The sequence below is a fragment of the Lepidochelys kempii genome, chromosome 5 (assembly GCF_965140285.1).
Source record: "Lepidochelys kempii isolate rLepKem1 chromosome 5, rLepKem1.hap1, whole genome shotgun sequence".
In the NCBI taxonomy this organism is placed as follows: domain Eukaryota; kingdom Metazoa; phylum Chordata; order Testudines; family Cheloniidae; genus Lepidochelys; species Lepidochelys kempii.
The window spans coordinates 118,111,582-118,183,670 of NC_136384.1; positions in this window are offsets into that span (position 1 = coordinate 118,111,582).

Genomic DNA, 72,089 nt, shown 5'->3' on the forward strand with positions numbered 1-72,089 from the left:
CTGAAGGAAAATCTTTACATACTCTGCTCCCTAATTCTTGGCCTATATGAAAATATGTATATTGTGTCTTTAAATCTGTAGTGCCGAGAAAGATATTAGGCAGAATCTCTACACTGAGGCAGAAGGAGATACAGATTAGCTTTAGGAATAATGCTGTTTCCTTTTTTTTCTAATAAAGTTCCTGGTGCAGTGTTAGACGAAATTGGCTCTTTCTGAGATTTTGGAGCATCATCACATGAATCCTGGACTAACGAGCCAAGGAAGGATCTGCTGGTTACACTATGTGTTCCATCCTTCTCTGCTCCTCCTGTTCCTTTCTGTCAATCTCTGTAGGGTAGTGACCTGCACAGGTCTTGAAAAAAGTACCCAGCCAAGTGGCTTAGGCAGATAAGCTGTTCACCCGATTGCTAACAGCAGTTTAAGTTGATCTTCAAGAGGAAAGTTTCTACCACTAGTTCCCACTCAGGGAGTTTTGATCATTTTACTTCTAATTATTATTGGGGGCCAACTTTCAGACAGGACTACCTAACTTAGAGGTCTCAGTTTCACATTAGAGTGCTCAAACAGCTATTACTTAGGTAACCATATACTCATTTTATGCATCTACATAGCAATTGGAAGTACCCAGATGCAGGCTTTGGCATGCTAGCTTAGGTGCCCACTTTCGAAAACTTGGCTCTGTAGCAGCTCAAACACCCACCTCCATCATTTTTAAATGTTGAAATATCAACAGCACCTCTGTCTGAAGAGAGACAAAAATCTTTGACAAAAATCTCTGCCAGCATGTCTATCATTGCATGGTAAGGCAGTGATATTCCTGGCACTGTAAGAACTTCGAGCAAAAAGGGGCTTATTCAAGGTTAAGGAGAAACATGTCTCTTCCCCTGCCCTCTGCTTATTAGTGCAGTTTTTGGTTTTCATTTTAAATAGTCCACCAATACCTTTTTCATGGTTTTAATAATATCCGCTGCATGAATAAATAATGAATTGCTCCTGCAGACCTAAGCTGAACTAGGACAGTGACCATAAACATTGGGTGGCAGCTATTTTACTACATGCTAATAGCAGTATTTAAGCTCACAGCAGCACAGCAAGTCTCCCCACTCCACTCCAGCTGACCAGTGGCTGGTGTGTTCTCAACAGCCTCTCAGCAGTCACGAAGCATTTTGATCCCCAGAAAATTCTGGGAATTATTCTCAGAATAACTCCAGTCTGGGACAGCTGGGGAAAAAATAGGGATTTAAGAAAAATATGAAAGCAAGCTGGAAATGAACCCATTTCCATAAGTAGCATTTAAGGCCATGTGTCCACTGCCCCACAGTTTGGATTATGGCGATGTGGATAGCCCTGTGCACCAAAAAGCTATGCTATCATTCCCCCATGTGGATGCTGTGGACATCCACTCAAAGGTTCTTCATTCATATTGACTTAGTCCTCTTCAAACAGGACTATATTAACTCAAAGCAGGAACCTTTAACATCATGCCTCAGCATCCACAGAGTCATTACAGTGCAGCACTTCAGTGTGCACTATTATTCACACCCCCGTAGTGCAAACTGTGGGGCAGTGTAGATGTGCTCTAATACTGCCCTTTCTAATCATTAGGCCCATAATGACTCTTAGTAACCCATCAGGAAGGCAGAGTTACTAAGAAAGTTATCACTGGTTCTCCACTTGTCAGGTAACTCCCTTCTCTTCATGTGCCAGTATATTTATGCTTGTATCTGTAATTTTCACTCCATGTACCTGAAGAAGTGGTTTCTACCCACAAAAGCTTATGCCCAAATAAATCTGTTAGTCTTTAAGGTGCCATCGGACTCCTCATTGTTTTTGTGGATACAGACTAACATGGCTACCCCTCTGATACTTAAGAAAGTTAGCTGACCTCAGAAAAGACACAGTCAAGTGCTATGACCACTTTTACAGTGATGACAGTAACTTTCTAAAAACTATGGAAGTGTATATAATTACACACTCTGTACAATTCTCCCTTTTAAAAGGCATCAAACACAGTACCACAGCCTTTTGGAAAGATGGAGAAGCCTGACTTACAGGCAATTCTTCTACATATTCTATTTAGGATAGCAATACTCAACCCATGCCTCCATAGATGCTTGCAGCAATTTGAGACCATGTGTTCAAATCTTACAGATTCCTGATGCTATACTTACTTCCACAGGGGTAAATCAGGAGAGACTCTGTTGCAGTCTGTGGAGTTACCCTGATATGAAACTAGCGAGAGAGGAAATTCAAGCCCCATGTGGTTCTTCAGCATCCTCTGAGCTCTTCCTAGTCTTAGGCAGTGTGATCAGAGCACTGATCACAACAGCACACTACATGATGCCTGACAGCTGCAAGGAACCACATTGGGGTGCTAAGTCAACAGATGGGGTTAGCAGGGTCCTTTCTTGCTTCTCCTAGGAGACAGAGGGATGGGGAGAGGCTGAATAAGCTCTGTCAAGCTCTACATGAGCACTATGCACCCAGAAAGGACGGGGAGGGAGAGAAGGTCAGGCAGAAAAAGGACAAATGGAATCAAAGCACCAAAGTCAGAGTGCAGCATCTTGACAATTGGGTTGATGTTTACATCATGGCATCATCACCTCTATTTCAGTAGCACCAACAAGTCCCAAATACCATGCATCAGGACATGTATTGCGATGACATGTGGTCATGTCACAAAATCAGCACCACATTCTGAGGGCAGAACATCAGGTTGCCAATATTTTGTGGCTCTCTGTGATTTCATTTCATGGCACAAGAACTCTACAATCTGCAGCCCTGAATGTCACTGATTTTAGACTAATAGTAGGAATGAAACAACTTAATCCCACACCGTATAAGGGAACTCAATAGCATCCTTTGTACATTTCTCAAGTTATTTGGTAAGAAGCAGTAAAACTCCAAAAATGTCATTGCTAATGAAATACTAATTTAGAAAGATAAGACTTTTAATTTTAAATATGTCAAATGGATGAAGAAGTGGGGAACTAATTATGTGCATGGAATTCCAGCCACCGAAGTCTGTAATTTGTTTAAAGTCTAAGATCCCTCTACCTTGTGATGAAACTTTAGCTGAAGATGACAAGCCAGCCCCACAGCAGTGCAGATTTGTCATGTTTAATCAAGTTTGGTGAGATAAGGTGCATAGAGGGCCCATAAAATGCCTTAAATGTAGCAGAATTTTGAAACCAAACCAATATTTTACTGTGGAGACAAGGTAACATCATCAGCACAGGTAAAATATTATAATATATTTTAGTGGGAGTTTAAAAGTCCCACCAGGAGCATTCTGAATCCATTGTAACTGATTAATAGACTGTTGCTGGATGTCTTCCAAATGGAGGGAGAATTATAATAATGCACACTAATTGTGACAAAGGTGCGGATAAGCAATTCAACAACCTCCTGGGAAAGGGATAGTAAAGCAATTTAGCAATAGTCTGGAGATGGTATATGTCAGCCTTGGTGACTGAGCTGATATGATCATTAAAAAGAGAGTGACAAGGCTGGAATCCATGAAACAGTTTGATGTGGTTTACCCCCACAGATTGAACTAACCTAATGCCATATGTCTGGCTCAGCTTTCCTTGCTCACATTTGTTGCTAACTGCTAATCCTTTCTTCCAAGGCAAGTTAATCAAAGGGTTAGTGGTGGGACATGTGCATATAGAGCATCGATATGAGAGAAAGAGAAAGACAATCTTATTAAAGGAACAACCTAATATAGCATTGGTCAATATTAGAGAAGGGATGAATTACTCTAGTAGAAGTGAAACAGCAAAGAGTCTCAGCCTGGACTTGTGATAACACATGGTGGAAAAGTCAACTAACTGTCAATGAAAGGATCTACCTCTGCCAATCCAGTCTGAAACCTGTTCTAGTTATCCTTAGATCTCATTCACTGACATGGACAGTGGTAATCAGTGACAAGATAGAAAGCTGTAAATAGAGTAAGTCAGAACATTTTCATTTAAATGAAATTTTGTCGAAATATGCTGTTTAATAGAAAGTGAACCATTCAATAGAGATGAATTGGTTTTGATAAAAACTTTGTTGGAAACACTTTCTGAGAGGGAGAGAGAATACTGATCATATGAAAAGAATAAAATGTATAGCAGGTTATATGGGCACTGTTGACAGCGATTAGAAAAAAGTGAAACTTTCCATCCCCATCAACAGCAGTCATTGCAAAGTGTGATGTTTCTTTAAATATTACTTTAAATATTAGCAAGTCATTTCTATGCATCTGTGACTCTATTTAGACAGAAGAGATTACTTGTCTTACAGCTAGATATCACATTTATTGTATTAGGGTCTTCAAAAAAGTAAAATGAAATTAACTATTTTATTGAACTGATGATTATAAATGGAGCAAGGCGTTTTCACTTTTAACTAATCAATGAAACTTTCAAAAACAAGCAGGTATCATTTGCTGTACTGTTCTCTTACCCTGAGAGGCACAGAACACCATAAAGTATAGTGAGCCTCATCCTTCACCTTCACTATTTTTATAATGGCTGCGTCACCTCAGGTATAATACCTCATGACACTGAGTTAACAAGTATATGCTATGTGGCGATGAAGCCATGTGATAAAAAGGAGAACCAAGTGCTATGCAGAGCTATGTATTGTGAATGTACCCTGTGTGTTTAACTACCTCACCTCCCACCTCTCTCCCACCAATCCATCTCCCTTGGGACTTTTTCCCTAATGTTCCAAACTCTTTCCTCAGCTTCAAGTAGTTGCCATTAAATCAACACTCCAGGAGAATTTTCTTCCCCCCAAATTACCCCAGTGGGGTCAATGACAGCTTTTCTATACTTAACAATGTTATCAATGTAAATGACATGTGGTAACATATTCCAACTATGCGGAGCTAGAGATAGAAGCTTTATCCCACTGGTGAGTGCAGATTTCCAGCACTCACTTTTAGCCATGGAAAGGCCCCCAAGATAATGTATTTTAATTAGTGGCAATTTTCTGTAGAGAAATAAAACTATTTTAGCTCACATTTAACTTTTGTTTGTCCCTCTGAATATTCTACATTAGGATTAATAATAATAGTAAATTAGGCCCAATCACTCAGTCAGAACTTTGCCACTGATGAGTAAGGCACCCATTTCTAACTCATGACAAAAAAAAAACTTAGGGGAGGGGTTTCAATGCACTCAATGTTAGCTTAATTCTTCTCCCATTGAAATCAATACTAAATTTACTGCTCACGCCAGTGGGAGCAGAGGTAGGTCAACAACACAGAGTGTTTTTGAAACCTCCAACTTCTTAAACCACACCACTGTGGATTTCTCTCACAAACACATCTATATATATAAATACCTTAGCTGCAAACTCTGATTCTTTTCATCTTCCTCCTCCCCTCTTCTTTTTTTAAACTGGAAATGCCTGTTTTAGGGTTGCCAATCCTCCAGGATTTTCCTTGCATCTCCAGGATTAAAGATTAATCTTTAATTAAAGATTATGTCATGTGATAAAACCTCAAAAAATGCATCCAACCAAAATTGGCAACCCTAAACTATTTACAAAGAAGTTCAACACTTAAGAAGGTTGTAATATTGCCAATGTACATTCATTAGTCTATTAGAAGAGTAGATTTTGCCAGAAGTGCAGTGTAATTGCTTCAAAAATATAATCTTTAATGTAACCCAGTCAATCTACCAGTTGGTCCTAAATTGCCTCATGAATCCCAGTTGCTTCTTCTTTTTCCAACACCTCTATTGATTATAGTAATGTCTGTTATTTTCCTACAGGCAAAAATCCCTCATCTGATAACTTTCTTAATCATGAACTAACGAGCTCTTTGATCATGTTTTTTTTTTTTCCTTGTTGTTGGTTTTGTTCCAGGATGACAGTTCTAGAGTGACATCAATGCAAACTAAAGATGCGGAGCAAGAATTAAAGAATGGAGGAACATATGGGAGTGCACCTTCCCTTCCTCTTAACAGGAGAGGTTGAGTTCCAATTCCTCTCTGCCTGGGTGTGACTGAACTCTCTCTCCTCCCGTCTCTTTGCGGACTTGTGGAATGAGGACTCACCAGGCAGGAGCAGATTTTGAACCTGTTGCTTGGCTAAGAAGTTTATGAGGCTCCAAGCCTCCCAATCAGTAGGCGGAGCAGCACTGACACCTGGTGGGGAAAGAACTGTGCAAGCCAGGAGTCCTTGATCTACCTACTTTCTCCTACTAGGCGCTCTCTCCCTCTCCTGCTGTCTCCTCTCCCGAGGGAGAGTTTGCACCGTGCCGGCTCTCCCTCCCACCCTGTGGAAAATAGACCTGCCAGAATCCAAGGAGACAGAATGGCCCTGCCATTTACTATACCACTGTGGTGTGGTGTGAGATAAAGGTGAGGAGTATGAGTGAGAGCACAAAGCAACGTTCCCCTACACAGCTCCACACTCCTGTTTGGCTAGTTATGGGCCTGCTTGGACATGTGGAATCCTTTCAGCTACATTTATTTCCTTGTTCCCACTCCCTTCCCTGGGCTGCATTGGATGACACTAAAGAATGAAGTGTCATTTTGCCACTTGGTGTCAACCCCATGACGGCATGCAGCCACCAGCATGGGTGAGCTCTCATTCCTGTAACTTTAACCACTACCCACAGCTTATTTGGAGAAATTTCCCTGGAACATATTCTCAACTGGGCAAAGTCCTGCATTACCACATAACATTGTTATTCTCCTCTCTCCTGTGTCTACTAAAAGTTTGATTCTCCCTCTCCTGCCAAAGTGGATAGAATGAGACTAGGGGGTTGGGGTGGAGAAAATAAACTATATTGTAACTACTAAAACTCTTTGTATCACTGAACTCAAGATATTTTGGATGAATGTAGCCTTGAATGAGGAGTCAAAAGATGCTTCTAACATGCCCCATTTTACATAAAATTGCATCACAGCTTTCAGTAGATTAATTCCCTTCGACCTCCACTTTCGGTTAAAGTCACTGTGTTCCCAATCTTCCATAATCTCATCATTTCCCCCTCCCCGCAGTCTATCCTATTAATGTTCTTTTGCAAAGCTTTTCCCTCTAAATAGGAATGCCTTAAATAATTTAAAAACATCTCCTCACCTAGATGATACCTGTGTTACTATTATATTGGCCTAATACATTCTCCAATTTGTTCTTTGGCAGATGGATTCTATGGGCTGGATCACACAATAAAAATATTTAATTTTAGACAGTGAGTTTAATCCTTCAGTCATTTCATGCAAGGCTTTTGAGTCAGCTCCTCTATTCTTTTTTTTATTCCCCCTAGGCATCCTGGCCGGTGTGGTGCATAACATCAGCAGAAACCGCATGAAATTGAAAATCTACAAGCTTTATTCAATGTAAATCTAATGCCAAACCCTCAGTAAATAAAGCTTTAAGGGCTAGCTCATCAGCCGGTGTTAACTGGTGAAGCTCAACCAAAGTCTATGGAGCTACACTGAACTATACTGGTTGAGGATCTGGCCCTAAATATATTAAATAAGCACAGAAACATGACCTGATTCTCTTCTCAGTTACATGGTGTAAATCACAAATTACTCCTTTGAAGTCAATAGTTACATATGCATGAAATGGAGGCATGGGAGAAGAAAATTAGGCCTGTATATTTTACACTGGACTAGGATCACAATTCCTCCCATACTCAGGCAGTGTCTTAAAAACTGTAATACAGCCCCATGTATTTATAAAGGTACAATAAGGTATCTAAACACTCCTGACACTGATGTCCATTTTAAAATGGAGATACGCTAAGCACAATCCTTTGCCTAAGATATCTACTTTCGATATACCCATCCATATTAAAAAGCAACATGCAGTTCTGCAAGAGTGATAGTATTAGTCTAAAATATATCTGCTATGCAACCAATTGGAGCTGCCCAGTAGTAATTTTAAACACACATTAAAGAACAAATTAAGATTGCATTTTAAGTAGCAGTTGATTGGAGCCATAAAAAGTGAGTTGCTACTGGACAGACACCCTTGTAGGTAGCATTAGTCGAGTCCAAGGGGCAATTACAGCTAGGAGGAGAATGACCCCACTGTACTAACTCCCTAGAGTTACTTCTTACCCCAGATCAAGGTTGAACAAAATGGAGAAGCTTGCTTTGCCTATGATACACTTAATCTATAGATAAATAGCACAGCAGTCTCCTGGGCTCTCAATCCCACACAATTCATCCGCATAACAGTGCACTAAAAGAACATTAGATATGCCTGAGTTGCTTGCTCTGTGGGCTCACAACTGCACTTGTGGAATAGAGCTGGGTAAAATTTTTTGACTAACTTTTTTTCAAGCAAAAAATGCAGATACAGTAAAACTGAAAAGTTCCACAAATTTGTGTGGTTTTCACCAAATTATTTCAATAAAAAAAAATCCCCAAATCTTTCAATGTTTCATTTTGTGTGAAAATGAAACATTTCAATTTTGTATGAGAAATTACTACTCATTTTGAAATGTCCTTTGATTTTATTTTTAAAACATTAAAAAGGCTCAGAATCAAAATGAAATGTTTTGTTTTGGCTGACCCAAAACTAATTTGTTTTGTCTTTGTAATGAGCCAAAAATTCAAATACATTTGTTTTCAGGTTGACCTGAAACATGCCTTTTTAATGTATATAAGAAGTGACAGTAAACCAACACAATCTGTTATTCACCTCTCTCTACATATACATTCTAACATTTTCCATAGATAACACCTCAGAGCACAAAAAGTACCATGTAGCTCACCGGGAACCATTAAATATTAGGAACCTGTCTTTCTTTTCACTTACACCTCTGAGCTTCAAGAGTAACTCCTCCTGGGGAATATGATTAGTGAGAGGGGGAATCAAACCCTAGCAGTCTAACTGAGAGGAGAACATGCTGTTCAGAGCAGCACTTAGGAGCACGCGCTTAAGTGCGATTGGCTTCAAAGTGTAAGTGCTGTCAGTAGGAATGCTTTCTTGAATCGGGGCCTAAGTTGTTAGGCTAAATTGGCCTTGTTCTGGTTATCCTTTTGGACCTACATATTGGTTCTGGTTACGATCTATAAACCCCTAAGCGGTGTTTGAATTACCTGAGGGATCATCTCTCTACCTATATTCTGTTATGTTATTTGTGATCCTTTGGGTGGCTGTCTTTTGTTTCTTCAGTACTTGAAGGGCCATCAAGCATAACGGATGTGTTTTAGACTAAGGGAAAGGAACAAAATAAGAAAGGAGAAAAGTCACCTCCACAAGAGAGCATAGCAGAGCATGTGTGGCTGTTCTATAACACAAAACAGCAACTGTTCCTTCAAACAGACCCCAGACTGAGGTAAACACAATGGTGCAGAGCTCAGAAAACAGAAACACAGGAGTTATCTAGCTCCATTCCCACACTTTTCCCATCAGATTCTTGGATTTGAGATCTCTGCGACCGGTGGCAAAGCATTATCAGCAGAGGGGCACCACAGACGGCACCTGCTGCGTTTGGAAGTCTGTCAGAGACTGGATTTGGTGAGCGTTGGGAACCAGAGCAAGACTTATCTGTCGAGGGATTGCCAATGAAGCTGGATGAGAGAATATTTTAATTTCTGTGCTTTTTGTATTTTTTTAATCCGTGTGAGGGGCCCCGATGCCAACCCAGTATATTACATTTACAAATCCTTAAATAAACAAACTTACTTCAGCCATGTATTTACACGTGCATTTTGTTATGACTAACTGAAAAGCACTATGGGCCAGATTCTGCGACCAAAGCTAGACGCAGAGACTCCTACCCACCTAGAAATCTCTTTTCGCCTGCACATTCCCCTTCATTCAGAGAATCTGAGAAGGGATCTCCAGCATATCAGGTTCTACGGGGTGGGAAAGGACTGTGCAGGATGAATGGTTGGGGGATTTGTATCATCAACCACACAGAGATTCCCAGGGAAAGGTCCTACAGTTCCTGGCTCTATTATCTATTCCACAGAGCCCTTCTGTCATGGAGAAAGCTGGCTGTGGCCATAGAAAGTACTGATAGCATGACTCCAACAGAGAATAATTACCATCCATATCCACAAATCTCACACCAAACAGAGCTCTGTCACGGGAGAGAAACTGCACCTTTATTCTCACAGTCCAAATAAATAATGAACAATGAAATAACTGCCAAATCAGTCAAAGTCTCAGTGATCTCATAAGATTTCATCATATGTACTGTAATAAAGGGCTGATTACTAAGAAATAATTTTTAGGCTATTGATTAGGAATAGAAGTAAATTATTTGTTAAAAAACAGTCTTTCAGAAGAGCAAATACTTCAGAGGAACAGGCTGGACTAAACAATAATTAGTAGCTGGCATCAAAAGGGGTGTGTGAAGATTTAAACCCCCCTCCCCCACCACCATTTTCAGCTAATTAAGATTTTAATCTCAGCATCCATAACAGTAAAGTTGGCCTGCTACTAATTTGTTTTTTGGTTACACCGGTCATGATTTTCTTCAATGAAAGAAGAAAAAGAGCTGGTTCACATTATGTATTAATGAGCCTGGGGGCACTGGATTGGTTTTTAAGTGTGAAAAACAAAAAACCCTCCTATTTTATTTTTTAATCTAACAATATTTTGCACAGATGACTGGTCCTGCCACACCCCTGATCCTCACTTCCATTCAGCATTTAAGTTGTATTCATGAAAATATCTCTGTCTGTTAAGAAACACAACTTATGCACATAGATGCATCTGACTGAATGCTTACAATGCACAGCTTGAAAGTTAGCCTTCTAGTAGTCCCTCACAATAACCATAATGCTTAACAAGGTTACATCCTCAGAAAGGACCTACTGGCCTCAGAATAGATTCTGCCATAGGAGCTGTCTGGGTGCACCCGAGTCCACACAGAGTCCCATTGACTTTACTGGGGTTTTATCCCCAGGGCTCCACATGAGTCTTGTAATTCTAATGTATTTTGGAAAGCATTAAGTTCTAGTTCAAGATCTAACAGTTACTCCTTCTATGGACCAGAGCAAATCATTTATCCTTGTTCCCCCCCACCCCAAATCTGTAAAATTGGCATAATTATTTGCCTACCTCGCGCATTTACTTTGTAAAATCTTTTGAAGTTATATAAACACTAATTGTTACAATTTCATATACATTTTTAGGCACTTTAAATATGTATTCCAGCTATCCCAGTGTCCTGTAAATAAGTCAAAACTCATTATTGCTCAACAGAGTTGGGCAAAAATGGATAAATAATGTAGCAATTTTTCCAATTAAAAAAAGGGTTTTTTTTAAAGATTTTTTTCTGACCAGTTCTATATTCAAAGCCTTGTAAACAAAAGCTTTTTTTAGGACAATGAGCCAATGTATACCACCGTTACACTGGATCTTGCGAAGTCCAAACCACTCTTCCCTTGATCTAGACTTTCATATTAAACTAAGAAAACACATTGTTTGATTACAAACTCCAGCCCCTCTCCGAGCTTAACCAAACAACAGTCTTCATCTCAACACTGTATTCTGTTGACTGTTGGGAGGATGATCACAAAGCATTACATATATTCAGCACATAATTCTGGACATTGACTTGAAAGTATTTTGCATATTGTATCATTATTAACACACAATATGTAAGACATATCATTATGAACAGAATGGAATCAGAATGCAGTTTGTTATTTTCCTAAAAGCAAATAGCAGCTGTGGGATTATCTGAGATACATAGTCCACAATCGAGATAAAGAAATGATTGAAAAGTGCTTTTAGGATTTTTTTTTAAATCTGTAATCATTTTTAAATGAATGTTTACAATTTTCCTGAGTTAGAAATGGCTGAACAGGCAGTTACAGAAGCTAATTAATCAACTGTTACCTCTATCTGGTAATTTTTGAGGGCCCATTGTTTTGAAAATTGCTCTTAACCCTTTATTAACCTATTCTACCTCCTTATTTTGAATAGTGCCACTGAAAAGCAAAAGAACTATAAACTAAATATGTGTAAGGGAGTAGAAAATTATAGAATGTATGTCACACACTATTAGGAGATGCTTTTCCTTCTTTCTTCTCGAACCCTCCCCAAAATCCAAACATTTCTTGAGCCAACCTGGTTGTCCCTTTTATTCCCAGTAACAATCTCCTGACTTCTGTTGATCTATTGTATAATATGGTCTGTCATATTAATATGCAATATACTGTTCCACTGGTGCCCAGGGTATAATATTGGCCCATTGAATTCAAATGGTAAATCTCCCATTGACTTTAACAGCACCAAGATTCCACCCCAGATTTGCCTAGCTAAATAATCAAACCACATTGACCACCATATATGGAGTACTTATCACTGAATGCCTGGCATTGAGTAACTCTATGGGAGACTAAAAATCTCTTGGAAACCCAATGTGCACATCAGAATCAAGGCTACTTGGTGTTCCTCCTTTCTCAGGTGCTCAGCTACTGCAGCGATGAGCACGATACAAGAACAATGTGAGAGACTAGATTAGACTAGACTAGGAGGAGCCAGTAAAAGAAAAATCAAAACCAACTGAACAACAGGACAGAAGGGTGAAACTGTTCCCCTGTCAGTGAAGTGGATTTTAAACAGCATCAGATTTAATCCTGATCGCATCTTAAGATGTTTAGGTTATACTTGGAAAGCACTCATACACAAATCTTTGCAAAATTTATACATGCCGTTCACAATAGTATTATGAAGGTTGCAAAGTCAAATGGTCAAAAGTTAGTAAATGTCAGAAGTAAAGTTTCATATGCAACCTTAATTTACTGTCGTTGTGTGTATGCATTATGATCCACTTCTTAAATACATAACTACATACTATTTTCCTCAGGTCTGTTCTGTGCACCAAATGAGGCAGGGGTCCTGTGGAAAAAAAGTAGCATGTGATCATGTAATTAAAGACTGCATCATACTGCATACTCACAAGGGGGCCAGCCCCACTCTCTCTAACTTGGACCCTCATCGGCTCACAGTCTCCCCACTACCTGTTTGGTCCCAGTTGGTCTCCCTCTTCCATTTCCCTCCTTATTCCAGTCTCTTTGCCCATTTAGGCCCAGTATCTGCACCCACTCGATCTCCAAGTCCCAGTTTTCTTCTCTCTCTCCACCCTCAATCACCAGCCTCCAGAACCAGTCCCCCTTCTTCCCCACCAGACTAAAGGTAAGCAGCAGGATACGGACCCTGGACTTCAGGAAAGCAGACTTCGACTCCCTCAGGGAACGGATGGCCAGGATCCCCTGGGGGACTAACATGAAGGGGAAAGGAGTCCAGGAGAGCTGGCTGTATTTCAAGGAATCCCTGTTGAGGTTACAGGGACAAACCATCCCGATGAGTCCAAAGAATAGTAAATATGGCAGGCGACCAGCTTGGCTTAATGGTGAAATCCTAGCGGATCTTAAACGTAAAAAAGAAGCCTACAAGAAGTGGAAGGTTGGACATATGACCAGGGAAGAGTATAAAAATATTGCTCGGGCATGTAGGAATGATATCAGGAGGGCCAAATCGCACCTGGAGCTGCAGCTAGCAAGAGATGTCAAGAGTAACAAGAAGGGTTTCTTCAGGTATGTTGGCAACAAGAAGAAAGCCAAGGAAAGTGTGGGCCCCTTACTGAATGAGGGAGGCAACCTAGTGACAGAGGATGTGGGAAAAGCTAATGTACTCAATGCTTTTTTTGCCTCTGTCTTCACTAACAAGGTCAGCTCCCAGACTGCTGCGCTGGGCATCACAAAATGGGGAAGAGATGGCCAGCCCTCTGTGGAGATGGAGGTGGTTAGGGACTATTTAGAAAAGCTGGACGTGCACAAGTCCATGGGGCCGGACGAGTTGCATCCGAGAGTGCTGAAGGAATTGGCGGCTGTGATTGCAGAGCCATTGGCCATTATCTTTGAAAACTCGTGGCGAACGGGGGAAGTCCTGGATAACTGGAAAAAGGCTAATGTAGTGCCAATCTTTAAAAAAGGGAATCTCCCACAGTATTCTTGTCAGCAAGTTAAGGAAGTATGGGCTGGATGAATGCACTATAAGATGGGTAGAAAGCTGGCTAGATTGTCGGGCTCAACGGGTAGTGATCAATGGCTCCATGTCTAGTTGGCAGCCGGTGTCAAGTGGAGTGCACCAGGGGTCGGTCCTGGGGCCGGTTTTATTCAATATCTTCATAAATGACCTGGAGGATGGTGTAGATTACACTCTCAGCAAATTTGTGGATGATACTAAACTGGGAGGAGTGGTAAATACACTGGAGGGGAGGGATAGGATACAGAAGGACCTAGACAAATTGGAGGATTGGGCCAAAAGAAATCTGATGAGGTTCAATAAGGATAAGTGCAGGGTCCTGCACTTAGGACGGAAGAATCCAATGCACCGCTACAGACTAGGGGCCGAATGGCTAGGCAGCAGTTCTGCGGAAAAGGACCTAGGGGTGACAGTGGATGAGAAGCTGGATATGAGTCAGCAGTGTGCCCTTGTTGCCAAGAAGGCCAATGGCATTTTGGGATGTATAAGTAGGGGCATAGCGAGCAGATCGAGGGACGTGATCGTTCCCCTCTATTTGACATTGGTGAGGCCTCATCTGGAGTACTGTGTCCAGTTTTGGGCCCCACACTACAAGAAGGATGTGGATAAATTGGAGAGAGTCCAGCGAAGGGCAACAAAAATGATTAGGGGTCTAGAACACATGACTTATGAGGAGAGGCTGAGGGAGCTGGGATTGTTTAGTCTGCAGAAGAGAAGAATGAGGGGGGATTTGATAACTGCTTTCAACTACCTGAAAGGGGGTTCCAAAGAGGATGGCTCTAGACTGTTCTCAATGGTAGCAGATGACAGAACGAGGAGTAATGGTCTCAAGTTGCAGTGGGGGAGGTTTAGATTGGATATTAGGAAAAACTTTTTCACTATGAGGGTGGTGAAACACTGGAATGCGTTACCTGGGGAGGTGGTAGAATCTCCTTCCTTAGAGGTTTTTAAGGTCAGGCTTGACAAAGCCCTGGCTGGGATGATTTAACTGGGAATTGGTCCTGCTTCGAGCAGGGGGTTGGACTAGATGACCTTCTGGGGTCCCTTCCAACCCTGATATTCTATGATTCTACTACTTGTCCCAATCTACTTCCATGCCCTTGGTCTGGCTCTTTTTCCATCTGCATTTGAATTATGCAGTTTCCTCCTCTATGTTGGCTGGGCCCAGCGAGGTGGTCATTGAGATCACAAGGGAGATAATCTCTTCTCAGTTCCAGTACCCAGACCCAGCATAGTCCACAGCAGCCACTACAGGGAAAGTCTTGTTCAGCCCCAGGGTGGAGCATGCTCAGTGTGCATGGAATCAACAGCAAATGTTAATATCTCAGAAGTGTACTGAGTAGGTGCAAACTCCATTTTTTTCAAAGGCTTATAACTTGGCTAATTTTATACTTATTCAAGGGGATAGAAAATGGCACATCCTTGACAAAAGGCCACCCTCTCTGGCAAATTTCAAGTCTCTGATTCAAAACAGGGTGATGCCAAAGCTTCTCAAAGAAAAAGTCACCAGGATGTAACATGGGCAAAGCAACATTTTCCCCTAGTCTTGTTCTCAGAAATGGTTGAACTGTTATAGCCGAACTTAAAATCAGCCTGGGGCAGACACACAGCCTGGAAAATTTCAGCCCCTGCAGTTAGAGTTTGGAAAAGTTATAAGCATTTGAAAACAAGCTCTGAAGATAGGAAATGTTGGGCAATCTTAATAGATGGTGCTACCAGTCTGGTCTATGATGCTGCCTGCAAATTCAACAAAATGCTAAGCATAAAATTGCTTTTAAGAAGCAGCTGTTAAAAATGCACAATATCAATATAAATTATATTACACCTGGCCCTTTACCTATGATTTTCAAAAATAGGTACTTAAAGGTGGATTCTTACATTTATACCTTAAGAACTAATTTAAAAAAAAAAAATCTTGGCATCTCAGTATGACTAGATTGGGGATGTTATCTATATACAATATGATTTAAATTTATCTGATCCAACAGATTATAACTGAGACTACCAAGCTTTGGACATATAAGAGCATTTCAGGCACAGCATATTTCAACTTATTGAATTTGTTCATTTACCACAAGTGCTATCAGAGTACTGCTTTAAAGCAAATGTTAAGAATGCTTATCCTTGAAATAAGAACAAGAGTACTTGTGGTACCTTAGAGTCTAACCAATCTATTTGAGCAAAAGCTTTCGTGGGCTACAGCGGATGCATAGAATGGAACATATAGTAAGAAGATCTATATATACATACAGAGAAGGTGGAAGTTGCCATACAAACTGTAAGAGGCTAATTACTTAAGATAAGCTTTTATCAGCAGGAGAAAAAAACTTTTGTAGTGACAATCAAGATGGGCCATCTAGACAGTTGACAAGAAGGTGTGAGGATACTTAATACAGGGAAATAGATTCAATATGTGTAATGACCCAGCCACTCCCAGTCTCTATTCAAACCCAAGTTAATGGTGTCTAGTTTGCATATTAATTCAAGCTCAGCAATTTCTTGTTGGAGTCTGTTTTTGAAGCTTTTCTGTTGCAAAATTGCCACCCTTAAGTCTTTTACTGAGTGGCCAGAGGTTGAATTGTTCTCCCACTGGTTTTTGAATGTTATGATTCCTGATGTCAGATTTGTGTCCATTTATTCTTTTGCGTAGAGACTGTCCGGTTTGGCCAATGTACATGGCAGAGGGACATTGCTGGCACATGATGGCATATATCATATTGGTAGATGTGCAGGTGGACGAGCCCCTGATGGCATGGCTAATGTGATTAGGTCCTATATTGGTGTCACTTGAATAAATATGTGGACAGAGTTGGCATCAGACTTTGTTGCAAGGATAGGTTCCTGGGTTAGTGTTTTTGTTGTGTGGTTTGTGATTGCTAGAGAGTATTTGCTTCAGGTTGGGGGGCTGTCTGTAAGCGAGGACTGGCCTGTCTCCCAAGATCTGTGAGAGTGAGGGATCATTTTTCAAGATAGGCTGTAGATCTTTGATGATGCGCTGGAGAGGTTTTAGTTGGGGGCTGAAGGTGACAGCTAGTGGTGTTCTGTTATATTCTTTGTTGGGCCTGTCTATGCAAAAGAATAAATGGACACAAATCTGACATCAGGAATCATAACATTCAAAAAGCAGTAGAAGAACACTTCAACCTCTCTGTCCACTCAGTAAAAGACTTAAGGGTGGCAATTTTGCAACAAAAAAGCTTCAAAAACAGACTCCAATGAGAAACTGCTGAGCTTGAATTAGTATGCAAACTAGATACCATTAACTTGGGTTTGAATAGAGACTGGGAGTGGCTTGGTCACTACACATATTGAATCTATTTCCCTGTGTTAAGTATCCTCACACCTTCTTGTCAACAATCTAGATGGGCCATCTTGATTATCACTACAAAAGTTTTTTTCTCCTGCTGATAATAGCTCATCTTAAGTAATTAGCCTCTTACAGTTTGTATGGCAACTTCCACCTTCTCTGTATGTATAATATAGATCTTCTTACTATATGTTCCATTCTATGCATCCGCTGTAGCCCACAAAAGCTTATGCTCAAATAAATTGGTTAGTCTCTAAGGTGCCACAAGTACTCCTGTTCTTTTTGCGGATACAGACTAACACGGCTGCTACTCTGAAACCTATCCTTGAAATGTAGCCTGAGTAATAAAAATAAAGAATCTCTTGTGAAGCAGAAAGAAAAATAATTCCAATTATTCCTCTTCAGACAATTTACATTTCCTTTGGCTTTTGTAATGATATAATTCATTTCCTAGATGTCTTGGCGCTTTTAATATATTGCCTTTGGAAATGTAATAATGTGTAGTATTAATAAGACATTGAAAAGAGATATGTATGCAATATAACAAAGAAAAACTGAGTGTAAGGCTTTTTTTATTATTTAGCATTTTAGCATTATACTATTCCATGTTCACACTTTAACACTGGATGCCCTTCCTGAGATTGGTAGATGACTATATTGCAATGATGAGTGTCCCTGCATTGCCATTTGTTAAATCTTGGCAGTCATCGCAGTAGCCTATGCCAGGGCTTATATAGTGTAGGATGTAATCTGCCAAAATAAAAACACTTGAAAGTGTGGCAATGTAACTGTTCAACAGAGATGGTAACAGTTATGAACAGCAAACATCTGGTCCCATCTCTTCTTTTGTAGAGTTCCATTTATCCAAAAGAGAAAGTTTATACAGTACATGCCAGGTCACACTTGGGACTTGTCAGATAAAAAACACTTGAAAGCTCTGCCCAAGCTCATTTGGTCTTACTCTAGTCTCTCTTCCTCACAATTTTAACAGATTTTCTTTTAACAGTTTTGGAAACCCCTGAGACTGACAGACTATAACAGCAAACTGGAGTTTTCTCTCAAACTCCACACACATCTAGTCCCAAATCAATAACGATGCCAAAATGTCCCTGACTTTCTATTTAGTCCCCCATTGTTTTAAATCCCTTTTTTACAGCCACGTGTGTATTTGCAAAGAGTATGTTGTTTTGATAGTCCAGTAATGCCTCCACGGTTTTATCACTTTTCATTTACAGAGTTTAGTCTTAATAGTGTACTGCATTGTTAGAGCAGCATCTGTCTGATGAGGCACCACTACATTTGTAAGACTTACATACGGGAGATGGGCAATTTAGTTGTGAATTCAGTGCACATAATTGTACAGATTTTTCTGAGCATGTAAAAATGAGAGGGAACTGGAAAAATACCCACTTTTTGTTTGAACAGTCACAATTTAGTTTTGGGCATATAACCTTTTTTCTTGCAAAGGCACTTTTTAAAACCCAAACCACATTTCACTGTAATTGTATTTTCTCCCAAAGCCTCTGCCTAGCATGTCAGTTCATTGTGTTTCACAATGCGTGAATAATGTATTCAGCTAATTTACCCTCTTTCAGGGCTCGATTCTTGACTCAGTTTGTCTTCCAGCCAAAGGGAGTTAGAATCCCTCATTACATTTTTATGTGGGCTATTTTACCTACTTTCTAGGGGTTAAATCCTGGCTCTGCCAAAGTAAATGGCAAAACTCCCAGTGACATTAGTGGAGCCAGGAGTTCTCTATGAGTGTAGATATAAGTGGGGTACCTTCCTGGCTTCCTTCCTTCCTAGAGTAGATGAGTAGGAAAGAGGAATGAATGTGCAGAGCCCACACTCCACTCTCAGTACTTACTGGCCAGAGTAGCTAAACCAGGGCAAGGAAGGTAAAAGTCTTCTGTTATTTGGGCCAGTAGTAAATTACAACAAATCTAACACACACACACCCCATCTTGCAGGAGAGGAACTATGACTCAGAGGTATGTATGCCACAATGCCTCCTGGGGCTACTCCTACGGTTGGTGCATTTTATGCATCCTACTAGCTCCTGGACGTATCTAACATCATATCCCCAAAGCTTTAAGCTTGTGGAAATCCCCAAGCAAATAATAATTTCTTGAATTAATTTATCCTTTGAATATATTCAATAATTTTTGGGATGCTAAATCTCATGGAGATTTGCGAACATTTTCACAAGTACCTGTGAAAGTGGCAAAGAGTCCTGTGGCACCTTGTAGACTAACAGACGTATTGGAGCATACGTTTTCATCCGACGAAGTGGATATTCACCCATGAAAGCTTATGCTCCAGTGAGTCTGTTAGTCTATAAGGTGTCACAGGACTCTTTGCCGCTTTCACAGATCCAGACTAACACGGCTACCCCTCTGATACTTGTCACAAGTACCTGGTAGCTGTCTAAATGATAAAATCTAACTCTGTGATTCATGGTGAACTGAACTCATCACCTATATTCACCAGAATAATTGCCAGTTGATATGTTTTACTATTTGGCTAGCTATGTGCATTGATCATGAATAAGAGTTCAATACTTGACATTGAAACTGCTTTGGTTAGTTGTGATTGGTCATGTAATTTTGCTTCTCTTCCCTTAGTGGACAGGAGGAGCAAGGCATTGTTGCTAGAGTAATTGGGTTGCTGTAAAATCTAGTGGCTGGTGTGCAAGGTTTTACTTTTTCTCATTGCATTCACAAGAAGTAATAATCCACGTCAGCAGATCCATAGTTTCAAAGGGTGCCATCACATCCTTACCGGATATGTTTCATTTCCTCTGTGCCAGTGTACTGGGAGCCCCATCCTTTGCACTTTGCACCATGCCATATAAAAATATACCACTCTAATGCAATTGCTCAAGGGTGAAACCTTAAAATGTACTAAATAAATCTTGATTGCTTACAATTTTGTAGAAAAATAAAAAAGGAGAGTAAAATATATATATATTTTTATTATGCCACCTTTACATGTCAGGGTTTATGATATTTTGTTCATTTGAGTTTATTTCCAGTGTCTGCTACAATATACACCTAATAACAAATCCTTCTTCAAATAGTAGATGTATAGACAGTGGAACTTTGTTCCTCTAGTATTTCTCTAGAGATGTTCTGAATGGCTCAGGAATAATTGAAGCTGTACTCTACCTCTAGTCACAGATCTTTAGGAACAAGGGTCATACCAATATTTATCCCCAGTAATTCCACAGTCATGACTGATCTGAATCTCTGTGAGACTAGTGGGCATATTAATATACACAATACCCAATACTTTAGAAGTCCTAAAGGAAAATGTTAATTCAGGATATGAGGAATAAGTTATTTTCCTCTTGCAATGGTCAATTTTCTAAAGAAAAATGAATAATTAAAATACCTGTTAAGTACTGAAAGTAAAGCTTTCCAGGAAAACAATATGCTGAGGGGCCAACTATACAAACCATGCATTGGCAAATTGAATTTGACCCCTATGAGAGTTTTACTTCAATAAGCGCTGTGAATTCAAACCCTTTTTCATTTAATAATCTCTGGCAAAATATCAATATGTTTCCTGAAGTTATGTTGGCCTTTCTATAATAAAATAACACTTTGAAGTACCAAACAGTGTTTGGTCAGAATATGATAGGTCATGGACTCATTACTACAAGGTGCAGAGCCCAGCCCCTGCAAAACACTTAAAATATCTTAACTTGAGTAATTGAGACTGGTCACATGTTTAAATGTAGGCCTGTACTTCAGTGCTTTGCTGGATTAGGGCCAGAATACACAGCACTATACATTGCATTATTGAGCCCCGTTGTTAGAACTGGGCCTACAAATGTACCCTAATAGTGAGCTCAATTGTCAAAAGTACATGAAAGTTCACAAGATGTCACAGTGACCAATAACAACAAAGGTTGACGTGAAAGGTATGAAAGGGAGACAGAACGACTGATTTAGTCCAAACAAAAATATCCATTGATAACACTCAAGGACTGTGGTAAGACCGTGCTTGGTAAACAAGAAAAGAGTGGAACCAGAAATCTATGATTCAAAATAGGTGTGTTGGAAATGGACAAGTCCTGGTGCATTGTCAACACTGACACTTTACAGTGCTTGGGGGGATGGGGGGGGCGGGGAGTTTACACCCCGGAGCGAGAAAGTTGTAGTGCTGGAAAGTGCCAGTGTAGACAATCCCTATGCCTAAATGGTGGACAAAATAATGAAGAGACGAGCTATTCTGACACTATTCCCTTTGTGGGTCCTTAAAGAAAGACTAAGGAGAAAAACTGGCTACTGGAGTGAGCTTCACCATCATAGATGCCACCTCCACTGTCTCCTGGGACCCTGGCCTTTGCCATTCTGATCCTGAGAGATGTTCTGACCACAATGGGTCAGAGAGGGACATAGCTAGCATTGGCACCCCTTCTGGCTCCTGCTGAACCCCAATCCTAACTGGGATGAAAGAGATCAGACTTAACAACAACAAATGCAGCCCTCTGTGATGCTCTGTACCTCAAAATAGCATCTTGGAACCCCCATATTCACCACTGTCATACAAAGATGATTCATTTTGTACAAAGTATGCCTTGTGAGATATCATTTTAAAAGTCTTGATCTGCTGAATATTATCCTGTTGAATTGTATGTGCTATCATTATATGTGAAGTTATGAAGTACTGGTCTCTATCTTCCGGGAACATGTTATGAGGCTGGGGACACCCATAATCAGCCTTTCAGTTACAACAAAGGAGTAGCCACCCATAGCCAGAAGGTGTTAATGGCTCCTCAACACACAATCCACTATCCCAGAGACTTCTGTGAGAAGACACATACACCGTGGGAGTGGGCTAAGCCATGTCACAGCAAAGATGGAAGAAAGTATAAAAGAGAGAGCAATACCACCACTTGGTCTCTCCCGGCCCAATCTTTCAACATCTGGAAGCACATCTGGAAGACAAAGACCTTTGAACTGGGGAAGTTTGGTCCCAGGCTAGAAGGTAGTCCCAGCCTGTGTACAGAGAAACTGTAACATGCTTGTAGTATCTGACAGGTGGAAAAAAGCTGTTTGATTCAACTCTGGCTTAGACTAACATTTAGGATTTAGAATGGGTATTTACTTTTTATTTTCGTAAGGTAACTAGCTCTGACCTTTATGTCTACCACTTATAACCCCTTAAAATCTATCTTTCTGTAGTTAATAAATCTGCTTTATATTTTACCTAAAACATTGATTGGGAAATCTCAGCTCATACAACGAAGGCTAGCGTATGCCCATTCCAGATTGAGTGAGTGGCAAAGTCGGTAATGTGTTTACACTTCTGACCAATGCAAGACAGTATGGTTCTGGGGTGCAAGATTGGGGAGTTGCAGGAAACTGGCTGAAGGCTCCCTATTGATGGTTCATGAATGGCTGGGAGATCATTCATGTAACGGTTGGGTATGTGGATGTCTGTAAGTGCAGTGCCTATCAGAGGCTTGTAGCTTGACATCAGCATCACTATGTGAGAGGCACCCCAGGTTGTTGGGTTTGGAGGGCTCAGTGGTCCCACAGTGCAGCTGGCACTGGGGGACCCCGTGACAACATCTCAACTAAATTCTTCTCTTTTCTCCAAAAGAAGAGCACGTTACTTACCCGTAACTGCAGGTTCTTCGAGATGTATCTATTGAGCCACACATATGTCGTATGTTGCCCTGTGCTCCAAGTGAGGGTATAAGAGGCTGTGCGGGGTAACGCTCCTTCAGTGCGGGGTAACGCTCCTCCTCCTCCTCCTCCTCCTCTCACCACTGAGTAGCACAGTCTGCAGCAGACGGGACAGTGGGCTGGTATTGGAATACAGATAAAGACCACACATTTTGAAGAACCTCCAGTTACAGGTAAGTAGCCTCCTGTTCTTCTTTGAGTGGTGGTCCCTATATGTATTCCAAACACAGGTGAATATCACGCAGCGATCAGTTTGGAGGCAGGTGCAAGGATGCAAGAGGTATTGCCATCTGCAGGACTGCACAGCCCATGACCGTGTCTTCTGCCACTCCCTGAGTGATGGCATAGTGAGCGGTGAAGGTATGCATGGAGTACCAGGTTGCTGCCTGGCATATGTCATGCCAGGGAATGTCCACCAAGGAGGCAGAGGTGGCAGTGTGCCTGCATGGAGTGGGCCATAATCCTGCCAGGCGGCAGGGTGTTAGATTTCTCATAGCACTCTGTGATGCATATAGAGACTCAGGTTGATATGTGCTGTGAAGAGAAGGCTTGGCCCCAAGACCTCTCCGCAATGGCGATCAAAAGGCGTGGAGAGGCACGAAAAGTGCGGGTTCTGTCAGGGTAGGATGCAAGTGCATCGCAGATGTCCAGTAAGTGCCGTGTCCTGTCTGCCAGAGTAGCGTGCATCTTATGATGGAAGACTGGGAGATAGATGGACTGGTTGAGGTGAAATGCTGCAATGCCCACGAGAGCGCTTACAACCCTCTTGCTTGGACTTGTCCCATGCCAGTGGTACCATCAGATCTGGGCGGGAGGTGGTGGGTGGGGCACCATCAGTACCGTTGGTCCAGGATCAGACTCCACATGCAGCTGGAGAGCCTCCTCCGTGAGGAAATTCTGGAGTCATAAAAGATGAGCCTCGCAGATCCGTGGGGGAAAGGACTTGAAGATCTCATATTGTGCAGTGAGAGGCACCTCCCCCAAGCAGGACAAGCAGCAGCTGTGCCCGTCGCTCACTGAGAACTAGTGAGGGCAGGATGCACGGGATTTGAACCCTGGAACGCGGGCATAGTCCTCCGACAAAGTCGTGGCAGACCCCAAGCAGGCAGGACCGACTACTCTAACCAACTGTGAACTAGCTACACAATTAAGAAAAATAAAGTAGCTTACTATATACAATGGACAAAGCGTTGTCGTAGTCAGACTACGAGCACGGAGTAAAGAAGATTTCAACGCCAACCATGTGGTGGGAAGAGGGAACTGAAGGAGCATTGCTCCTCACAGCCTCTTACAACCTCACCTGAAGCACGAGGCAATGTATCATGCATGTGTGCGTCAACAGACACTGCTACTGAAAACTTCTGGCTCCGGTAGATGATGCGCATGCGCACCCATGTTTGGAATATATATGGGGAACATCACTCGAAGAACAGTTATTACCATCTTTGATACCATCTAACACACTGTCAAACAAGAGGGTGTTTCCATCTAAAAACTATTTCCAGCTAAAGGGAAATAGAACAAAGGATGCTATTAAAATGAAACCTTATTCAATACATTTCAAATCCTTTAACTGTTTTTCTTTATGTTTAATAAAAGGGTAAAGGATTTCTGGTGTTTGACAGACTGAGGTCTCTGTATACTGAATCCCAGAGCATGTTTAACACCGTTTAATATTGGACAGTGACTGGGTTATGTTAACATCTTTGAGCTCCCATATTCCATCTAAATTAATACAACAGACCTTAGGGCTTGATACAAAACCCATTGAAGTAAATGGATCTGGCCCTGGGTTTGTTGCTCTACAACAGATGTGACCTTTAGCTAAAGGATAGGCTGAGATCTTTGTAAATTCATAATAGGATTGAAATATGCACCCGGTTTAGCACTATTTAAAAATAGTGTATATTAACATTATACTAAAGTGTTCACTGGAATCTTTTTTTTTTCAGGTTAAATCTTTGGGTATCATATTTAGCACTGTTTACAATACAGAAACTAATGAGATTTCTAACTTTTTAATGTAATAAAGGTAAAACTATCTAATCTTGTTTGGATGCATTTTCTTCCATCCCATATTACCATCTCCAGTTTATATTTCTTTCTGTCAGTCTTGCATTATGATATAATCTTCTTCAATCTGAGGAGCTGAGTATATTCTTATTTCTTCATATAAATCTAGAGTTGACTCTGTGCTGCAGCTTTTGTGGGAATGCTGCAGGAGTCACCTGAGGAGTTAACAAGCATCATAGGAACAAATAGCCTGTATCCCAAAGAACCATTGTGACCCAGGGTATCCTGTTATCACGTTGCCAAGCAGGAGCAGAACTTGCGGCCTTGCAGGCCACTTTTGTGTTTGGAGCAGACATTGGTGACATGGAGCGATGCATTTTCTTAGTGTACTTTGTTTACTTACCAAGAGTTCACACATATAACTTCCTTAACAAACAGCATGCAGGCACTCCTTTTGCAAAAAATCAAGTAAGGCACCTCTGATATCCCCAGAAACAACTGTCTTGCACCTCAGTCCCACTCTAACTAGTCTCCCTGCTTCGCAGTGCCCTTTTCCTGACCCAGTCCACAGAAATCCTGAGTCCAAGTCAGCACCCCAAGATCACATGGCCTGGGCATGTACTCTGCAACACAAAAGAAGCCTCAGTGAGTCAAGTGCAAGACAAAGGAAAGTGCTTTAATTCACACTGTATGCATAATAAATCTGGGTGCAATTACCGATTGCAGTAACTGATGATTTAGTTGGTATTGGTCCTGCTTTGAGCAGGGGGTTGGACTAGATGACCTCCTGAGGTCTCTTCCAACCCTAATATTCTATGATTCTACTGCGTGGCATCTTTAACTCTTTGGCCGTTTCATCCTGGGTGGTTATACATGGATAACATACAGCGGTCATACCATTAGCACCTTTTGCCATAACAATACTATGAACTAGAGAAAATGGCTGTGAACCAAATTCTGGATCCAAATGCCGCTGAACTTTAAGATACGTGGAATCAAATGTTTAAATTCTGTTTAGAACACAAAACCAAGGAAATGTTTTATCAACCAGGGTATAGTGAAACATGCATAAAGTGAGACTGTGATTACAAAGCTGGCTCTGAAAAAGCAGCACTATCTTCAAAAGATCCTCTCCCTGGTTGTGTTCAGACTTGCTGCTGACCTGAGTGACAGGTCTGAGTGTTTACTAATTTATACCCGATAGTCCTTAAGAACCAAACACAGCTAAGAGAGAGGGAGCTGGATTCTGTACTAGGTTATGCATCAACTGAGTTGTTAGCTATATTCCCTTAGCAGAAGCTTTTTTTTTTTTTTACTTTAAGGATACTATGGGGACAATGTTCTTATTCTTGAGTCTCAGATTCCAAGGGTGAAACAAGATGGGAATCCCCTAGCTATAAGATCTGTATCCATCTAGTTCACCATTTCAGGACTGCACTTAATCACACACTTAAGGACCATCCTGAATTGCTTTCCTGAATTGAGGCCAATGCAGCCATAATGGCTGCTAGTGTGCAAGATCTCTCCTCTCTTTGCAGACACTGCTCCTCACTAACCGTCTCTACCCATGGTGCCCAGAACCTCCCATTTAGCTCCTGAAGCCTATGAGAACAAGCAAGCGATGCCAACAAAAGCCAATACATGTAAATATTTGATAAATTAACACCAAGGTTTGTGATAATTGAATCCTAGGGAAATACATCAACTCATTCCTCCATCCCCACTGATATCTGGGAGGGTTAAAATATTAAAGCTAGAAGACTTTAGCCCTGTCTTATGGATGAATGAGAAGACCCCAGAGTGAGACTGACATGTGATGAGATCTTCAGAGAAATAGAACTACAGATAAGTAATATTCCCTCATCAGTGAGGATGCAAGTTGGAGAGAACCCATCTTCCCTTTCTAATCTCAGGCTGACTTCACAGTGTTGGTAGTTGGGGGAGGGGAAAGAGTCCTTTTGTTTGTCATATTGAATAAATCTGATGTAAGACAGTGAGACAAAAAGCATGCAACCCCATGCCGACATCTTTCATTGCTTTTCAGTGCAATTAGAAACCACACCTCAAAAGAAGAAAGAAAAAACCAAGTACACACTTAAAATAATAAATATCCATCTATCACAGTTTTGCACTTAAAATTTGCTTTTTTACAGACTTTGCTTTTTATATACTTTATCAGAAAATGAGAAATACGATAGTGAGATAAATGAATTAAGAATCATTACCAGTTTAGACTAGCTCCAAAAATCATGCACATCACCAAAATGTTTTCAGGACATTGTCATTTGCATTAAATAATTTAATGATGCAGTTTCACTGATAACTTCCTTGGCACGGATAGTGATAGACATAATGTAAGTGCAAATCAGTTCTAACGAGGTGCTGTCTGATAAGGCCTGAGAATAAAGGAACACTGTTCCTGGGCTGTTCGTTCTGTGGTGTTTAAACTGCATTAAAACCTTCAATCTTGTGGCACAACTAGAACACTAGCCTTCCATGAAATTCTAGTCATGCCCACAGCCTCTTTGTCTCGATTGAGTTGACACCCAAATTCTTCATCATGCAAGTCTGGTTTTAGATGCAACCAAAGAAGGTGAAATAAAGCTTATAACTCCCCCCTGCCCACATGAACTCTATCCTTTAGGATAAAAAAAATACACACCTAAGTAATCCACTTCTGTATTTAAGTATTAATAACTTCTGCAGTTGCTCAAATGATTATTTTGACAAACTGTTTATAACCTGAATATTGCAGAATGGTAGATGCTGTCTCATAAGGATTGGGATTTTGGGGCGGGAGACCACAGGTTCTCTGCCAAGGAAAACTGATACACAGAACTGCAAAAATGTTTGCAACAAAGCCAGAAAACCACATGAAAGTTTTCTGTTTCAGAATTTCGAGTAAACCGAGGCACAACTGTGCTTTTGAACCACACTCTTTCAATAGTTGCGGACTCCTTCATAGCCCATAAAATTCTAATAAAAAAAACAGATGCTGAGTTTCACTTTCCTTGCTGTGTTTCTCCATTGCACAGCACTCAGGTCAGATTGCCCATCCAGGAGCATGACTTGGATGACAGCAAGATGGCTGAGACTAAACCCAGAGAAGTCCAAGATAACGTAACTTGGCTGGGGGATAAGAAGGAATAATGCAGATGACATTGGTTTTATCAATAGGGTTTATTCCCACCTTCGGTTATTCAGGTTCACAAGCTAGTGGGCTTGCTTTTGGATCCCTAAATCACTTCAAACATTTTTGAATGACCTCCATATTGGGAGCTTTTATTTTGGATGTAAGACTTCACCCCCAGCTATTTTTGCTTTTGTCACCAGAATGGATTGTTGCAGCGTCCTCCACATGGGGTCACCTGAAAAATACGGTTAATACAACATGCAACGGCTCTCTTGCTTCTTGGTACTTCTCTTAGGGAGCATTAAATATATGCACCATGAGCTTCACTGGCTTCCAATTCATTTGCAGGTACAGTTTAAGGTGTTGTGTTCAGCCTCTGAAGCTCTAAACATGGTTCAGGTCCTGGGTACTTCAGACTGCCTCCCCCCGTAGGCAATCAGCTGAGGCACTCGACCTAACTGTTTGCTGCTTTAACCAGGCAGGGTCTGGAGGCAGGGCTTCCATGGAAGGGACTTCAGCCCTTGTGCTCCACTAAACCATGAGTAGAAGATAGATCCTCCACTGATGTAAATAAGCATGGACATCAAATTTGTTTCACTGATTTACAGGAACTGATGATCTTGCCTCACCATTGTTGACCTGCAGGTCATGCTACAAAGCTGATCTTTTCTCTCAGGATTATTTTTTGGACTGAGATGTACTGGATGAAGGCATAGAAGTAGTGTGGTAGGGCTGAGAGGATTGAATGTTTCAGACATTGATCTTTATCTCTTTGCTCTATGACTTATTTTTGCATATGCCCCAAAAGGGCCCATTGTAGAATACATTACAATGAATGTGTAGCTGCATATTTAAAACAATATAGCACTTAAAACATTAATGTAATAGACTAAGCTCATCTTTACCATACCCCCATTAATTTTAATGGCATTACAGAAGGGACGATTTTGGCCCACTATGTTTAATGTATTTTTAAATTCTGCCAATTTGATACAATGTGTTGAGTGGTATTTAATTAGCTCAATTCTGTGCATGTGTACAGTGAAGACTATTTAATCAAAATATTCCATATTGAATATATATTTTTGTCTCTACGGGTTCTTCTCACAGTGAAGCATAAGTGGCTTATTAAATGCTTACAATGTCTAGACATTTTTACAGCTGTCCCCCTTTCACAGTGGAAAGTAACCCTGGCTTTACTGGATTTTGGAGTTCACGTGACTAAACTCCCACTAAGAACACCAATACTTCTTTACAGTCTGTTTTAAATACATTACTTGCCAGTCTCTAGGCTCAGAACTGAATAGACTGGTGGCTAGATGGAATACAGCATTTGCCTACTTTGCCTCTTATCATCTGCAGACACAGTGCAGAGATTATCTGCAAATGGGAAAGGAAAGACAGGAGGAAAAAGTGCAATTGCTGCTATGTAGTATTTGAGCAGACAGTTGCAATTACCTTTCTAATGAGTTTGGACAGAGCCTGAGAAGAGATAGTTGGTGTGTACTGTACAGGGTGGAATGGAATTCTCATAGACAGTCATGCTGAACTCCTTTGAGCCTCTTTCATTATTGCAGGAAATCTTTCGTTTTCTATTTGCATCAAAATGCTAACTCCGATGACCTGTTCTTGTTCAGTCTGGATCTAATTTTAATGCACCTCCTTCCCCAATTCAAAGGTCTGTACAAACTGGCTTGTATTGTCCCCACAGTTTCCTAGTAATTTTATGAAAAGAATTATTAGAATTGCTGGAGGAGGGGGGGAGAATATGTTTTGAATATAATTGCATTTTCACATGAGTATTTTGTCACTCTTTGCTCTATTATTCACCACTTTCTGAATGCAAAAAAATGAATAGATATGCTGAGCTTGTTGTGCAGAAGTTTGAGTTTATAGGATAAATCTAGATTTGTGAGTTGCTGTGAGAAATACTTATGGAAACAATAAGATGAAATATGAGCTGTAAATGATTTCTGAATTAGTGCAGAGCTATGAGTAAGTAAAATGTGTTACGAATAATATGATGCTTTATTCAATACATGCAGGTCACAGCAAAAGTGATACTTATTCCCCCCACCGTTTGCAAGGTGCTGAATTGAAAATGCTTGGTGGACAGATAACAGTAAGAGAATATTACAAAACTAAGTATTTCTTCTGTCTTTATAAAGAGCTGTATTTCCCATTTGTTTTTATAATCCACAGACATTTGCAAGAGCTATAGAAACATCGACAGACAAATAGGACAGGACAGACTTCAATTTATTTCTACATATATATATATATATATATATATATATATATAAAGATGTTATATGTATAAAGTCAAGACATATGTCTTTACAGCACTGTGATGTCAGAATGCTACTTATCTTTAGCTTTAAGTTGTTCTAGGTTAGTTTAGATCATACTTCTTTATCATCTTCTAGTCTATAGATATAAACTATCATCAACATATAGGAACTTGAAGATGAATATGATTGCCTATACAGAGACTTAAGTCAATATGACCATGTACTTTTGAGTTGAAAGCACACAAGACAATTTCCCCATCAAAGTGAAAAATACACCATAAGCCTTCCAGTGGCTGATGGATTTGCAGTTCCAGGACTTTTGGGTTTTCATTATAACAAAACCTAGTTAGAACTTGTAGGTTCTTGGAAGTCGTGTGGGTGAGCAGCTGTTTTTTCTTGGTAGGGCTGTGGCAAAACTTCAGTATTTCTCATTGATCTATTCATTAGGAGCAGATAGACTTGACCACCCTGATAACCTAGTGCCACAGCCTTGATTAGCCACTGTAAATTGTATTTATTTTAGTGAGTTTATTATTGGATACAACAGTATTCTGCTAAAATAATGTGGCCATTTAGGATTAAGAAGAAATTAACATGCTAACGAGATGTTTTCTGACATGTCTGGTTTGAGAGGGGCGTATGTACCTACATGCAGACAGTTCACGGTGTCAAAGATTTCTGCACTGGTTTTTAAGCATCAAATGTAGAAGTAGTCCTGATGTCCAATTTCACAGTAGGAGGAGAAATCGCCTTACAGAATCACAGAGGAATTTGTGTTAGGGAACCATATAGTGAAAATGTGATGGCATAGGGTTGTTTGTATTACTACAATGACACTTCATATGATTACTGACTGGAAAATCTGGAATAGATTCAGAAATAAGAAACAGATCAACAACTTTTGTGAATATATTAAGACAGTAGAATGTTTCCATAGGCATGGAAGAACCTATTCCAACTTTATTTGGGGTCATCTGCCCAATAGCAGCTATAAGGTATTCCGTGTATGATTACAATTTATATGTTAGTATTATACTAAACAAACACAAAATCCAAAAAAAGAAATAATTTTAAATGCATTGATGCTTCCCTTTAGGTTTCTTTAGCAGTCTTTGCTCAGAAAAGACCACCATTGTGAACAGAACACCATATTCCTGCCCATAATAACTAAACACAAAAGTAATTACTTAATTATATTTTCATATTCATAGTTTATAACAGCAACTCTGGGTCAGGTATTTTCTGTCAATCACTGGATAAAGAACACAGCAGGATAAATAATTCACAGCAAATAATTTGCTCAATGATCTTAGTCTCTTGTTCTCCTGATGAATATGTCATTCCAATTTAACTGCAACAGAGTTTTATGCATAGACATTTACGGCTAGATCCAAACTTCACTGACATCATCAAAAACACTACCAGGGACTTCAATGGGCTTTGGACCAGACTCAGACTGTGCACGTAGTCTGGAGAGTCACCACACAACAGAACCACTAACCCAGGAACTTATCCTTGCAACAAAGCCCGTTGCCAACTGTGCCCACATATCTATTCAGGGGACACCATCACAGGGCCTAATAACATCAGCCACACTATCAGAGGCTCGTTCACCTGCACATCCACCAATGTGATATATGCCATCATGTGCCAGCAATGCCCCTCTGCCATGTACATTGGTCAAACTGGACAGTCTCTACGTAAAAGAATAAATGGACACAAATCAGATGTCAAGAATTATAACATTCATAAACCAGTCGGAGAACACTTCAATCTCTCTGGTCACGCGATCACAGACATGAAGGTCGCTATCTTAAAACAAAATAACTTCAAATCCAGACTCCAGCGAGAAACTGCTGAATTGGAATTCATTTGCAAATTGGATACTATTAATTTAGGCTTAAATAGAGACTTGGAGTGGCTAAGTCATTATGCAAGGTAGCCTGTTTCCTCTTGTTTTTTCCTACCCCCCCCCCAGATGTTCTGGTTTAACTTGGATTTTAACTTGAAGAGTGGTCAGTTTGGATGAGCTATTACCAGCAGGAGAGTGAGTTTGTGTGTGTATGGGGGTGGGGGGGATGTGAGAACCTGGATTTGTGCAGGAAATAGCCCAGCTTGATTGTCATGCACATTGTGTAAAGAGTTGTCACTTTGGATGGGCTATCACCAGCAGGAGAGTGAATTTGTGTGGGGGGGTGGAGGGTGAGAAAACCTGGATTTGTGCTGGAAATCACTTTAGATAAGCTATTACCAGCAGGACAGTGGGGTGGGAATAGGTATTGTTTCATATTCTCTGTGTATATATAAAGCCTGCTGCAGTTTCCACGATATGCATCTGAGGAAGTGAGCTGTAGCTCACGAAAGCTCATGCTCTAATAAATTGGTTAGTCTCTAAGGTGCCACAAGTCCTCCTTTTCTTTTAGCAGTTAGATGAGTAAATTGGGTGATATAGGACATCTGGTAATTGTTTGGGGGCCTTAACAGTTCTAGACTTTAAAAAAAGATGTAACCCAAGTTCATAGTTTAAACTGTGTGCACCATTAAATGGTATTTAATGGTGTGTCTGGCACCATTGGTGCACAAGACAGTGGGGAAGAGAAGGGACAAGGAGCCTCCATCCCCACTGGTGCACAGGAGTGGAGGCCAGCCACAATGTGACTGCAGAACTCAGGGTTTGGACTAAGTGAATAAAGGCAGTTTAATTACTTTTCTAAACTGGGTGCTGTGGAATAAGGGAAAAGCCATCATTCACTGCACAACTGCTGAAATGGAGGGATTTGGGGTGAGTGAACTCTGCACAAAGTTTGCAGATTTCCCACCAAGTCAGCCAAGATTGTCCTTTTGGCTCCTGCTACAGCACTAGGCTTTCTTCACCCTGGCACCAGCTGCAAATTCAAGTCATAATCCAACTCTATTACCAAATTCTGGCTGCATGACACAAATCATTGAAATCCTTCCAAGAAGCAGATATACACTAACTTAGACAAGTTAGATGTCTTCAAGTTGCCAGGGCCTGATGAAATGCATCCTAGAATATTCAAGGAGGTGACTGAGGAGATATCTGAGCCATTAGCGATTATCTTTGAAGAGTCACAGAAGATGGGAGAGATTCCACAGGACTGGAAAAGTGCAAAGATAGTGCCAATCTATAAAAAGGAAAATTAGGACAACCTGGGAAATTATAGACCAGCCATCTTAACTTCAGTATCCAGAAAGATAATGGAGAAAATAATTAAGCAATCAATTTGCAAAGACCTAGGAGAATAAGAAGGTGATAAGTAACAGTCAGCATGTGTTTGTTAAGAAAAAATCATGTCAAACCAACCTAGCATCTTTCTTTGACAGGGTAACAAGCCTTGTAGGTGGGGGGTGGGAAAGAAGTAGATGTGGTATATCTTGACTTTAGTAAGGATTTTGATTCTATCTCGCATGACTCTCTCATAAACAAGCTAGGGAAATACAACCTAGATGGAGCTACTGTAATGTGGATGCATAACCGGTTGGAAAACCATTCCCAGAGAGTAGTTATCAGTGGTTCACAGTTAAACTTGAAGGGCATATCAAGTGGGGTCCCGCAGGGATCAGTTCTGGGTCTGGTTCTGTTCAATACCTTCATCAATGATTTACATAATGGAAAAAAAACATAGGGAGTACACTTATAAAATTTGCAGATGATACCAAGCTGGGAGGGGTTGCAAATGCTTTGGAGGATAGGATTAAAATTCAAAATGATCTAGACAAACTGGAGAAATAGACTGAAGTATATAAGATGAAATTCAATAAGGACAAATACAAAGTACTCCACTTCGGAAGGAACAATCAGTTGCACACATACAAAATTGAAAATGACTGCTTAGGAAGAAGTACCGCAGAAAAGGATTGGAGGGTCAAAGTGGATCACAGGCTAACTATGAGTCAACAATGTAACACCGTTGGGAAAAAAAAAGGCAAACATCATTCTGGGATGCATTAGCAGGAATGTTTTAAGCAAGACACGAGAAGTAGTTTTTCCGTTCTGATTAGGCTTTAACTGAAGTATTGTGTCTAGTTCTGGGTGCTGCATTTCAGGAAAGAGGAGGACAAATTGGAGAAAATCCAGAGAAAAGCAACCAAAGTGATCAAAGGTCTGGAGAACATGACCTATGAGGGAAGACTTAAAAATTGGCTGTAGAAGAGAAGACTGAGAGGGGACATAACAGTTTTTAAGTACATAAAAGGTTGTTATAAAGGGGGAGGGAGAAAAGTTGTTCTTCTTAATCTCTGAGGATAGAACAAGAAGCAATGGACTTAAATTGCAGGATGGGCGTGTTAGGTTGGACATCAGGAAAAACTTCCTAACTGTCAGGGTGGTTAAGCACTGGAATAAATTGCCTAGGAATTTGTGGAATCTCTGTCACTAGAGGTTTTTAAGAGCACGTTAGACAAACACCTGTCAGGGATGGTCTGGATAATACTTAGTCCTGCCATGAGTGCAGGGACTGGACTAGATGACCTCTCAAGGTCCCTTCCAGTCCTACAATTCTATTATTAATAACTGTCTTTGTATCACTAATGTCAGCCCAAAAGAGGGCTGTGTCTTGGGCCATGCTCAATCCTCCTCCCCCAGTTCAATCAGACCTTCAGCACAACAAATCTTAGCTAAGAAAGGAGAATGGGTTCCAACAGTGAAATATGGCTATGAATACATTTTCCATATGGGCTGCCTACCAAGTCCTACCAGAGTAACCCTCTATTGCGCAAGTGATGGAGGACCCATAATGATATAGACCCACTGAGGTGGAAGGTAGCCAGAGCAGACAAATCTCACCCATTGCATCCCCTCCTACTCATGGATTTTAGAGCATACATCTACACACAGCCTCACCAGAATTTGCCCCATATGTATCTTTATACTCCGACAGACTAAGTATATTAAACGCTCCAGAGAAGTCTGACCATTTGTAACCAAGTATTTCCTGTGCAGACTATTGCTCCTCCAGATTTCCACTGAAAAGCAAATGAATAAATAAAAAGGTTTGCTATGAAGTATATTTTTTCCAGTATTTACTCTCTTCTTGGCTATTTATCCTTGCTGAGTAATATAACCTAACTTTCTGGAGTGATATGGACAGGCATACCCAATGGGTCTTAAAAAACAAACAAAAACAAAAAAGTCCAGAAATGTCCTTTGCATGGGTCATATGTCAGACACATCAATTGACACAGAGGAAGGGGTAAATGAAGGGATTGTTCCTCCAGGAGGTGTTTGTAATTTTTGAAAAAATTGGTATGATGTGATTCAAAAATGACAGAACAAACAGGTGTCTATGTTCATAATGATAGTACTTGATTCTGAAATTAAACCCAGCAGGTAGAGAAATCTTGCTTAGTTTTCAAATGATTGCACAAAATTCTGTGCACTACACAGTTTCTAATGCTCTTTTGCTGATAAACATGTTGTACCAGTAGTGAAAAAAATGAACCAGAGGGGGGTTAGTATTGGACTATAACACATAACCTTATTTTGAACATCTTCTGAGATCTATTGACTTAACACCCCTTCCCACTTCTTTCCCCAAATCTTCAGCAGTTGCTACTACAAAAGTCTTTTAGATGGTAAGATTGCATCAAATGACCACTTACCTCCTCTGAAATCCTAAAATAATGATTTGGCAAGTGTTTTATGATTATTGAAACTGCCCAATTATCCACAAGTTATATGCTCATTATTACAAGTGTTCATATATGACACACACAAGTGTAGTATGTGGACACACACTGTGTCACTTATAGTAAGGCACTAACATTTCAGAAGCTAATAACCCACGACTCAGAGGAGGAAGAACTGGCCAGTGAATGAAATAATAGAGAAATGGAGAGAAGTGTTACCATAGAGCCTAGAAAAAAAATCTTACCCTGCTTTCTAAATGTATTCAGGCTAGGGGATTAGGTGATGTGACAGGGTTGGGCCAGATGACTACAGAAGAGTAATAGAAGGCAGATATATCAGCCCCAGGCTAAGTAGGTCCCTTTTTCCTGGGTAAGGTAACAGGGAAGGTTTTTTGTTTGTTTTTTTTTGAAACAGAAAGAAAGTTTATTGGTAACGCTTACAAAATTACCAAAGAAAACAAAACAACTATGCAACAAAACAACGCAATCAGAAGGTATAACACAGCAGCTTTCAGGAGGGAGAAGTGTTCAGGCTAGCCTGGGCCCAGAGCGGGGGGGCTTCCTCGACACTCGTGGTCTTCCACCCCCTCGAGTTACCCAGTGCCGCGCCCAGTGTCACCGATCCTCCCTCTCCTGAGAGTGCACGGTAAGATGGGCACGGCTGCGGGGTGGGCGGTTTAGGGAGGGGGGGTAGACACCCATGTATTATAGGACCCCTCCTAGATGACAGGAATGATGGTATCCACAGCGGCAACGGCTGGGGCTGGCGTCTCTCGCTCTTCCCCTCAATCAAAGGGTCAGACGGAGGGAACCGGACGGGGTCACCGAGCAGAGAACCCCAGACAGCGCCCACCGCTCCTCGAAGGCTTCAAGGGAGTCGGTGGACGCCGCCCAGAGGAACTCCGCCCGGATACGTGAGTGTACTGAGGATCGGAAAACGGCCCCACAATCGCAGGACGTTTCATGGGCCAACCTCCTCTCTCTGGTTTTATAAATGGCTGTTTTAGCCAAAGCTAGGAGGAGGTTGACCAGAAGATCCCGCGACTTTGTGGGGCCATGGATGGGAAGTGTATAGATAAAAAGGTGGGGGGAAAAATGAAGCCAGAAGCGTAATAGAATATTTGTGAGGAGCCGGAAAAGGGGCTGCAATCTGGCACACTCTAAATACACGTGCGCCAGGGTTTCCCTCACATTACAGAAAGGACAAGTGTCCGGAATGGGGGTAAACCGTGTCAAAAACACGCCCATGCTCACAGCTCCGTGAAGGAGCCGCCAACTGATGTCCCCGATGGGCCTTGGGACCAGGGTGGAATACAGGCTGGCCCACCGAGGTTGCTCACCCTCCAAAGGTGGCAGGAGATCCCGCCACTTTGTATCGGGGCGGGACACCAGGGTGTGGGCGTGAAGAGTGTGAAGCGTAAGTGTATATAAGTATTTCCGTGGAGCAATTTGAAAGCTAACCGGCTGCAGTTCGTGCAGCCGGCTTGCAGTGAAAGGGTGAGGGGTTTGTTGGGATCTACGGGGTGGGGGCCCGATGGAAAGGTCCGGCGGGCCTGGGGTAAGGGATGGGCGGGGTGCGCCCTCGCACAAGGCTCGGCTAACATAAGCCCGAGCAGCGGGGGTCAAGGCGGCCTTCACCTCCTGAAGTACGCGCCGGGGGGTACGGAGGCTGGAGAGCCCCATGCGCCGAGCGAGCATCAGGGGATCCAGCCAGTCTCTCCGGTCGTAGTCCAGGAGGTCTCCGACCCTCGTAACTTCCGCCAGGACCAACCTCTGGCGCACCGAGCGGGACTCCGCCACCTGCACACGGAACTGGGGGTTGTGTAGCAGGGGCTCCGTGAGGAGATCTGCCCCCACGGTGGCCGCCACGGACCTGGTTGTTAGAAACAATTTCCAGGTCCGGAGGAGGTCCTGGTAGAAGACCGGCAGCCCGGAGAGGTCTCGCGGAAAACCCCTCGGAGAAAGATAAAAGAGCTGCCGGTCATATCGAAGCCCTTGGAAACGGCGCAGGAAGGCGTGCGCCAGTATGCTCCACGCCGAACTACTTGCACTATAAAAGAGCCTCTGCAGGGCCTGGAGGCGGAAAACGCGGACCTGAGTGTACAGACACTTCAGGCCCTGCCCTCCTTCCTTCAGGGGTAGATGAAGAACTCCAACAGGGGCCCAGTGCATTCCTGACCAGAAGAACTCTAGAATCAATCTCCGGAGGTGGGTCAGGAAACCCGGGGCCGGGGCCAGGGTGTTGAGCCGGTACCAGAGTGTGGACAGGACTAGTTGGTTAAGGACCAGTGCTCTCCCTCGGAGGGAGAGACATCGGAGTAGCCTCGTCCATCTCCGGATCCACTCTATCACCCCGCCCTCTAAATTTTGCCAGTTCTCCGGCGGGGAAGGATGCGTGGTGGAAAGGTAAACGCCGAGATAGAGCAGTGGACCCGCACTCCACCGGATGGTCTGAAGTGCGGGTGGGAGGGAGCTCACCTGCCGCCAGTCCCCCACCGCCAAGCCAGAGCTCTTGACCCAGTTGACTCGTGCGGAGGAGGCTGACGAATAGATGGCTTGGCATGCCTCCACTCGCGCCAAGTCGCCCGGGTCCTGGACCACGAGGAGTACGTCATCGGCGTACGCCGACAGGACCAGCCGCAGCTCCGGCTCCCGCAGCACCAACCCTGTCATCCTCCTGCGGAGGAGACAGAGGAAAGGCTCGATCGCCAGAGCATACAACTGGCCCGAGAGGGGGCACCCCTGCCGCACTCCTCGCCCGAAGCTGACCGGTTCAGTCAGGGTCCAGTTGAGCCTAACCAAACACTCCGCGGAGGCATACAGCACCCGAAGAAAACTCACAAACTGAGGTCCAAATCCAAACGCCTGCAGAGTGCTCAGGAGGTACCCATGGTCTACTCTATCGAACGCCTTCTCCTGATCAAGAGACAGGAGGGCGAACGATAGACCATCTCTTCGCCCGAGTTCCAAAAGGTCTTGGACTAGAAAGAGGTTGTCGAAAATGCTGCGACCCGGGACAGTATAGGTCTGGTCTGGGTGGACCACGTCCGCCATCACGGACCCTAGCCGCAGCGAGATTGCTTTCGCTACGATTTTGTAATCCGTGCTAAGGAGTGAGACGGGATGCCAGTTTCGTAAATCGCGGAGGTCCCCCTTCTTCGGCAGCAAAGCGAGCACCGCTCGCTTGCATGACAGAGGGAGGACCCCGCTCTGCAAGGACTCAGCCCAGACGGTGACTAGGTCTGGGCCGAGAATGTCCCAGAACGCGCGGTAAAACTCCACGGTCAGCCTGTCCATGCCCGGAGATTTATTGGTGGGCATGCGACGGAGGGCTTCCGAGAACTCGGCCAGGGTGAGAGGCAGCTCGAGCCGGTCTCGGTCGCCCACGCTGACCGTGGGGAGTTCTTCCCAGAGCACCTCGCAAGCGTCAGGATCGGTCGGGTCTGGGGAGAAAAGGCTTGTGTAGAAGTCACGGGCCCTCCCACACATCTCCTCCGGATTCGTGAGGGGGGTGCCGTCTTCCGCAAGAAGGCAGGTGACGTGTTTCTTGGCCCCCCTTGTTTTCTCCAGGGCATAGAAGAAGCGGGAGCCGCGGTCCATCTCCCGAAGGAGGCGGATGCGGGATCGAACGAAGGCACCTTGGGCCCGGTGGTCCTCGAGGGCCCGGAGCTCCTCCCGCTTCTCCCGGCACGCTCCGCAGAGGGACGGGTCCTCGGGATCGGCGGCCAGGCGCCTCTCCATCTCTAAGACCTCCCATTCCAACTGCTCTATCGCCGCATTTCGCCGTCGGCTGGTGCCCCGAGTGTAGTCACGGCAGAAGAGCTTGGCGCGCACCTTCCCGAGATCCCACCATCGCCGCACCGAGGAAAAGGCACGCCACTGCTCTCGCCAGGCCAGCCAAAACTCCCAGAAGGACATCACAAAGCTCTCGTCCTCCAACAGGCTGTTATTAAAGTGCCAATAGGCCGGCCCCGGTCTCTCTGCACGGAGGGAGACTGTTACAGTGACTAAATGATGATCGGAGAATGGGGCCGGCCGAATGGCGGAGGAGTGGGCCTGTGAAAGATGGAAATGGGATAAGTAAATACGGTCCAACCGAGAGTGGTGTGACCGATGGGCCTCCACCCGGACAAAGGTGAACGTGGAGGTGTCATCTGGGTGATGGTCACGCCAGACGTCCACTAGGGAGTGATGGTCGACTATCCCTTGGAGAATATTCGCAGCGGCCGGACTCGGTTCGGCCCCTGAGCGGTCCCGTTCCTCTAGGGTGGTGTTAAAGTCCCCTCCCAGGACCAGGCACTCGTGCGAATCCAGGGTGCCGAGAAAGTCGGACACCTGCTGATAAAATTGTGGCCGCCTGGAGCTCATTTGCGGGGCATAAATGTTAACAAGATTAACCACGAGCCCCTCCATACGGACTCGAAGGTGCAGCACGTGGCCTGGCACGGCCTCATTGACCCCTAGCACCTCAGGCCGTAGGTTGGGGGAGAATAGGGTTGCCACTCCAGCCTGCCAGGTCGCAAAGTGGCTAAAGTATACCCCGTCCCCCCACTCCAGCCGCCACCTGTCCTCGGCGGCCGGGTCCGTATGGGTCTCCTGCAGGAAAACTACAGTGTACCTCCCCTCCCGAAGGTAAGAGAGCACCTGGGACCTGTGGAGAGCCATCCTACAGCCCCTGGTATTCAGGGTCGCAATAATAAGAGGCGTCATGCGGAGGGCTGAGGGGGTGGGGGCCTCGTATTGGCGGGGGGGTTCAGGGCCCCCGGCGGGTTGCACAGCAACCCATGACCCATCCCGTGGGTGAGTAGATCGCGTCGGAAGTTGCGGGCTCGCTCGTAGGCCGCAGCACCGCGCTTTCCTTGCCCCCTGCCCTCCTTTATAAGGGCCCTTGTGGCCTGGAGGAGTTGATCAAAGTCCCCCCATAGCTGAAGAGCCAGCTGTGCCCTATCGCGGGCGCCACGGGAGTGCTCTAGGAACTTCCGTAGCGCATGCCGCAGCTCATGGGGGGGTGGGGTTACAATTCCCGAGGTATTCCCTGATGGGCCACTTAATACAGCCTCGTGGTCCGCTAAGGCAGGTAAACAGGGTGTGGACCACCGACGGGGCGTCTGACAGGCTGGGGTTATTAAATTCATTTCACGCCTTGGGGTGGAGGGGGATGACAGGGGAAAAATTGCCACTCCTAATGGGTCGTGACTAGAAAGTGCAAAGACTGCTCCCTGGGGGGAGTCTGCAAAAGGCGGAAAGGAAATAACCCCAGGGGCGGCATTAACATTGCAGGAGGAGGGACCCTGGGCGGGGGCAGGGGTGGGGGCAGGGGTAAGGCTCTGGGGTGCAGGAGGCGAGCAGCTAAAGGAAAGTGCCTCCTCAGCAGAGTCAAGGGTTAAGGGGTAAGGTGGGGGGCTCCCAATAATGCTAGGTGCTGGCTCCATGGTGGTCTTTGCGGCCATGGCATCAGGTGGTGGACCGCCTTCTGCAGGGTGCTCACCCGGGAAGGCAAATAGGGGGAGGGAGCATGGGGAAAGGGAGGCTGGGGTAAGGCTGCCCAGCTCGAGGCCAGCCGGCAGCAAATCATCCCCTCCCTGGGTGACCGGGGTCAAATCTAAGGCCTCAATCTCCGCATACACGGAGGAGAGGCCAACTCCTGCCACCCCGGGGGCCTCTCCTCTAGGGCCCGCCTCAACGGCCGCCTCGAGGTCCGCGGGGGGTTCGGATAGCGTCCAGGCAGAAGGGGTGTCCTCAGAAGTCTCGGAGGGGAGGGTCTCCCGTGGAGGGGGGATTCTGCCCTCCAGTGCCAGTCCGTCTTCCCCTCCCGACACCGGCGGATGGATCTCGCTCGCGGCCGTGGCGGGAGGCTCGATAACAGTGTCTCCTTTCCTGGTCTTCCGGGGGGCTTCCGCGTCGGGTGGATGCAGCGGAGCTCGAGCCTTCCGCTTGCCTCGCTTCCCCTGGACTAGGGTCCAGCCCTCCATAGCATCATCTGGGGGCTGGTTAGCAGGGGTCGTGTCGGGGGGCAGAGGCGATGGTTTAGGGGTTCGGGGAGGTAGCGGTGGGGCAACATGAGGGGCGGGGGCTTCTCCTTGGGGAGGGCCCTCTCTTATACCCAATAATATCCTTGCCACACCCTCCTCCATGGGCTCTATTGGGTTGGTACTAGCAAGGGTGGAAACCCCTTGCTCGCCCGGGCATTGTAGGGAAGGTATCTCTTGGGCCCGGATGGGAGCAGCGATGGGTCGAGTAGGAGGAGGGTTGGTTTCAGGTACTGGGCAGCCAGGGGCGTCGGCAGCGACGGGGCCGATGTCCTGCCGGGTCTCGGGGGTTTCGGGTGCCCCTCCCCCCCGAGCCAAAGGGCAGTCTCTGCGGACACGCCCCGCTGAATGGCAGAGGTAGCACCGGGCCTCTCCGGTAGAATAAAAGACCCGATAGCGGGCTCCCTCGTAGGGGACTAGAAAGGACCCCTCAAGCGCCTCTCCGTCACGCGCCCCTGCCGGTGGTAGAAGCTGCACTTGCCGGCGGAACGAAAAAATGTGACGGAGGGTGGGGTCCTTGCAGCCCAACGGGAGAGGGCTGATGACAGAAACAAGTTTCCCCAGGGTGGAAAGAGCGGGTAACAGGGCAGCATTGGGTAAGAAGGGAGGAACGGAGGTAAGGACGAGGCAAACGCCCAGGTCTTCTAACGGTTCTAGGGGGACAAACACCCCCCCTACCGTCAGGCCCCTCTCCACCGCCTCCTGGGCAGCATCCTCCGAGGCTAAGAAGAAAACGACCTTCCCATACATCTTGGAGGCCGCCACAATAGCCGTGGGTCCTACCACCTTCGCCAACGCCTGCACGTATGTCTCCACGTGGGGCGAGGCGGGCACCAGGAGGCAACAGACGCCGTGCTTCCTGGTCAAGGCGGGGAAAGGGCCTCGGCCGCTGGTGATGGTGGCGGAGGCAGGGGGGGCGAGATGACGAGGCGGCAGGCAGCGGGGAGCCCGCTGCCGCCCGGGCATACGTCCTGGGGGCCGGGGGAGGGACAATCGCAGAGCTGGTGGAGGGAAACGCTGGGAGGGGCGCCACGGTTGATGACGAGGCCGCAGTGGTGGGGGCAGCCCCTGCCATGGAGGGCTCAGTGGTTTTAGCGGGGCCCTTTCCTTTCTACCCGCCCTGGCCCTTCCGGTGAACCGGGGGGGGGTTCCTAGAATCTGGGGGGGGGGTGGGTGCAGCAGCAGCAATCACCCTGGTGCCTCCTGCTACCGGTGCCCCAGCAGGGGGGGTGGCAAGTACCTTAACAATAGTAGTAGGGGGGGGACCTTGGGGGTCGGGCAGGGGTGGTGGTGGGGAAGGGACAACTAATTTTATTGAAGCAGTCTCGCCCCTCTCGTTCCCCGCCATTGTGAGCAGGGAGAGACAGGGAGACACCGGAAGGAGGAGGGGGGAGGGGAGAAGGCGGAATAGCCCCTCCTTCCGCTGGCTGCGGACGGGAAGGGAAAAATGCCGAGGGGGGGGGACTGGGAGGAGGGGGGGAACAAAATTGGGGTCCAGTAATAGGGGCAAATTGTGGGATAAGCAATCCGGGGGGGGGGGTGCAGACCCACACACGTTTGTCCAAAGAGTCTCGGTTGGTCGGTTGTTAGGTCCGGTCCGGAAGGCAAAGTTCAAAGCAAACAGCTGGATCCGAAGGGAGATGGCAGGTTGCCAGCAGGGACAGACTGCGGGGGGGCCGTGACAGTTGTAATAACGATGGGGGGGTAGGGGCACCGATGGATCGGGGGTGGGGGTCTCCACGCCACGCCCCCTGTGCCGCCACAAACGCAAGTAATCACAGTCAAACTCCCCCCCACGAGAGTATAATTCAGAAAGTTACTCAATCTTACGGCCTTTGTCACGATGATTTATATTATTTCTTCTGTCTGCTGAAATCTCCGTCTCCGGCTGTGTTGGCTGTGTTCCAAGGCCTCCGGCATGTTAAGAATGTTGTAAGGTCCGAGCTGCTGGCAAAACGGCTGGGTCTGGGGGTTTCCACTCCCCCCTCCGGACAGCAAAATCGGCAATCTTCCCCCGCCTCCTCCGGGGGCTCAGCTGAGGCAAAGAGCTGCGCCCGAAAGCAGGCGTGGGGGGGGATGGCCAGCGAAGGACGTAGACGGAAAAAAAAAACACAAAAAATGAAAAGAAAAAACAAAAAAGCGTCTGGCCCGGTCGGGGCGGGACTAAGGCAGGTGCAAAAAGTAAGAAAAATCCGGGCCAGGGGGCTTTAGGAAAGAATAGAAAGCAGATAGCTGAGGAGCAAGCAAAAGACGTTCCGTTTCCTAACAGGGAAGGTTCCAGAACAATCAGGAACCTTCTGGAGACAATTAAGACAGGCTGATTAGAACACCTGCAGCCGATCAAGAAGCTGCTAGAATCAATTAAGGCAGGCTAATCAGGGCACCCGGGTTTTAAAAAGGAGCTCACTTCAGTTTGTGGTATGTGCGTGAGGAGCTGGGAGCAAGAGGCACAAGGAGCTGAGAGTGAGAACGTGGACTGTCGGAGGACTGAGGTGTACAAGCATTATCAGACACCAGGAGGAAGGTCCTATGGTGAGGATAAAGAAGGTGTTGGGAGGAGGCCAGGGGGAAGTAGCCCAGGGAGTTGTAGCTGTCGCACAGCTGTTCCAGGAGGCACTCTAGACAGCTGCATTCCACAGGGCCCTGGGCTGGAACCCGGAGTAGAGGGCGGGCCCGGGTTCCCCCCAAACCTCCCAACTCCTGGTAAGACACAGGAGTCGTCGACCTGGACTGTGAATTCAGAAAAATGGCCAAGCTGAGGGCTGCCGTGAAGCTCCAAGGTGAACAAATCCGCCAATAAGCACAAGACCCACCAAGGTAGCGCAGGAACTCTGTCACAGTGATTATATTTAGTGATAGTAAATTCCCGAGACAAGGGCCTGCTACAAGCAATGTCTTGCCCTGCTGTTTCTTAAGCCTCACCATTTGGAGGACTAATGTAGGCATTCTAGATTAATACCATTTCTACAGGAAATCTGACAGAGACAGTTGATTAGGATGTAAGGCCTCTTCAGGGTATGTGAAAAGTGAGCAGTAGATGGATGTCACCCAGTTGGCAGACAATGCATAGCACAGCTGCAATATACTTTCATCTGGTTCTCTTGTAGTTAGTCCGAGTTTCATTAGCCGTAACTCAAGATATACTCAGTCATGGCAAGATATGCAACATATGTATTTCCCTATGTGAATCATTTACAAATGGGCTGTGGGGAATATTTGAATTTCAAAACGCATGCTGTGTTGATAAATCATGCTATTGTTTCTTTTCCTTGACTGGGATACTTATTTGTACTATAGTAGCATCTGCAGGCCACAATTCAGAGAGAAGCCCCTTTGTGTTAACAATGGGTTCCTGTTCCAGAGAGCTTGCAATCTATATAGACATGATAAAGGATGGGAATGGAAAGAGAAGCATTCAGAGGTACAGTGACTTGCCCATCGTTGCAGAAAAGGTCAGTGGCAGAAACAAGACTAGATCACAGGTCTCCTGACTCCTAGTCCAGGACCTACTCACTCGACCTTGATGGCTATCAAATAACACACCTACTGAATATGCAATTCAATATTTGCTTTTAGCAAGTAAGAGAGTATTTGTGCTTAATTCACTTTTCATCAGTATTCATATTAGTAAAGTTTAAATAAAATTTCAAAGGTTAGGGCAGAACTAACTTGAAAAGGTCATGAGCATACATTCCATTTGGAATTTGAACAAATATTTTTTGAAAAATGTTTTCCTCTTTTTTTGCTCAACTCCATAAATCACCATGTCTGGAACAGATGACTGATACAAGCATAAAATACAGAATGCTCTTTTACTTTAATCATTGAAAAAAGAGGGAGATGAGTTGTTCTAAAAGGTTTGAAATGTACTTGAATTTTTCTTACTGCTCCAAAATTTTAAGCAGTCAGCTAATAGCACTAACTAGAAGTATGACATTGACATTAAAATTATGCTGAGATCTACATTTAAAGAAGAGAGAAATGAGATGAAGAAAAGTGAAACACAGGGCCAGATTCTCAGGTAGTGTAAATTGTTCCATTCACTTGAATTGAGCAATGCTGATTTACACCAGCTGAGAATCTGGCCCAAAGTTTATAAAGTTGGAACTAAGGAAGGTAAATAAAGAAGTTGGTATTTCTGTTAGTTGGGCAAATTGCAGCTAGCTAGCAACATTGCTATGTGTAAATTTGTCACAACTGTCCCGTAAATGCTGAGGAAATAGAGTAAGAATCCATCCACATGCTTTTTTATGCCTCCTTTTTCCATGTCCATCTAGCATCCTCCTTCCAACTCCATGCTTATTTGGAAGCCATGTAAAAGGAGGAGAAACCAGCAGGGAGAAAAGTATTAGGTATCAGTAATTTCAGTGATTTTATGTTCAGTTTACTCTGCTACTTTGATTGCTTCTGGGCTAAGCTGCTGTTCTTAAAACTTTTATGTACATTACCAGTTGAGGTAGAGATGACAGATGGTGCTTCCACCTGCTCCCGGTTCCCTTAGCAGCATTTCCCTTAGTAACATTAACCACATTACACAGCTCCAAAAAAACCCAGCTTATACTAGAGGAGCATTGTGATTGGCCATTCAGCATTCACAGGGCAAGGATAATTATGAAGACTTACAGTATAGTAGTTCCAACACTCTCAGGGAGTTTGCAATGATAAAGACATCACACCTAAAAATAAAGGAACTTCAGGGAATAAGAAGATAAAAATTTACCCATGTCTTCTGTCTTGTAATGCCACAGGAGTGTAATTTAAACCATATAATGCACACTGTTAACAACCAGATCCCTTTTACTTAATAATTTATCAGAGATATTGTGCAAAAATGTATTTGATGTGCATGCTTAGTTTTCAGAGTAGCAGCCATGTTAGTCTGTATCTGCAAAAAGAAAAGGAGTATTTGTGGCACCTTAGAGACTAACAAATTTATTTGAGCATAAACTTTTCTGAGCTACAGCTCACTTCATCAGATGCATGTAGTGGAAAATACATACAGTGGGGAGATTTTATATACACAGAGAACATGAAACAATGGGTGTTACCATACACACTGTAACAAGAGTGATCACTTAAGGTGAGCTATTACCAGCAGGAGAGCTTTGGGCGGGGGAGGGGGTGGGGGAACCTTTTGTAGTGATAATCAAGGTGGGCCGTTTCCAGTAGTTGACAAGAACTTCTGAGGAACAGTGGTTGGGTGCGTGGGGGAGGGAGAATAAACTTGGGGAAATAGTTTTACTTTGTGTAATGACCCATCCACTCCCAGTCTCTATTCAAGCCTAAGTTAATTGTATCCAGTTTGCAAATTAATTCCAATTCAGCAATCTCTCGTTGGAGTCTGTTTTTGAAGTTTTTGTTGTTGAAGAATTGCCACTTTTAGGTCTGTAATTTAGTGACCAAAGAGATTGAAGTGTTCTCCGACTGTTTTTTGAATGTTCTAATTCTTGATTTGTGTCCATTTATTCTTTTACATAGAGACTGTCCAGTTTGACCAATGTACATGGCAGAGGGGCATTGCTGCCACATGATGGCATATATCACATTGGTAGATGTGCAGGTGAACAAGCTTCTGATAGTATGGCTGCTGTGATAAATATGTGGACACAGTTGGCAATGGGCTTTGTTGCAAGGATAGGTTCCTGGGTTAGTGTTTTTGTTGTGTGGTTGCTGGTGAGTATTTGCTTCAGGTTGGGTTCAGTTTGTAAGCAAGGACTGGCCTGTCTCCCAAGATCTGTGAGAGTGATGGGTCGTCCTTCAGGATAGGTTGTAGATCCTTGAGGATGCGTTGGAGAGGTTTTAGTTGGGGGCTGAAGGTGATGGCTAGTGGCGTTATGTTATTTTCTTTGTTGGGCCTGTCCTGTAGTAGTTTTGTAATCTAGATTTCCTGTTTTAAGTGTGTTTATATTTTCTGATGTCCAGTGTAGGCTAAATACAGTTAATTTTGAGGGGAGGGGCAGTAAAAATCAGTTTTTCAAATATTATCTTCCTTGAAGCCCCTGAGGATGAGGTGCAAGTGAACAAATTATCTTTCCATTCTTCTGGTGCCCTCCACAATTCTCAAGACAGCAGTTAAATTTGGGGCATTTTTGGTATGTTTTATAACAACTTCTTCTGACCATCACAAACCTCTCTACCTTCTCCAAGTGAAAGGTGCACTTTTTTTCGACCTTTCCTTCTCTAACAAATATAGCAGAATGGACATTCAAGAAATTAACCAACCAACCAAAACCAAGATACTACATTACACTACACAGTTCTCCCCCTGAGAAGACAGATGTTAGTAACATCCCTTAATTCACTACTGGTAGGTATTTTGATCCTACAGTGATGAGGGTAGTATAAGTACTTATATAGAATACTCAATTGTTTTTTCGCTTTATTGTTGTTTTGTCACTTTTAAATCTTTAACAAGACACTCTGTGTACGATACAGAAACAAGCTCTGAATGAAAAATCTGCCCAGATCTTTTCCTGTTTACGCTGTCTATGAATGAGCTGTTACACAGTGAAAGAGAGATGGTATCAGATTCTCTTTTTAATGTAATAATAATAATATAGGTAAGATACATAGGACTGAATTCATTTTTCCAAACACAACACTGTATTGATATTCAGATCATAATGTCTTCCAATGAAAAGCCAGCATTTGCCACAGTAACACTATCACCGCCTTAAAAAGTTTACTTTCACCATTGAATAAGGTATGCCAGAACAAACAAGTAACCACGCTATGTATAATGAGCCATATCATTAATACTTGCAATACTTTTTCTTTCAGTAAATAGTTAAGGACATCCATTATACGGAAGTAGCATCAGAGATACTTCAGTATATCCCTATGCATAGAACACCAGACAACTGTAGTAATTATTGGTAAATGTTGACTTTTTTGAATCGGGACTATTGTAAATAGATGCGGTCAATGTCTTGGATCTTTAGATCATTCCTGAACTGAGATTGCCAAACCCTAACTTAGGGACATGGCATGTGAGGGAATATATTTTATTGGATCAGCTTCTCTTGATGAGAGAGACAAACTTTCAAGCCTACATAGAGGTTTTCTTCAGGCATGGGAAAGGTATGATGAGTGTCATACCTAAATACAAGACTGATTTTTAGTATATAGCAAAGTTATGAATTTAAGCTCCCAAGCTCGGTTTTTTTTATTAGTGTTGTGCAGGTTTCCTTTGAGGATAAGGACTGATAAGTGAGATATAGCGTGATCGCTTTGTGAAAAGTGTTCACCCACAGATGATGAGGTGATTTTGTCTTTTATCTTCCTGTGTGAGTTCATTCAAGTGTGTAATGACTGTCTGGTTTCACCCACACAGTTGTTATTGTGGCATTTACTGCACTGGATAAAGTACACTATGTTATGATAGGCATGTGTAGGATCCATTGGATCTTGAAAGACATGTTGATTATGTTGTGGAGGTGTTGCTTACCGTAGTACTGAGTGGATATATGTCTGTCATGAAGATATGTTTGCATCTATTGTTCTGGCACTGTTTGGTGCTGCTTTGAGTTGGCGTGTCCTGGTCTGTGGGAGCTTGCTTCTGATGATGAAGTTGGAGAGGTTGTTGGGTTGTTTGAATGCCAGAAAAGGGCCTTCAGGAAAGGTTTCTTTTAGGATGGGGTACCCATCAAGTATGAGTTGTACTTGTTTGATGCTACCCTGTGTGGGGTGGTAGGTGAAAAGTAGAGGTGTGTCGTCAGCGAGGGGTTTATTTCTGTATTGAAGCAGGTTCTCTTGGGGGTTTTGGATGGCTTGTTCCATGATGCAATCTGCTTCTCTGGTGGAGTGGTCCTTGTTTGGTGAAGGTGGCTTTGGGTGTGTTAAAGTGCATATCCTGGATATTCTCCTCGGAACATATTCTGTGGTATCTGAGTGCCTGGCTATAGATAAACGGATTTCTTGGTGTGTTTAGGGTGGTAAGTGACTCTATAAAGGTAGGTGTGGTGATCCATGGGTTTCTTGTATATAGTTGTCTGTAGGTTTCCATTATTGAATCTGATCATGGTGTTCAAGAAGTTGATGCCAGTGTGGGAGTGTTCCAGAGAGAGTTTAATAGACAGATGGTTAGTGTTGCACTTGTGATAAAAATCTATGAGGGAGTTTAAGTTGTCTGTCCAGAGGATGAAAATATCATTGACATATCTCAGGTATATCATTAGTTTTGTGGTGCATTTGTCAAGAAATTCTTCTGTAAGATGACCCATGAGAAGGTTGGCATATTGGGGAGCCATCCTAGTACCCGTGGTAGTTTCCATGGTTTGGCCAAAGTGTTTGTTGCTGAATATAAAATAGCTTTAGATGAAGATGAAATGGATGAGTTTGGTGATGTGTTTGGGGTGGATATCTGAGGATTGCCCATTGTCTTATAAATATTTGAGGCAGGCAACTATGCTAGTATATAGGGAAGTGACCCCCATGATAGTAAGGATGGTATTCTGAGGGAGGTTGTTAATGTTGCAGAATATGGGGAGGAAGTCAGTTGTGTCCTGGAGGAAGCTAGCTCTTTATGTAGTGAGTGGTTTGAGGATGGTTCCTAGGAATCCTGATATTCGTTCAATAAATGCTGTGGCCAGATTGGGTCTGCCTGGGTTCCTTTGTGTATTTTGTGCATAGTTGTATGTATTGGGAAGAATGTATTGTCTCTCCAATATCCTGGGACCAACACAGCTGCAACAACACTGCATACAAACTCTAGGTGACCCCAGTAGGAGTCAGCCAGAATATGATTTACAGGGTTTGCCCTACAGTGGTAGAAACTTTGTCATCTGATAAATCCTGTACTATTCACAGATTCCAAGGCCAGAAGAGATCATTGAGATAATCTAGTCTGACCTCCTGCATAACATAGACCAGAGAACCCCCCACAAATAATTCCTAGCCCAGATTTTTTTTAAGGACCCCCCCATCAAATATTGATTTAAAAATTGCCAGTGACTGGGAATCCACCATTACCCTTGGAAAATTGTTCCAATGATTAGTTACTCTCACTGTTCAAAATTTACACTTTATTTCCAGTCTGAATTTGTCTAGCTTCAACTTCTAGCCAGTCAGTTGTGTTATACCTTTTTCTGCTAGATTGAGGAGTCCATTATCAAATATGTTCCCTATGTAGGTACGTATAGACCAATCAAGTCACCCCTTTAACTTTCTCTATGTTAAACTGAAAAGATCAAGCTCCCTGAGTCTATCTTTATAAGGCAGGTTTTCCAATCCTTTAAATCACTCTTGTGGTTCTTCATTGAAACCCTTTCAATTTATCATCATTCTTTTTGAAATAAGGACACCAGAACTGGAAACAGTATTCCAGCAACAGTCACACCAGTGCCCAATATAGAGGTAAAATAATGTCTCTACTCCTATTTGAGATTCCCCTGTTTATGCATCCAAGGATCACATTAGCCCTTTTGGCCACAGAATTACACTAGGACCTCAGTTCAGCTGATTGGCTTTCATGACCCCCAAATCTTTTTCAGAGTTATTACTTCTTCAGATAGAGTCCCTTGTCCTGTATGTATGGCATACATTTTTTGTTCCTAGATGTATACATTTACATTTAGCCATATTAAAACACAAATTGTTTTCTTGTACTCAATTTACCAAGTCATCCAGATCACTCTGTATCAGTGACCTATCCTCTTCATTATTTACCACTCCAATTTCTGTCATCTGCAAACTATCAGTGATTATTTTATCCTACAGTCTAAGACACAAATCCCAGCTGTATGATCTCTGTAATACAGCTGGTCTGGAATTTTCTGTTGGAATAATTTTGGTGGAAAACACATTTTCTTCACATTCTTCCTGAAGTTTTTCCAGTTTTCCACTGGGGAAAATAGACCCAAATGAGAATATTTTAGTTTGTTGGACAGACCTGAAACTTTTCATCCCAACCTGGGAAAACACAAAAAAACCCCTCTTGAAATATTGGAATTTCCTACAGGATGGAAATTCTAATTTTCACTCAGTTCTATTCATTCCTCTTAGGCAAGAACAAAGATGGTGACATTAGGGAATCAGTGTGCACACCCAGTGCCTCTGTGTAGTCTTGGGTGGAAACTTTAGCTGATGGCCATTAGTTCATAGACTACCACCCTCCATTACCAACAAGAGATGGAGATGGAAAGTGAGCTGAAGACACAGCAACCTCACTTCCACTAAAAGATCCTTTTTTGGTTTCTCATTGCAAAAGATTCAGCATGCACCTCATTTTTATATCCTGCAGGTAATTCACAGGAAGTTCATACTGCAAAACTTCTCTTGTAGCCTCTGCTCAGTGCAGGGGGACCATGATCCGTAGAGCAGCACGCAAGGGAAGGAGGTGGAGAACTCATTTGCATAAATTTCTTACTCTCCCAGTGATGTATATGGGTCTGGACCTGGAACAGGCATAGAACCATTGTGCCATCTCCATTCATGCATTTGGTCTCACTCTCTCTGGGATCAGTTGGGCTTGTGTGGATTTAGTGTACGCTGTAAGAAGGGTACTCCATGCCTTTACAGCAGTGTACACAACCTATTACAAAACCCAGGCAACAAATCAAACACAGACCAGCCCCTTTGCTACTTCTACCCAAATCCTAAATAGAAATGACCAAGGAAAATGTGTGTATCTAATTCTACTATGGCATCACAACATATAAGGATTGTTTTTTAAAAAAAACAGAGGGGCAAAGAAAACTTCATTAAAAAGGGCCCCTCTTCAGCAAAGCACATGCCTAAGTGTGTTGGTAAACTGGGGCCTAAATATGTGAAAGCATGGCATACAGAAGGTTCTCCTTTGAAGTTCCATCCACTGTTCCTCCAAATACTGTGTATAAATTAACTTTAATTAGCAAAATATTTTAGCTTGCCCATTATGAGCTGCCTGAAAAGTTAGCTTCTTCTCTTTGTCAGTCTCTCACCTTTCTTCCTAGTGGACAAACCTCTTCCAAAGCTATCCTCGGGAACCTTTTGTTTTGGTGCATAGGAAAAAATACCATGAAATGATTTGGAAATTCTCTCTTCAGGAATTTCCCTAGAAGTAAGGATGCCCCAAAAAGTAAGCCATAGTAATTGTTTACAAGTGTTTGTCAGCCCACAAATTCCTTCAAGCTTTATTTTCAAGTGATGGATTTGAATTCCATCTTGCCCCCTTTTTCTGCCTACCAGTACCATAACACTCTTAAGTAGAAAGAGATTAAGGTAATAAAGGATTTCTTTTGTACACCAAGCAGGTTATAAGAAATGGTGTAAGTAAGGTTATTTAAGAGATGAAACATAGTAAAATTACATCAGTCACCAGAGAGCAGAAAATGTTTTATGACCCAGACATTGCAAGATTCTTTTATAAGGTTAAGTACAGCTTGCTGTCATTAAAGAGGCTTTTTTTCCTTAAGTTCAGAGTTGCAGCTTAGTTGTTATCTATAAAGAGATGGCAAGATGATAGGGAGAATATGATTTGCTGGAAAAAGATTTTTATCTTCTAGGATCTAACACCTCTGAGAAGAGAGGCCATGACAGTGAGTATGAGGGACAATGAAACTCTGGGAAGGTTGTTCTTTTATATAATTGACAGTGGAAGAATCAAACCCATCATTCCTTTCAAAAAGATGGTTCATTTCTTATATAATGGGTTGTGCCTTAATAAAACTCCATTGTCAGCTCCTGATCACAACTTTACTACCACCAGCTCCGAGTGCTATTATATGACAAGACATCATAGGTCAACAATACTTACTTGATTCTTAGTCTAACAAGCATATTGGCTAGAGTTGGCTGGATTTTTCTGCCCAGAAAAAAAAGTCAACTTTTGTCAAATAATGGAAACCAAAAAAATTCCAGTTTTCAGCAACTGAGACATTCAGGTTTTGCCAGTTTTTGGCCTTCTGGGAAAAATAACAAAAATTTTCAAGGAGAGCAGACACTTTCTGTGAAAGTTTATGTTCAATGAACCAAAAAAAGTGTTCATACATAATCAGTGTATGCTAAATAGATTTAAACTGTAGGGTTATAGAAGTACAAGATTGATAAGTAGTTAGGATTCAGAGTAGCAGCCGTGTTAGTCTGTATTCGCAAAAAGAAAAGGAGTACTTGTGGCACCTTAGAGACTAACAAATTTGATTATTTTCCACTCCATACGGCTAAATTCAGTGCCTTGCATAATGACAGGTTTCAGAGTAGCAGCCGAGTGATCAGTGTGTATTAGGTATGTAAGTAAAGCATGGTTGGAATGCAAGGTCTACAGGCTGAGGCCTGTAAAATGTTAGCTTAGCCATGCTTGACATGTGCTTTAGAATGCTTGACATGAGTGGGTGACCTAGGAATAATCCTATGCCAGTAAAATTACAAGATTACTGTAAAAGATGTGCCAATAGATGATGTTACAGGAAATGTGTTGTAATGTACCCATCTAGGTTGCAAGCCACCTGATTATAATACTATGGGATGTCCTGTTCTGAGTGCAGGTTACTGTGGACACATGCTGTTCATCGATGCTAATGAGAATAAGGGGAACTAAGAAAACAACCTATGAGAATTGGGGCCATAGAAATACAAATAAGGAAAGGAAGATCGAAACCCCCATGCATAAGGTGTGAGGTATGGTCAGAACAACAACATATAAGAGGTTCCCTGATTAGATAGAAGTGGGAAGACCTCACTGGATGACCCCAGCAGGAACCACTGTTCTCTCAATGACCACCTGTTGAGAGATCAACCCAACTCTTTGAAATCTTTGGGTATAGAGTATGGATATGGCATTGGCCAGTGCATGGATTTTCTCATGGGAGTAGGGAAGAACAGGCAAATTTAGAGTTTTAATTTGTTTTGGAACAGGGTGAAATAGTTCTACTCTCACCTGCAGAATGTAGTTGCAGACTTTTCCTTAGAAAGCATGTTTTATTAACTCTTCAAAGTGGGAAGTAGGAGATAAAGGTCAAAGAATAACTTATGTTTGCAGTCAAGTGACCCCAATAAAACATTCCCCTGCTTTGCTATATTTTTCAAAATGTTAAGAAAATGTCATGAGTCATTCTTCAAAATCCTTCCAATCAGATAATTAATTTAAGTTTGTCATGTCGACAGGCCAGTAGGCCTATGGACATCGAGTGGCTCTCAAAGACCAGATGGTGAGTGACAGTTATTAACTGGCCAATAAGGAAAATGAAGAATTGGTATTTAAGACAAGTTTACTGATGTGTAAGTTGTAGGTAACGGATAACTCATTTTGCTAAGTTCAGAACCTACCTAAAAATGAGGGTGCAACTCTGGCATGCCTGGCTTAGACTATCCATTGCCTTAGTTTCCATTCAACAGCTGGAGAACTTAAAACAAAAGACAACACAATTTGGCCAAACCAACCAATATCCTTCCCTTATGGGATAAACAAAAATACAGCCAAACAAAAAATTCAATAAACTTCACCCACTAAAAATGGAAGCTCCCTATCTGGGTTTAGGATTCCAAGCAACCCTGCACCATACAGACCCACATCCTTCATACAGTCCACCTCCAGACCTTCTCCCTAGTCCTTTGCAGACTTCCTGGGGCAGCATCCCATGACCTTTGCTTGGAGAGACCACGATAGCCACTATTGTTCCAAACTGTTCTCCTCTCACCACAGAGACCAGGTGATATCTCTTCCCTGTTCTCTTCCCCACTGAAGGGAAAGCTGCTTCTTATATATCCTGCCCCCTTTCCTAGCATTCCTTCATCAATAGTTCCCTGACACCTGGGAACCACATGTCTCAGAATATATTAATGCTCTGGGCCAGAACTCAGAACAGGGCTGGCCAATAAGACTTAGTTCTGACTTGGCTGAGGGGTTTCAGCTGGTTGCATATGCTACCGTAGTGGTTGAAGGTGGTGGGTAGTGAGAGGCAGAAAGCCAGCATCAGGAGTTATGAACATGACTCAGAAGGTACAGAGAGAGAAAGTTTCTGCTGGAGTGGCAGACATGGGATTTTCTGAGCAAGGAAGCTATCTGCTATTGTGTGTTTCTACCTTGAACAGGGAAACATGACTTTGCATACTTTTTTTGGGCACAGGGTAACTAAACAGAATAAAAAAAAATACCAGACTCTCATCAATTGTTCATCCTAATGTAATCAAGCTTGCACCCTGCGAGGCTCCAATGATTGGCAGATAGCTTGAGCCAAAGGGGGGAAAAATATGGGGCACAAATATAAAAAATATATATATGTAGCCTCTACCAAAGTTCCATTGAAAGTGTAGCATGTTTTGTGATATTCCCTTACAGATTTGAAGATGAATTCATCTTTCACCATTGTTTTGAAGTTCATATGTCCCTTATGGAATTACCCCCATTCCTATTTTATTTAAGGGAGGTTCCATTGCATCCTAACAAACAGTGTCTGGCTGGAGGGGGGCTGCAGTTTACCCTGACAAAGATCTCTAAACACACTCAACGTATCTAGGGAAGGAACCCTCAAATGTAAATCTATGGCTGATTCATTTCACTTTCTCACAGTATCCCCCTAATCTCCCAAGGTAGGCACGGCATCATACAAATGGGAGTTAGAGAGAGATCTATCAGTGCATTAACAGCTGTGCTGCAGCAGACCATGCTGCCATTATTTTGAGAGTTCTTGCCCCCATGCTACTGGTTCATGAGGCTGCAAAATCTGTTAATGAAAGGCCAGATAAAGAACAAAAATCCTGCCAGCAGCAAAGCAAATGTTGCCTTTAGAAAAGTCAGAAACTCTCGAGTTCAGTCGTATCATTTTGAGTTGGCCTTTCAGCCCAAACTTAACTAACCTCTGTCCATTTGTGATCACACCTCTATGCAAAAAAAAAGGGTCTTAAATTTGGGGTAGGCCTGGTAGTTGATTCTTTGCCCCCTTAACTTCACTGACTGTAGATAGTTACACACATAACCCCTCTTCCCCGCCACCTTAAAAGAAAATTATTTAGTTTGGAAAGTCAAACACTGAAAAGTTAGAAATACAAGATTTACAGTTGCCTACGTAACCTTAACTCTGTCATCTTTTTGCATTCTTCCTGAGCATTGACTGATACAGTGGTCCTGTGGAAGAAGTACTATGTGCAGATATAATGAAACACTTGATCATAATACATGTACCCAAGAAGGCCAAATTAAGGTTGCCCTGAGCAACCGTAAACCTGGCATTTCCTAACTTTTGAGATCCAACTCTCATTGCAGAATCACAGAAGGGGCAGGAAGGATGGTCTCATGGACAGAGTGCTGGACTGGGTCTCAAGAAGCACTCGACACAGTCCCTTGCTTGGCCACAAACTTTCTCTCTGACTTTGAGCAAGTTACTTAAATTTATACTATTCTTCAGTCCCCCCTACCTGTGCCATAAAGTAATACTTTCCTACCTCCCAGAGGGTTTGTGAGGATACACCACATTAATGATTGGGAGATGCTCAGGGCCATACCGATAGTTAGGGAACAGAAATTACAGATTTCTTTCTCACAGATACAAAAATGTTCGATGAAGCATAAAATAATAGTTCTTCATTTGATGTTTGGACTTCGCAGTGCAGAATAAATACCATCATGTTAAACTGAACAACCTTTTGGATATTTTGCCAGGATTCAGATCTTTCTCTCTACCCTGGCTGGGGTCAGAACAGAGTGAATTAAGAGAACGACAGCAGTATGAATCTTAACTCAGTAGCCAGGGGAAAATCGATATGTGCCAAAGGGAAAATGCCATCATTTATATTGTTTAGTATGAATAGGAAGGCACTGTTGCACATGCTTAATCTCATATACTACCTCCTCTAAGTACTTTTTGAATGCAACAGCAAGCCAGGATGGATTGAAAATGTCATTAAATCAGTATGTTTTTAGTATATATATATACACACACACACACCAGAAAGCATTTGGTAAAAGGAATATTCCTTTCTGCTGTCTGAAAAATTGGTGTAAAATAGCAATACATCAGCTATTTGGCTAGTTATACATGTTTTTGATATAAAATATGACTGCAATAAATGGCAAACTTAAAAGATTCATGGACATCTCTGTGTGCAGAAGACAGATCATTTAGAGGGGAAAATGCAAGTCTTTCAGCAACTATAAAAATACAGAATTGATTGCTATACGGTGTGGCATTTTTGTTTAATACAATTTCTGAAGCATTCATTTCTTGGTCGTTCTGATAGAAACAGATCAATGGGTATATTGAGGTTCTGTGGCAGTGTATAAAAGGTGTCATGAACTGCATTTTCAGCAGCAATTTGGAACCATAAATCAGGAATAAAAAAGCCACCACATTTTATATAAACGTATGCAAATATATATGCAAACTGCCATGAGCTTCAAGAAAAATATTTTCAGAGATTTAGTCAGATAATGGAACAAAATTTCCAGACATTTTCTGTGTAGAACAAGTGAATGAATTTAATTTCAAATAAAATAAATCATTTTATGCCGAATACGGAGTACTTTTTTCCAAAATGTTACTTATTGTACATGTCAGGTCTTACCCTGTCAAGTGCCGAAAACCCGCTGCTCCCATTAAATACCAATAGAACGAAGGGTTATCAGAACATTGCAGAAGGCACTCAGCACCTTGTAGGCTTAAGGCCACTGCCTCCTTTCTTTCGCAGCTATTGAGAAAAGACATACCGGGACATTAGACATTATTGGCGTAATGCTTCGCTGAATAACAGCTTGAACATGGGAGATGCTGAACAACCTCACCTGCTGTGGACTTCACTGGGAGTTTAAGGCACTCAGAACCTCTCAGAGGGGTTTAGTGTTTTGCAGGATCAAGATCTAAGGTTAAGGCAGAGCATGTAATGTATATCACAATGCTCAATCGCCATATAAATCACCCACCTTGGTAAGACAATGGCATGGAGCTGATGCAGTATTTCTGGGAAGATGTTTACATTAGAAACTGTGATGAAGATTTCTGCATCAGCTTGTGATACTGGTATGTGTGTTGGGGACTTTGTAGAAAATGGAATACTAGTAAAGTTAAATGTGGACTCTAATTGGGATCTCATGTGCAAGCTCAGAAACCCAGAGGTAAATGGACAGGGCAAGTGGTCTGTCACATACAGTGGCCTTTTCTTTTTAATAAGAACAGTGAGCCAGATTAATCAACTGCCAATCAAGGGAAGCTTCTCAGATGTGAATGATGAGAGGGAAGTTTTCATAGTTACCTACTTTCTAATTTAAATAAAGAGTAACAATGGGTGAAATTCATTCCATCCAGATGACCAGAACAAGGCCTATCTACTAATTATTTTTTCTAAAGTATTTCCTCAGAGGCCTCAACCAAGAATGGGACCCCATTGTGTTAGATACTGTATAAACACTTAGTAAGAGACTATGACCTTCCCCAGGGAATTTATAAAACAAATAGGCAAGACGGGCAGGGGAAATAAAACCAAGAGAGAAGTGACTTGCCCAAGGTCACACAGCAGAGAGATAGAACTGGGAATAGAACTCAGGTCTCCAGCCCAGCTCCCAAGCCAGTAGACCATACTGCCTACCCTCTAGAGGACTTAAGTAGCGTGTAGGCCTTCTGTTGACCCTCTGCACAAGTGTGACTTTTACACAGTGAGAATTGCCAAAAGGCCATCTTTTGAGATGGCAGAACTTGCCAGAGCAGTCTGGTCAGTAGTATTGTATAGATCAGCTCTGATGGCTATCAAGTGTAGTAAGATGAGGCCCTGAAACATAAATCCTGGTAACAGAGGCCCAGTATGAGACCTAAGGCCTGAGCTAAAGTAATGGTCAAGACTTTGCTAACATAAAGCAAAGTTAAGCTGTGAGCCAGAGGCAGGCCCTACTCACAGAAGCTGGCAAGGAACAGGCTGATGTTGCATAAACATATGCTGTTGCACAAACATATATCTAAAGTGTATTGGATACCAGAATTATATACAAATAGTACAAGAACATTCTTTTATCGTCCACATAGATAACAAGGACAGGGGCAAAAGGCCAGTATGATGGATAGAGTTGTTTTGTTCGAACCAACACGTACAAGGTGAGAGGCGGCACCTCACTGCGTAGAAGGGGTTGCACCTCAATATGTCAGGAGCGTTATGTAACTTGTTTTTACCTGTGTATAAGAATGCATCCCTGGAGTGGTGTCATTGTCTGGCCTAGGGGGCCATGGAAAGTCCCACCACTGACTGAGTTGAGTCCATTGCCAGGGAGCACAAATTCATAGTATGCCCTGTAGAGTCTATGGGGAACTATCACTGTGCTTCGTTTGAGCAATAAACCTGGCCGACGTGCCTTCATACCTTACTAGAGTCTGTGGTCATTGGGGGTTCTCTCGGGGTCTGCTGTGTTAGCTATCTGCGCAGAGCTGGGACAGCACACAGCGGGAACACGCACGCAGCCGACTGTTATCATCACTGAACACGAGCAGAGCACCACACCGGTAGCATTTGACAACATCAGGTAACCAGTGCATCAATTGTTTAATGAAAGGAAGCACTGCAAGGCTCCTCTTGCTGAATTTCTTCTCCATTTCTTATCATGGGGAGGGCCAATGGGAGACTAGAACCATCCCATACAGGCCTTGTGCTGGCTCTGTGCTCCTTGTGGAGCTCCTCCATCCACCCTGCACCCTCACAGCACAGCTTAAATGGACCCACGGTGCCAAAGATTCTCTAGCTGGCTGCAGCAGCCCCTGAAACCATCTTTAAAGGGGCATACTACCGATAAGGTAGAATACAGCCTCTGGCTCTGTTTCATTTTCTCCCCTTAGCTCTGCAGGGCCGTTGCATTCCCCCAGTGCCCACTCTTCGCTAACCTGGTCCACATGAATATAACAGCCGCCAGACTGGGTCAGACCAAAGGTCCATCTAGCCCCATATCCTGTCTTCCCACAGTGGCCAGTACCAGGTGCCCCAGAGGGAATGAACAGAACAGGTAATCACCAAGTGATCCATCCCCTCTCATTCATTCCCAGCTTCTGGCAAACAGAGGCCAGGGACACCATCCCTGTCCAGCTTGGCTAATACCCACTGATGAACTTAACTAGTTCTTTTTTGAACCCTGTTACAGTCTTGGCCTAGAAGCCCTTAGTGAGGGGCTCAGGCCAGGCTGCCACAGAGGTGGCTGAACCCCTTCTATGTAGGATGAGAAATCTACACCTGGAGTGTCCCTGCATGGGGAGAAATACAGATAGGTTAGCATGGGAGAAGTTTCCTTTTGTTTTTTTAGCATGTGGGGAAGCGGCCAGGGAGTTTATTATTGTGTAGGGGTGTTTTTGTTTGCTTATTTTTGTTTTTGAAATCTAAAAGTAGCAGAAGCAGATCATATAATTGAGATGATTGAGTTCTTCGTGTTGCTATTAGAAACCACTACACTGCCTCCATATTCTTACACTGAATACCAGACAGGCAACAAAACAATTTCCAGAAATGATCGAGATAAATCTGTTAAGAACTGCTTGAGGAGCTACTTTTCAAAAGTGAAAAACTTCAGTCTGACTCCACTCTTCAGAGGAGAGGTTTAAGGTAGCTGTACTGAAGCTTAGCATTCTATACAGGACTGGGAAGAACAGGAAAAAGACGAGACTGTGTGGAGGAAAGATCACAAGTGGTTCTTCCAAAGCCTGTGGGAACAATTCTGATCATCCACAAAAACTGAAGATCGGCCCAAAAAGAGGAGTTTGTGATTCAGGTTCAAATCCAAATCAAGACTAGAGTTCCAGTTTGGGTTCACATTCAATTACAGATTGTTCTTGTTAAGGTTTCATGATACAGAATGCACTGGAGTAGTTTGAGCACAGGGCTAAACATGAGAGCCAGGAATTCCTGTGCTGTAATCATGGCTCTGATGCTAGCTTCGGGCTTTGGATAAATCACTTAGCATCAGTTATGGACGCCCTGAGCAAGTATATTACAGGAAGAAAAAAGTATGAGTCCCCATCCATTCATGCCACCATCATTTGACTACAGAGTGCTGAGGAATTCAGGGTGGTGGGACCAGCTAAAGCTTCTAGCAGCCCCAGAGTGTGGTGTATCTGGGAAGATGGGAGCCATAGCCCCTCTCACCTTTGTGCCCGTAAAGCTGTCCAGTGTAAATAGCTACACCTTTTCAAAAACATAGCAAGATCTGACTTTCAGTGTGTTCCCCTCGCCCACGTGGAGATATTAAAGGCATAATGTGCCTCTAGTAATGGATACCGCAATTGCAATTCTTTCCCTTCTCCCAGACCACCACTACCTTTTAGCAGGCAAACTTTTTATATTCGTATCTCTGCCTCAGTCTCCCTACAATGTTAGAGGGAAATAATATTTACCTACCTCACAGAGTTGATGTGGGTCTTAGCTAATTAACATCTGTAGGATGCTTTGAAGTGATGTACCAAGTATATTTCTTTTGCAGCTTTAATCAAGGGTGGCATTTCCTGTGAGAATATTTTTTCAATCACTTGAACCATACAAAATATTTAAGTCCATAATTTCTTCTGACTTGCAGCACCACTGAAGGTGCTACAATAATTTATACATTAAAAACCTCTATTGAAATGACAGCTACAGGATCCCAAACCAGTTACCACAACAATACTTGAGATGTTCAAAGGCTTGGAAGCATGGGGTATATTTTATCATGTCCACAAGGCAGAATGGATCATCATGTGGTGTTTTGCAGGTGTACATGAATAACACGGTCAATAACAATCCCAATGTTCCATTTTCATTGCACCAAAGCCTCATTAAAGAAACCCACAACATTTTAAAATGTGGAGAAGGTGATCTTTCAGCAGCCTTTTCTATTTAAGCTTTAATTTCTCCTCACATCCCCCCCTGCCACCTTTGCTAAGGCAGCTCATGGAAAAATGTAGAGAGAAAAGGAAATTTTTTATATATATATATATATATATATATATATATATATATATATATATATATATATATATATATATATATATATATATATATATATATACACACACACACATACACACACACACAAGGTATTCACTGATCTGTAAAAGGTCTTTGACGCAGTTCCAACAGAAATCATCTGATAGATGAGGGAGAAAATGGTACCAGAATTTTATGTGAGGCTTGTTTAAGCCACATATGTAGGTGGAACGTCAATAGTCAGAAAATCTAGTGGTGGAACAGATGAATTGTTGGTGAAGGTGAGAGTGCATCATGGATCAGCATGGAGCCATTTCTCATTTATCCTCACCCTGGATAGCTTTGAAAGGAACATACAGGAGGCAGCAGCTCGGCTCAGACTGTTTGCGGATAATAGTCTGCAAGAGGACCTTGATAAATTGGGAAATGCATTGGAGGGATGGGCTCAAAATTAGCCAGTGAAAAACAGACTATATGGTATGTAATTTAAATAACGTGAACAGTGAAGAGTTACCTTTGAAAAGAGATGGGCAGAAAATACCAAAAAATACAAAAGTTTCAAATATCTGAGTTCCAGAATATGGGGAAATGGAGGATTAAATTAGGTGTAGGATAATAAATGCCTGGCTCAAATGGAGAGAGATAAGTGGTGTAGTGTGTGACAGGAAGGCACCAGTAAGATCAAAAGGAAAGGTCGATAAAATGGTGTTCTGTCTGGTTTTAATGTCTGGCACTGAATTTTGGGCAGCAAAGAAGAAACATGTGCAAATGATCTGCTCCACAGAAACGCAAACGTTGAGATGTCTGAAAGGTGTAAGCAGGAAAGGCCAGGTGACGAATGTGTATGTTAGGGTTGTGCTCAGAGTATCATCCATAAAGATACAAAATGACAGTGCGCAGGCTCAGATGGTCTGGACATGTAAACCGCAGTCCTGACAATGGTGGGTGAAATAAAGTCCCAACAGATCAAAATTCAAGGAAAGACAGAGGCTAACACAAGTAGAAGCAGTGGGAGGTCATAAAGGAAGATGTATTAGCATGCAATATGATAGAGGATATGGCATTGAATAGAAGTCTTTGGAGGGAGAGGACTCATAGAGCAGACTTTTCCTTATGGGATCAATACAAGGAAGAAGACGACAACTCCCCCCACCCCCGCCAAACTGCCTCTTTTCCACGGAGCTTTGCTTTCTTACTTTATGACAGTTCATATTCATAGAGGCAAAACAGAATGGAAGCCCATAAAATGAAAGAATATTAACATAGTGTAGAAAGTAACACAGAACACTATCATTTATAATGGCATCCAACTCAATGAGATGTGAACAATGTCTTTCCGGTTTAAGATTTTTTGTTTAAATTGGATTTGAATCAATCCTGTGTACCATTTTTTTGTTTGTTTTTAAGTTTTTCTATAGCAACACACTCAAAATGAAATACCTATGCCTCTCTTTTAAAGTCTCTAGCTTCAAAATATGTTAAGAAAATATTGACCCATAGCAGAGCGGTGGAACACCTTTTCACACCAGCAGTGCAAGGAGGGCTGTCCGGTCCACCGTACGAGCAAGATATGTATAGCTGGTATGGCGTATCAGAAAGAGGAGCAGCGGAATGTGGGGCCGCTGGGCTCCACGCTGGCAGCTCCCCCGGTGCAGTTGTACCATCCCCAGCCCTTCCACGCAGAGTCTCCTCTCTGCTATCTGTACAGCAGCCCCGCCAGAGAACTGGGCTGTGGGGGGCATGGCTGGGGACAGTACAGCAGCTGTGCCGGTGACCCCACATTCTGCTCCTTTTGCTGCTGAGGTTCCCAGGAGAGCCTTGTGGTTCAGGGCTCTCCCAGGAACTGCAGCGGGGAAAGGAGCAGAACCCCCAACCCTGCCCCCTGCGCTGGGGGCGGGGAGGAGTCATGTGGAGGGTCACGTGAGGAGATCACATGCCTCCCATGCGCCCTCCATCCCCATACCAGAAAGAAATGGATTCCACTTGCACCACTGTTTCACACTGTAGGAGAATAGCAGTATATAAGCTCTGTCAGTCTACAATACACTTCCAACCAGTTCTCCCACACCAAACAATTACTTCACCATGACTGAATACATTGGTTATGTGCAGCAGACAACTCCTTTCCATATTGTTAAACATAGCGGATTCAATCTGCTTATTTCAGAGTAACAGCCGTGTTAGTCTGTATTCGCAAAAAGAAAAGGAGGACTTGTGGCACCTTAGAGACTAACCAATTTATTAGAGCATGAGCTTTCGTGAGCTACAGCTCACTTCCTCAGATGCATATCGTGGAAACTGCAGCAGGCTTTATATATACACAGAGAATATGAAACAATACCTATTCCCACCCCACTGTCCTGCTGGTAATAGCTTATCTAAAGTGATTTCCAGCACAAATCCAGGTTTTCTCACCCTCCACCCCCCCACACAAATTCACTCTCCTGCTGGTGATAGCCCATCCAAAGTGACAACTCTTTACACAATGTGCATGACAATCAAGCTGGGCTATTTCCTGCATAAATCCAGGTTCTCACATCCCCCCCACCCCCATACACACACAAACTCACTCTCCTGCTGGTAATAGCTCATCCAAACTGACCACTCTTCAAGTTAAAATCCAAGTTAAACCAGAACATCTGGGGGGGGGGGTAGGAAAAAACAAGAGGAAACAGGCTACCTTGCATAATGACTTAGCCACTCCAAGTCTCTATTTAAGCCTAAATTAATAGTATCCAATTTGCAAATGAATTCCAATTCAGCAGTTTCTCGCTGGAGTCTGGATTTGAAGTTTTTTTGTTTTAAGATAGCGACCTTCATGTCTGTGATCGCGTGACCAGAGAGATTGAAGTGTTCTCCGACTGGTTTATGAATGTTATAATTCTTGACATCTGATTTGTGTCCATTTATTCTTTTACGTAGAGACTGTCCAGTTTGACCAATGTACATGGCAGAGGGGCATTGCTGGCACATGATGGCATATATCACATTGGTGGATGTGCAGGTGAACGAGCCTCTGATAGTGTGGCTGATGTTATTAGGCCCTGTGATGGTGTCCCCTGAATAGATATGTGGGCACAGTTGGCAACGGGCTTTGTTGCAAGGATAAGTTCCTGGGTTAGTGGTTCTGTTGTGTGGTATGTGGTTGTTGGTGAGTATTTGCTTCAGGTTGCGGGGCTGTCTGTAGGCAAGGACTGGCCTGTCTCCCAAGATTTGTGAGAGTGTTGGGTCATCCTTTAGGATAGGTTGTAGATCCTTAATAATGCGTTGGAGGGGTTTTAGTTGGGGGCTGAAGGTGACGGCTAGTGGCGTTCTGTTATTTTCTTTGTTAGGCCTGTCCTGTAGTAGGTAACTTCTGGGAACTCTTCTGGCTCTATCAATCTGTTTCTTTACTTCTGCAGGTGGGTATTGTAGTTGTAAGAAAGCTTGACAGAGATCTTGTAGGTGTTTGTCTCTGTCTGAGGGGTTGGAGCAAATGCGGTTGTATCGCAGAGCTTGGCTGTAGACGATGGATCGTGTGGTGTGGTCAGGGTGAAAGCTGGAGTCATGCAGGTAGGAATAGCGGTCAGTAGGTTTCCGGTATAGGGTGGTGTTTATGTGACCATTGTTTATTAGCACTGTAGTGTCCAGGAAGTGGATCTCTTGTGTGGACTGGACCAGGCTGAGGTTGGTGGTGGGATGGAAATTGTTGAAATCATGGTGGAATTCCTCAAGGGCTTCTTTTCCATGGGTCCAGATGATGAAGATGTCATCAATATAGCGCAAGTAGAGTAGGGGCTTTAGGGGACGAGAGCTGAGGAAGCGTTGTTCTAAATCAGCCATAAAAATGTTGGCATACTGTGGGGCCATGCGGGTACCCATAGCAGTGCCGCTGATCTGAAGGTATACATTGTCCCCAAATGTGAAGTAGTTATGGGTAAGGACAAAGTCACAAAGTTCAGCCACCAGGTTAGCCGTGACATTATCGGGGATAGTGTTCTTGACGGCTTGTAGTCCATCTTTGTGTGGAATGTTGGTGTAGAGGGTTTCTACATCCATAGTGGCCAGGATGGTGTTATCAGGAAGATCACCGATGGATTGTAGTTTCCTCAGGAAGTCAGTGGTGTCTCGAAGGTAGCTGGGAGTGCTGGTAGCGTAGGGCCTGAGGAGGGAGTCTACATAGCCAGACAATCCTGCTGTCAGGGTGCCAATGCCTGAGATGATGGGGCGCCCAGGATTTCCAGGTTTATGGATCTTGGGTAGTAGATAGAATATCCCAGGTCGGGGTTCCAGGGGTGTGTCTGTGCGGATTTGATCTTGTGCTTTTTCAGGAAGTTTCTTGAGCAAATGCTGTAGTTGCTTTTGGTAACTCTCAGTGGGATCAGAGGGTAATGGCTTGTAGAAACTCGTGTTGGAGAGCTGCCGAGCAGCCTCTTGTTCATATTCCGACCTATTCATGACGACAACAGCACCTCCTTTGTCAGCCTTTTTGATTATGATGTCAGAGTTGTTTCTGAGGCTGTGGATGGCATTGCGTTCCGCATGGCTGAGGTTATGGGGCAAGTGATGCTGCTTTTCCACAATTTCAGCCCGTGCACGTCGGCGGAAGCACTCTATGTAGAAGTCCAGTCTGCTGTTTCGACCTTCAGGAGGAGTCCACCTAGAATCCCTCTTTCTGTAGTGTTGGTAGGGAGACCTCTGTGGATTAGTATGCTGTTCAGAGGTATTTTGGAAATATTCCTTGAGTCGGAGACGTCGAAAATAGGATTCTAGGTCACCACAGAACTGTATCATGTTCGTGGGGGTGGAGGGGCAGAAGGAGAGGCCCCGAGATAGAACAGCTGCTTCTGCTGGGCTGAGAGTATAGTTGGATAGGTTAACAATATTGCTAGGTGGGTTGAAGGAACCATTGCTGTGGCCCCTTGTAGCATGTAGTAGTTTAGAAAGTTTAGTGTCCTTTTTCTTTTGTAGAGAAGCAAAGTGTGCGTTGTAAATGGCTTGTCTAGTTTTAGTAAAATCCAGCCACGAGGAAGTTTGTGTGGAAGGTTGGTTTTTTATGAGAGTATCCATTTTTGAGAGCTCATTCTTAATCTTTCCCTGTTTGCTGTAGAGGATGTGGATCAGGTGATTCCGCAGTTTCTTTGAGAGCGTGTGGCACAAGCTGTCAGCATAGTCTGTGTGGTATGTAGATTGTAATGGATTTTTTACCTTCAGTCCTTTTGGTACGATGTCCATCTGTTTGCATTTGGAAAGGAAGATGATGTCTGTCTGTATCTGTACAAGTTTTTTCATGCAGTTGATAGATTTCCACTCCATACGGCTAAATGCAGTGCCTTGCATAATGACAGGTTTCAGAGTAACAGCCGTGTTAGTCTGTATTCGCAAAAAGAAAAGGAGGACTTGTGGCACCTTAGAGACTAACCAATTTATTAGAGCATGAGCTTTCGTGAGCTACAGCTCACTTCCTCAGATGCATATCGTGGAAACTGCAGCAGGCTTTATATATACACAGAGAATATGAAACAATACCTATTCCCACCCCACTGTCCTGCTGGTAATAGCTTATCTAAAGTGATTTCCAGCACAAATCCAGGTTTTCTCACCCTCCACCCCCCCACACAAATTCACTCTCCTGCTGGTGATAGCCCATCCAAAGTGACAACTCTTTACACAATGTGCATGACAATCAAGCTGGGCTATTTCCTGCATAAATCCAGGTTCTCACATCCCCCCCACCCCCATACACACACAAACTCACTCTCCTGCTGGTAATAGCTCATCCAAACTGACCACTCTTCAAGTTAAAATCCAAGTTAAACCAGAACATCTGGGGGGGGAGGGGTAGGAAAAAACAAGAGGAAACAGGCTACCTTGCATAATGACTTAGCCACTCCAAGTCTCTATTTAAGCCTAAATTAATAGTATCCAATTTGCAAATGAATTCCAATTCAGCACAATCTGCTTATTGTTTACAATGAGATGTCCCTGGATAGCCACACCTTTGAGGGACTGAACACCCTCCAGCTTCACTAACTTCATTGGAATTGAGTTCTTAGCAGCACCTTGAAGGACTGGATGGCATGTCAATAGACAGGCCTTCAACAGCAGAGTTTGCAAAGCCAAAAGGTTCTAAACTACAGAACATTCAGTAATGATTTCAAATGACAAATAAGGAAGCACACCAAGATTCTCCCTCAGTCAAATGATAGAGATTAACTAACGCAAGGAGGTAAGAGACAGATCTCAAAGACTGTGTAGGGCGGGTAGGAGGGAAAGCATCAAACACTTGAAAAAAGAGTAGCAGCCGTGTTAGTCTGTATTCGCAAAAAGAAAAGGAGTACTTGTGGCACCTTAGAGACTAACAAATTTATTTGAGCATAAGCTTTCATGAGCTACAGCTCACTTCATCAGATGCATTCAGTGGAAAACACAGTGGGGAGATTTATATACACAAAAAACATGAAACAATGGGTGTTACCGTACACACTGTAAGGAGAGTGATCACTTAAGATGAGCTATTACCAGCAGGAGAGACGGGGCGGGGGGGGCGGGAACCTTTTGTCGTGATAATCAAGGTGGGTCATTTCCAGCAGTTGACAAGAATGTCTGAGGAACAGTGGGGGGTGGGCGGGGGAATAAACATGGGGAAATAGTTTTACTTTGTGTAATGACCCATCCACTCCCAGTCTCTATTCAAGCCTAAGTTAATTGTATCCAGTTTGCAAATTAATTCCAATTCAGCAGTCTCTCTTTGGAGTCTGTTTTTGAAGTTTTTTTGTTGAAGAATTGCCACTTTTAGGTCTGTAATCGAGTGACCAGAGAGATTGAAGTGTTCTCCGACTGGTTTTTGAATGTTATAATTCTTGATGTCTGATTTGTGTCCATTTACTCTTTTACATAGAGACTGTCAAGTTTGACCAATGTACATGGCAGAGGGGCATTGCTGGCCCATGATGGCATATATCACATTGATAGATGTGCAGGTGAACAAGCCACTGATAGTGTGGCTGATGTGATTAGGCCCTATGATGGTGTCCACTGAATAGATATGTGGACAGTTGGCAACGGGCTTTGTTGCAAGGATAGGTTCCTGGGTTAGTGTTTTTGTTGTGTGGTGTGTGGTTGCTGTTGAGTATTTGTTTCAGGTTGGGGGGCTGTCTGTAAGCAAGGACTGGCCTGTCTCCCAAGATCTGTGAGAGTGATGGGTCATCCTTCAGGATAGGTTGTAGATCCTTGATGATGCGTTGGAGAGGTTTTAGTTGGGGGCTGAAGGTGATGGCTCTTGGCGTTCTGTTATTTTCTTTGTTGGGCCTGTCCTGTAACAGGTGACTTCTGGGTACTCTTCTGGCTCTGTCAATCTGTTTTTTTCACTTCAGCAGGTGGGTATTGTAGTTGTAAGAATGCTTGATAGAGATCTTGCAGGTGTTTGTCTCTGTCCGAGGGGTTGGAGCAAATGCGGTTGTATCGTAGAGCTTGGCTGTAGACAATGGATCATGTGGTGTGGTCTGGGTGAAAGCTGGAGGCATGTAGGTAGGAATAGCGGTCAGTAGGTTTCCGGTATAGGGTGGTGTTCATGTGACCATCGCTTATTAGCACCATAGTGTCCAGGAAATGGATCTCTTGTGTGGACTAGTCCAGGTTGAGGTTGATGGTGGGATGGAAATTGTTGAAATCATGGTGGAGTTCCTCAAGGGCTTCTTTGCCATGGATTCCAGATGATGAAGATGTCATCAATGTAGCGCAAGTAGAGTAGGGGCATTAGGGGACGAGAGCTGAGGAAGCGTTGTTCTAAGTCAGCCGTAAAAACGTTGGCATACTGTGGGGCCATGTGGGTACCCATAGCAGTGCCTCTGATTTGAAGGTATAAATTGTCCCCAAATGTGAAATAGTTATGGGTGAGGACAAAGTCACAAAGTTCAGCCACCAGGTTTGCCGTGACATTATCAGGGATACTGTTCCTGACGGCTTGTAGTCCATCTTTGTGTGGAATGTTGGTGTAGAGGGCTTCTACATCCATAGTGGCCAGGATGGTGTTTTCAGGAAGATTACCGATGGATCGTAGTTTCCTCAGGAAGTCAGTGGTGCCTCGAAGGTAGCTGGGAGTGCTGGTAGCATAGGGCCTGAGGAGGGAGTCTACATAGCCAGACAATCCTGCTGTCAGGGTGCCAATGCCTGAGATGATGGGGCGTCCAGGATTTCCAGGTTTATGGATCTTGGGTAGCAGATAGAATACCCCGGGTCGGGGTTCCAGGGGTGTGTCTGTGCGGATTTGTTCTTGTGCGTTTTCAGGGAGTTTCTTGAGCAGATGGTGTAGTTTCTTTTGGTAACCCTCAGTGGGATCAGAGGGTAATGGCTTGTAGAAAGTGGTGTTGGAGAGCTGCCTAGCCGCCTCTTGTTCATATTCTGACCTATTCATGATGACGACAGCACCTCCTTTGTCAGCCTTTTTGATTATGATGTCAGAGTTGTTTCTGAGGCTGTGGATGGCATTGTGTTCTGCATGGCTGAGGTTACGGGGCAAGCCTAAAATAGCAGTTAACACTTAAGCACTTTGAAGAGAGCCAGAGGGAGCAAGCATCAGACAGCTGCAAAATAACAGCTTTAGGCCTGCAGCTGCTGGTCTCTGCCAAATTTAAAGGGCCAGCACCTTGAAAGGCATGATGGGAAAAAAGCCAACCCTATCGTGGAGATGTTTTAGGATTAGGGAGTCACTAAGAACTAGGTTGTGGAAATCTTATCTCCACTATCAAGCAACTGTATGAATAGTTGCATTGAAGTCAATGGATTTTTGGTTTAAGTAGCAGTGCAGAGGGACATCTGACTCCTTCTGAGCTTACAGGATCCCTCCCTTTGTTCCCATGGCCTACCCAGGGGAATTATTTCAGCTGAGATTCTGTGCTGCATGGCTAGGAGCTGCTTTACCTTTGCACCTTCCTTATTATGCTGTTCTGGGGGATGATGAGGCAGCCCCTTGCATAACTTAAGAAGTCCCAATGGCTGTCCTAAATTACAGCAGGTTCCCCAGACTCCCTCTGGGGAGCAGCAATGCCAAGAAAGTTCATAATACATGCTACTGCCACCACTGTTCCCAGCCCCACCTCCTATGCTATTTCCATACCAGCTAAATTTCACCTACAGATGACTGTTTTTTTCCTACCAAGTAACATACTTGTAATGTAGATT